The sequence below is a fragment of the Blennius ocellaris genome (genome assembly GCF_963422515.1).
Source record: "Blennius ocellaris genome assembly, chromosome: 7".
Lineage (NCBI taxonomy): Eukaryota > Metazoa > Chordata > Actinopteri > Blenniiformes > Blenniidae > Blennius > Blennius ocellaris.
In genome coordinates this window covers 17231164-17292099 of record NC_137656.1, presented here as the reverse complement: position 1 = coordinate 17292099, position 60936 = coordinate 17231164, and the positions used below count along the sequence as shown (strand labels likewise).

Sequence of the window (60936 nt, the reverse complement as noted above, 5' to 3'; positions counted from 1 at the left end):
CTCATATATTCTACTATACGTGTGCACATAAACACACAAGCAACACAACATTGTGTACACTTGGGGACGAAACTGCCAGTACTGCCCGTCCACACTGCTGATGAATACACCGGCACTTTGACTGTATATAATTTGGAGGACAGGTCACTCCTCTTTTATTCAGCCTTGGCATCTACTGCAAAGTTATTCTCAACGACAAACCTGACCACAGGACACGTTCATTCACTTGTATCTTTTCCACTTCAGCAGATCTCTTCCCTCCAGCATGAGCTGGTCTTCAGGGACAAGAAATGAGTCATCCTGACAATATTTGCTGCTCAGACACAGATGAAATTCAGAAAGCAAAAACTGATGCAGCTGCTGTTTGCATGTGAGATCACTGGGCCAATTAAGCATCTGCTTCAATACCTCGATGTGCAATGTCACCAGCGGCCACTAGATGCTGGTTCCAAGAAGTGTCTCTGACACACACATCCACCTCTTTCTATGAATATTAAGTCTCTCATGAGTATACTGGTGTGGTCATTTTGGAAAAAAGTACCAGCTTTATAATGAGTCCAATACTTTTTGAAGTTTTTACTTTCAGTACAGTGATTTTTCTCCAAACGTCAAGTTTGTTTTTACTCATTTAACTAAAGTCATTGAAATTACACTCAAATCAGGCTACCATGCATTACTTTAAGGATAATCTGGATACTTGCAAAGCCCAGTACAAGCAGAATAACTTGTGTGGCTCTATCAAGTTACTATGGGTATCATCAATTTACTTGTTTTCAAGATTTGAAATGCACATTTTGCTCTCCTCATTTAAAAACTCTGGATTGAAATGGAAAAGATGTGCTTAATAAGAAATAATGAATCAAATGAACATTAGTGTGCATGAAAATATGCTTGCTTTGTTTATATTTTGTAAGTGGGCAGCCTTTTTTAATGTACTGTTTGTTGTTCAGGCTTGACACATTATTTAATAATAGTGCATTATTTAACAATGTAATACATGTTTCCCTTCATCATTTAATAATAATGTATTTTGCAATAAAATTCTTAAATACATTTTGTAATAAACTTTGTTGCATTTTGTAATATGTGTTATATATTGCAAAAGTATATTTGTTGCTCTGTTGTTTTTGATGTGTGGTTTGTCATTTTTCCCATTGTGTATAGTAAAGTTGTCTGTGTGTATTTGCTATGAGACCTTGCTATGTATTTCCCATCGTTTCTAACTTGTCCATGTTAAAGACACTATCAGGACATTAGATTACGACTAATGCAATGCAAAACGCAGACAGTGGGAGGGCGCGTTATTACTGCTCATGTTTCACTGAACAGGAAAATGATGATTTGGAGATCACTGCACTGAACGGTTCATTTGGTCATACATTTAAAAACACAATAACCATGGAATAACCCTATCGTTTCCATATTCATCACTTTACATATCCCACTACACTCTCAGCAGCACTTGAAATCAGCACCCTGGATAGCACAGTTGCTCCCAATTCCCAGCTACTGTACAACAACATGAACATAATCCAGCCTTAAACAAATATTTTTCTAATATCTGTAATTTTCCCTCTTGTTCTTGCTATCAGGGATGATGCCTCCTCCTCAGTTGCGCAACTAAATCTGCATTCTAATCAAATCTAAACAAGATACAATTATGTTAAATGAAGCTATGATTCATGCAGCTGGATCTTACCTGAGACATTCTGAATCTGTATGTCGGTAGTCACTTGGATGACCTGCTCCTCAGTTACCACTGGAGCTGGGGAGGCGATTTTGCTGGACACGGTTGAAGATTCTTTTGAACTTGCGAAGAACTCAGTGCCAATCTCTGAAACTGTGTCCTCCTCAGTCAGACTGTCACCACTGTGCTCTGGCACCGGAGTGGCAGACTCATCAAAAACCTTCACGGTTGTTGGCAAAGTGATGTCCTCAGCTGAGGTTTCAGTATCAATCAGGACAGCAGCTGCTGATGGAGCTGCAGGTGCATCTGGAGTTTGAGCATCTGGTGATGTGGTTTGTGTTCCAGTGGTGGGAGTCTCTGGTGGTCCTGTGGTGTTTACCACTTCATCACTACCAAGCCCAGTAACTGTGGTTGTGGGAACTTCTGTTTCTCGGGCACCAACAGATCTGGTGCTGTCTGGTGGGCTGGGAGAGGACTCCTGCTGGGGGGGTTTAGTAGGAGGCAGAGCCTCCACAGCAAAATCAGTCTCAAGCTCATCAATGTTGGAATAATAGTCTGGGAATGATGTGGTTGAATCAAGGTCAACAGATGAGTTTGATGGTATTGATTCTGAGGAGCCAAACAATTCGTCACCGGTCACGTCTGTTGATTCCGTCGGCGAGTCGGTGAGATCTGAGGTCACCTCTGTGACGAAGCCCATCTCCAGAATAGTTTCCTCCGTCTTCCCCTCTGCAAACATTGATTCAGTGTGGAGTGAATCATCTGGTATACGGACATCAGGCTGGATTGTGCTGACCTCAATCACCGAGTGATCGTCTGGCTCCTCGGCAGACACCGTGGCATCAGTGCTCTCAGTTATGATTTGCAGCTCAGGGATTATGTCGCCACGTGGTGGGGAAATGTTCCCGATGGTTATATTATGGTTGAAAAAGTCATCAATATCAAACTCTGGCGCAGATGTAACATCTTCAGTATCCTCAGGCTCCTCTTTAATTGTGGGTGCCACTGTTGTGAACAAACCTTCATCATGGTCTGCTGGAGTGGGACGAGGTGGAGCCATACTGGTAGAGAACATAGACGAAGAGTCTGAATCCCCCTCCGCCTCTGAGATGGTGTCAGAAGATGTGGATGCCAGCAATGGGATGGAGGGGGTGGAACTGATGGGAGCGGTGGTGAAGAAATCGACCAAGGACACGTCCACTATTGAAGTCTGGTTGATCATAGTTTTCCTTCCTAAATTATAAACACACATTATTCTGAATTAGTAAATGTATATTTTCATTCATGAAAAATTTTGAAGTAACTTTAATAGTTTCATTACAATCAAAATGTTTGCATGTTGTTTTTCATGCTGTTACTACATTTTAAATCAGGTTGGCTTTTAATTAGATCACGAAACAAACTTCATTACTGATCCAAGGACTCAGTGTTATACCCTTTACTAATGTTGTGAAGGGTGAAAAGAAAAGCAGTGATCCAAGAAGCAAAGAGTTGGGAAAATGAATTATACTTGTTTCTGATATATAAAAACTGAACAAATGTATGTTATGTACCTTGCAGATATGTGCAATTGAAATTTGCAATCTAGTCCCAGTGACTCTGGTTTAAAGTCTCAATCTCCACAGCTGCAATCACAGCACGACACTGACCATCGAAATACCTTGAGTTAGAGCTTTCCTTGAATATGTCACTGTGTAGGGACTGTTTTAAATGAGCCAAAACATTCAATATCATAACAAAGAAGCAGTTTTTAAAAAATGTGATCTTTTTTTTTTTTTTATATGAAATAACTAGAATTATTTCAGGCACTCAGGCCAAAGCTGGACTCTTAGATTAATCATCCTTCTCCAGTATTGGATGTGTTGCAGGAAGAGTAAGGTCAGAGAAAAATGAGGTAATCTTAAAAGTGCTTTATATTCTGTGAAAAAGAGCACTTTGACTGTTCCTGTAAACACTCCCTGATCTGCCTAAAAGGGTTCCTTTGACTGGAACAGAAGAATTAAACAGTGTATATACTTGGAGGAAGTCAGTGTTGTGGCTTTGTTAGACTTGCACTAAGTTTTTTTTTGTATCTTTTATTGAAACCAACAGATGGTTTTGTGTGTTTTCCTGCAATTTGTTTTGCCATTGAGTGGCATTGATTGGCCTCCAATTTGATCCTTCGTCTTGCCATGAAGGGAATCAAATGCTCACCCAAATACCTTTCCACTATAAATAAATCAGGTTATATTAATGAGAAAGTCCTTTTAAGTGCAGCCTCCTCATCCCGCTATCCTCCTGTGCTCTCTCATTTACGCATACCCATAAAAAGCAGCATAACAACCTTAGAAAGCTTTCCTAGGTGGCCCAGGCAGCGTGTGTAAAGGCAGCTGTTGACCACTGGTCTTCATGAAACTATCTCTGATGTAAGGTGTGAGGCAGTTTTTTCCCCTCGCAGGCAAAACAGGACCTGAACTCAGAGGGAGTATATTATCTCACTCATGCATTTGAGCTGTTACTGTTCCTGAAGGCTTTGCTTTCTTCAGGCCAATCAAATGCCAATTGTCCCCTTTCTCCACCTGCCGACACCTCCCCTCTTCACACCATTCTGAACCATCTAAGTGACGTTGGTTTATGTATGAATTATTTTGTAAGATACTATTCAGACAGGAAATCAGGAAGTGATGGAGAAAGTGCCTTTAAACAAGGGTACTTGAAAAGCACTTACGCTGGGGTGTAAATACAACAAGCCTGGAAGGGCTGACATGAAGCACACGGAGCGGGAGGTGAGGCTGGCCTGTTTGCGTGCCCTCTGAACTCCATAGGGACTTATCACCATAAGAGTTTGCATGGCCCAGGGCGGTAAATGGCCAGGCAACGGACGGCTTATCTATCCAACCTCTCATTTGTAAAGATGGAAAGGTCAGGTCAGAGGTCACCGGGGATGACTGAATTTAGAAGTCCCGCAAAGGCTATGTCCATTATCCAAATGTCTGCTCTGATAAGTACAAGTGAGAATGACGGAGGGCAAACTGACAGCGGAAATGAGAGGTGAAAGGTGGAAAGGGAGTGAGATAGTGAGACTAAAAAGGCTGACAGGTGTGGTATTAGTCACTTTTGCTGCTTTTCTAAATGGCAAACCATCATCTCTCATTTGGCGTAGCCCTGGGGATACTGATTAGCAAGAGACTGCCACACTTTGAGGGATTAGTCTAATTCTACAAACATGTAGTGAACCGTGAAACGTCACTATCTCTAGATAATCATGCCTATACTACTTTACTTTTCTCTCACGGTCATTAATCCCTGTAATGTGAAACAACAGGCTTGAATAAAGGTATTTAAGCATCCCTTTGCTCGGAACAAATGACAAATGCATAAAAAAACAGTAAAACAGTTAACGATTTCTTACATCGGCATCACTTTCGTTGACCACATTACTAAATAGGCTATACGCCATTATTATTATTATTATTATTATTATTATTAGGAGCAGCAGAAGTATTGTTATTATTAAGATCTATAGGCACACTGCATAAATTAAAGTATTTAAATGATTAGATAGTCAAGTACCTAAACATGAAAATCTGAGGTTGTCTGAGGTTAAGGCCGAAGGAGTCTTGATTACCCACAGATGGAAGTAATAATGTTAAAAAAAACACACAAAAAAACAAGCACACTGGCAGCTCTCGAACTCTTGAGCAAACGAATGGTCATTAAGTCTCAATTACTAAAAACGGGTCCATCCACAAAGTAAACACAAGATACTACCATAATTTTACCCTCCTGTTTGCTAATTCTGCTGCTTGAGAAATGTGAGGGAAGCAAAAAGTGTGAGACAGCAAGGTCAGCTGGACGCTGCAGTTTGGCACCAAATTATAAAATGATAATTCTGTGTTCCTTTGGTTGTTGTCACTAAAACTATGCAATTACAATGTATGACACACTGCAACAGAAACTGAAGTGAAAAACCCTGAAAGAATCTCTAGGAAATGGCAGAATGCTTGAAATGAGGGAACGTACAGTGGTGTAAGAAAGCAGAAAATCAAAGGGTGGAGAAGCAGAAGCAAATAAATGTAGGCGATGAGATCATCGCTCCTTACAGTCAGGCCTGGTTTTGTCAGGGAATAGCCTGTCTCTTCAATCACTGTCTTTTCTAGAGCAGATTATAATATTTGCATCATATAACCCCCCAAAAAATGTCATTTCCATTTTGTTTCCATGACATACTGTAAATACACAACAAAACCTTGAGAGTGGATGTTCACCTCTGAAACAGTAAGATCCAAGCTTCTTAGTTGATTCTGGGAAGCCAGTCTGGTTTCTGTAGCGATACATGGTTCTGACACCGAGCAGGCCGCCCCCGCACTGAATTCTGGGTACTGCAACAGGATGTCGCACGCTGCCATCAGAGAGCCAGCCGTAGTCACATCTGTCTAGTCCCTGTCGCCAGGCGGCGTGGAGCTGGCCGGGGCTCGCCAGAACAGCGCTCCTCTTTTCACACTCTTCACGGGCTTCTTCAAAGGTCATCTTGTGGATAACAGGAGCAAAGAAGACCTCACCTGAATGAAAGAGGGAGATGCGAGGTCAAAGCAGGCAGTGGTGACAACACCAGCATATGCACTATGGTTTTCTTCATTCATCAGATGAATTACAAATCCACCTTTGATTTGTAATCATTTAACCTAAAAAAAAAAATAGAACTGAATCACATTTGTCCCATTTTGACCTTTCAAAATCACACTTAAAGGCCAACAAAAGTCACAGCGGTTCAGGGCAGAGACCCAAAATGTCACCCACCAATCATATTTGGGACAGTAGTTCATTCATAGCGTTGGTGTGAGGTGGGATAACAATGTAGACAATGGGCCGACCCTGTCAATGAATAAATCTGCTCTTCAGAACACTAAATTCATGAGAGAGAACCAGATCACAAAGAGGGGTCTCATAAGTGTTGATGCATGAACAATATAAATATGACTGACAGACGAGTTTTGGGTGTAACAATTCAAACATGCCATTTTTGGCTCATTGTGTTGATTCTCAATGACATTGAAACAAGAAGAAACTTTAAATCCAGGAATGTCTTCCAGAAAATGTCTCATCCAACACATATCCCTGGTTCACATGTATTGAGAATAAATGATTACAGCAAAATATTGTTTCAAGCTGCATTCTCCAATTATCACTTATGCAATTTCCATTTAATTACCAAGGACATCAAATCGCATTCTATGATAAGAAGATACATACAGCACATACAGCCTTTGACAAAAGCATCAATAAAGTATTGTTTTTGGTACTTTAACATTTATGGCATTGTCAAAACATTTGCTCATGACTGTTTATACACAGTTATACTGGTCTGGTTAATACTATTCTCAAATTTTCCCATAACAGTAACAATACAAATGTCACAATATTGACAGATGCTTCAAATAATCGGACAGACTTGCTAAATAGGGTGAGATTCATCAGAAGCAAACAGATCTGCATCATAGTACGATCAGAGGGAGTACAGATGGGTGTCTGGGAGTTAGATGTCACAAAGCTATGGTTTCTAAGTAGAGTTCATTCCAGCAGCAGCAGGTTGAATGAACAGTCAAACCGGCTGTGAAGTGAAGACGTCAGTGCCAAAAGTCTTTTTGAACACCCATTATCACATTTTTGTTAGTCACGTTTAAAAAAAAAAACACCACAGCAGAAAAACACATTCAAATTGTGACATCAGAGTTAAATTAGAAAAAGATTCTCTGCAATTCGTATTTAATTTTTACAACATTTGCAATTGTTTGGCGCTACTAAAAGGTCAGAGACTGTCACCAATGAAACATTCAAATAAAACAATTAAGTGGGGTTTTTTTTCCACAGTGGTTTCTAAGAGCTGTAAAAGTAATTTGCTTTGAAGGTTTTTCAAATTCAAGCCTCAGCTGCATTGTCTGTCAGTTAGTGCAAATGAGGTTTTATTGCTTACCGTCAAGTTTATCTACGTAGCAGTATACGTCGTATGTCTCTGTGGGTTTTCTGGATCCATATGATCTGACGCCAGATTTCAACTTGAGGTTGCCGTAGCAGCCTGCTCTCGGTTTGGTGATTGGGTATCTAACCATATTGAAGAGCAAACAAAGGGAGGATAAGTTGCACAGGTCACATCATTTGTAGAGTACAGTTCTATGTAATTTTGTAGGATGCGGTGAAATGCAGCTAACCTCACTGTCTGGTCGGCAATCCAACCAGCGTCACACTGATCGAAGCCGTCCTCATGGGCCGCTTTGAGTTGCTCCGAGGTTGCAATGCTCGCATCAATATTTTTGCATGCTTGTACAGCCTTCTGGTAGTCCAAAGTGTACCTGCTGGTGCTTGCTCGGTAGTGAAAAACAACACCTGGTCATAAATAGTGGGAAAAGAGAGTAAAAATAGGGAAGAAAAAAGACCTTTTAACACACCGAACTGTTATACAAAAGGTTTAAGATAGTAATCTGGTGTTTATTTGAATAATCCTAGAGCTGTGAATCACAGAGAAGACTAAGTGAAATAATTGGGTCTCTCAATGTACAAGTAGAGAACTTTGCAATAAGCTGAGAGTATGACAGTGAAATACTCGAGAGTAGATATCAGCAAGGCCTTGAAATCTCCATATTTTGTGGACAGTAAACAGACGTTAGAGATATGAGTGATCGCTGTAATTACATTGTGGTGCACAAGAAATGAGGTTGTGCAGATTGTAAACCAGCAAAAACCAAAACTGTCTCAGTTTTCCCCACACCCAGAATTTCTCCATGAAATATACTGTGTCTTTCAGAATACTCCACCAAAGACAGCATATTGAATGTGATGACTTGTAAAGCTATTTATCCTGCCACTTTCACCAGCCTCATTAGGAAAGTGTTTTTTGTTTTTCATAAAATGTATACTCATAATGCCACTCAGTCGGTATTATACCATATGTGTTCCACCAAAGGAAAAATCCTTACCAACAAGGTGGCTTCCAGGATGAGAGAGGTATGAGTGGTGTGCCAATCATACTTGCTTTAATGCTACCATGCTTCAGTGGTTGAGTGGGTGACATGGATGAACACTGAATCACTGCAGTCGTTGGTATAAACAAAAGACCCAAAGTCTCACATGACTGTCTGCACGAGTGCATCACCTTTAAAATAACAAAAGCTCAAACTGCGGTTAGTCTGTAACTACTGGGTAGCTGCCGCTATCAAAGTAAGCAGAGGGGCGCCCATCGTTCTCTCATGAGATTTATCTTTCTATCAACACTTTCATTCCATTTCACTATTATTTAAACCGAGCAGGATTCTTCCCCTGCAATTTGCTTGTTTTGTTGGTTTTTTTCGTTCGTTTGTTTGTTTTCTCATTCCAACATGACGTGGGAAAGCTACTGTGAAATGTCTTACCGCTGACATCAAGGTTGACCGTGTCCTGTGTGTCTTCAATGCCGTACAAGACCTCACAGCGGTAAATACCAGCATCGCTGGCACGGAGCTTTACCATCGTCAGTGAGGCGTCGCCAATGTCCTCAGGGTGACTGGGTACTGAAACACGGTTCCTGTAGGTTGATCCTATCTTGATGACCCCATTCTGTGCCACCAGCACCGTGGATTTCACGTCTCCATTTATTTTGGTCCATTTTATTCGCAGGTAATTCCTGTTATATAACGCCATTCCATGGGGACTGATGACTGGCGCTGATGTTGGGACTCTGGAGAAGAAGCAGGGAAGATTCACCTTCCCTGACAGCGACCCGGTGACGGGTCTGATAATTGATAATGCATTGGAGGCTGAAAAACAAAGGAAAAAGACCACAAAAAAAAAAAGTTAAATGCAAATTAAGTTTATAATGACTGAATTTGAATGAACTCCCTCTGTGTAGAGTTAACCGAGAACCAATAACCTCCATGTCTTTCACACGGGCAGGGAGTGACAACTGCACCTCATAAAAAGCATACATCATGGCTTGCTGTTGGAAAATCAACCTCATCCTTACAGTGTTGAGTGTATGAGCACATTTAACACCAAGTGCACTGTGTGTGTGCACCATGTTTCCATGAGGGTAAAGATAATCTGCTAACCAGGGGCGGAGGATTAACTGTTCATGACTGAAACAGTTTGGTTCTCACCTCTCACACCTTCTTCCTAAAGTTTCACCTGAAAACTGCATTCACACATCAAACACGTTGGTGAAATAATATTGCGCGAAGCAGTTTCCAAATCAGTCTACTGCTACAACTATGATGCTTCATGGTGATTTGAATTCTGTGTGAAGCACAGGTTACCAGACAGGAAACGAGTCGCATGGGAATGACCATTGCTTGACTCACACTCTGCCCAGTCGAGAGGAAGATGTTTTTAGGGGGAGGGGGTTGGGGGAGGCTTTCTCAGATAACAATGTGGAGAATTCTCTGGAAACAGTGGTGGGACAGCCCCACAGGCATGTGTGCTTTTGCAGAAGGTCTTATTAAGATGAGGGATAAAACCAGCTGTTCGACTTCCAGACTGGGAGCAGAGTCTAATTGAAAGGTGTTCATCCAGAGACAGAGCCAGCGACAAGGGGCCATCACAGCCATGAGGGCCAGGGGGCCCAAGATAGAAAAACCTCAAACCCTGTGTGCATTAACCTCCGAGTCTTCTCTCAGTGTTCACAGTGCAGAGAGTGTAAATGGAGCATATTCAAGTCTACTAATCTTAGACAAGACCATATATGTGGACCAGATATATCAGTCAGCACTGCAGATAACAGGGAATCAGCGCCAGGTGAAAGTGACTGTGTCAGAAACACATGGAGGTGGAAGAGGAGAGGAAACTGGTCAGAGGAGGGACGGGGGAAGTTACAGTTAAAACGACAGAGGGGGTGGGAGTTGGACGGAGGAATGAAGGGGTAATGAAGAAAAAAGCACAGAGAACCCATTCGGAACTTACCTGTTGCGGTTGCAGCTTCACAAATACAATATAAAAACAGGATATGCTTTATATTTAGAGTCATCTGTCAGGGAAAAAGAGAAAATGGATTAGAACAGTTGATAAACTGATTTGTTTACACGTCATGATGCTTCTGATAGAAGTGTATCTCCTTTTTTTTCTCCACTTTTGGGGTTATAATGAATGAGTTTGACCAGCTTTTCCTTTATTAGGTATTAGTGACAGAGGGAGAACATCCAATTTACTCACAAACATAAAGCATTAAAACAATTTGTAGAACATTTTCAAGAGATTTAAACATAATCACTTTACCCTAGAATCACCAGTCTAAAAATAAAAAAAAACTTTAATGTCTTCTTAATAAAACCCATCTGGTGCAAATAAAGGTTACCTGATAAGGGCCAGTATGTATTGATTTGTTTTGATAACAAATTGGAATTTAAGACACAAACAGATGTTTATTTTTTTTTCTCTAATGATTTTGTGGGTGGCAGGGTTGAGAACCAAACCTCCTGTGGGGTCAGGGTCCAGAGGTTTAGGAAACAGGGGGACCACAGCGGTGAGCCCCCTCGGCCTCATTTGCACCCTGCTGTGCAAACACAAGCAACGGGTCACAGCGGGACCTGCAAACTGTTTTTCTTTATTTACAAACATGTAATTCTATATGCAGAGGCAGTCGGAAGTTAAATAAAACCTTTTGGGGTTACTCTGATAAATACAAATAAAAAAATACTTTAGATGAGGATTCAAAACTGCAAAGTGCATTGACCGCATATGTAAAAAGAATTTCTCTAGAATTGCATTGTTAAGGAGAAAATGAATGCGCATGAAGTGAATGCAGTTGCGAGAGGATTTCGAGGAACATCTCTCACACACGTCATAAAAACCTTCAGATTTCTGGAGCCAATAAATCTTATGAAGCAGAGTTGCACCTTCAATGAGACAGCTGGCTGCAGGAACACTTCATTAAATAAATCATTAATTAATGAGTTGATTTGGGACTGTATAGCGCTGTTTTAAGGCTTTATTTATTTCTTTTCTTTTTCTTTTTTTTTTCTTTTCAGAAACACCTGTCGCGTCTCGATGCCTCACCGGAATATTGGCAAGGCAGGCATCTCAATGTATAAAGTTGAACATCACAAAGTATGGAACATCCTCAAGAATTGAAGTCTCAGTATTTCCCTTCCTTCACTCAGCAGTGGGAAACAGCGATAAAGGTTATGTGAGGACAGCTACATCACTGAGTGCGTTTGTGTTCATTCATTTAAACATGAGAAGTTCGTTTTAAATGATTTTTTTTTGTTTTGTTTCTTTGTTTGTTTTAATTGACAAACATCTGTGTCATGGTATACCAAAAAGGATACATAATTAAATGTGAAGCGATAAATTGAAAATGCACGCATTTAAAACGCTTGTTTCAACCTGCGCGGCATCTTAAAGACAAATAAAAGACAAGTACTTACGTTTATTTGTGTTTTATTCCATAAAATGTGAAGACATCGATGCGGCTCCTTATATCGAGTTAGTTCCAGTGCTCAACATGCGCGCGTAAAAAGTGCCAAAATAGGTCCACTCCAAATTGGCGCAACAGTACTTGTGTTCCCCGCGCGCCCCTTTATTCTCCTCCTTGATGTCCCACAGCTGCAGAGGATTCAAGACGATCCCGGGTCCGACCAGAGAGTCAGAAGCCGTGAAGTGCTGGCAAGCAACAAGTTCAATTTTGCTTAACTTACACTGTTATTTCGTCGGTGTTGGGAGAGGAGGGGCCCCATCCAAAAAGTGACTGAGACACCTTTTTTGGAGGAGGGGAGAATCAAGATAATTTGACCATGTGCCAAAGAGGTGTATCCTTAGCCAATCACGTGACACACTCATCGCGCGTGTCTTTTTTTTAAAGGTTCTTTTTAGGGTTCGGGTCCGTGCTTTACCAGCGAGATTCCACCTTTACTTCAGATCACAAAAGAGCATAAATGTGATAAAATATGAGACCACACAATGTCAAATGTTAGTCTTATTCAAGGGTGAGGTTTGATTTCATGGCTCACTCTCAAAGATCCCCTCATATCCAATGACTCCTGATAAAGGTTTCACTTTGATGCCATCTGGACAGTGCGCCAGACACATCCAGGGGTGCGCAATGGAAACAGGGTGGTGCAGCCTTGTCTCTGGTTGACTTTGAGTCACAACACTCTGTTTGTTCCAACAACACATTTATGTCAATATTGTGAGGGAGTGTCCCTCATCCCACTGAACTGCTTCAGACGCTTCAAACAGTCTCATATGTGCGCACAAAAAAAAAATAAAAAAATAAAAAAAGGGAAGTTGTCTTGATAACGTTTATTATTTTAGACACAGTATTACCAAAAAGTGATTTGTGTGTTTACGTGCCTGTGTTTACATGAGATTGTGAAGCACACACTCAATCTTGAGAAAAACTGAAAATGGCTGGGGTTGCCTGTCTGACCAGCATGGATGACTGAAGTGGGAAAGAGTCAGCAGAAAGTGGTTAACTGAACCCTTTTTTTCCACATGGGGGAGAGGCTACATCCAGTTTATCACCTCTTTCCCAATAATCACAATGATTTCCCACTGCTGGACAGGTGGGAGGGCCTCGCTGAGTGAAGACTGGGTGTTTGTTTATGTGCATGTGTGTGCCTGTTGCTGAGGATCTGTTCCTACCTGATGTGCATAAAGTCTGTGCAAATCACAGTGCAAAATCTGAGAGGTAAGAATATAAAACACATACTGATTCAATTTGTTTGGGTCCAGTCATGCAGGCAAAATTCCCAAACTGTTTGGATTAAACATGTCCATTGTTTGGGTATCCTTATTTTGTTTTATATTAGAACAATGTGCATTTAGTGGAGTCATAAAGTATTTCATTTTAGCATCTCAGGATAAAAGCTTGAACAGGGACAAACGGCAATATGATATATTTGGAAATTACATTCTTCGTTTTGCATTTCACAGTTATGCATGCATTTCTAGAAGGTGTGATAAATAATATTTATTCTATGTTGTTTTAATATAACATCAACTAGGCAAAATAAGATGAAAAAAGTCTGTCAGTTCTTTTTTTTTTTTTTTTTTTTATAAAAAAAAAGACATTTTTAAATACATTACAGTCATTCCAATGTGCTTTTATAGAGAACATAGAAAAGCCCAACATATCCATGGATATGTTGGGCTTTTCTATTTTCTCTGTAAAAGTCTGTCAGTTCTGATGTTATTTCAGTCCAATTAGTGTTGCAATGCAACGCTGCAACACAAGGTGGTGTATTGAGTCACACACATAAGAAGCAGCGTCAACAACCATCTTAATGCAACAATGGCTGAAGGTCTTGTCTGCTGCAGAGTAATTCAGTACACATAATAAACCAGGTATAAAACAGCAACCCACTGGCCATAATCTAAACTGCTGCAACTAGAAACTCTAATTACAATGGAAAGGTCAAAGATCCAAAGATGAAAAAATGACGGACCAGTGATGAAGTGACTCACCACTGTCATCCAATGTACAACAGAGGCATGGTTTCAATTTAACTCGCGGCCTCTTTCAAAAAATATTCCTGCGATGTGTTATTTTGCTATTAATGTATAGCTAATGACACCACTGACATTGGAAAGTGTGGGATAATGAATCAAACTGAGTGGACTGTCTGATGGAAGACTTCAATTGGGAAAAAAATGTGTTGAAGTTCATGGAATTGCTGCAAGAAGCCTGCAGAAAGTCAAAGAGGTGAAACACCAGGGAAAGAAGAGGCTGCCACTTGGCCCCAGGGCCTTGTAAAGGCTCATAGGTGTCCTTTCCTGTGTGCATTGTAATCATCTCAGGACAGAGCAACACTTACCCACAATACATTTCTCTCAAGCAAGGCTGGACTGGTCTGGACAACCAGACTCTGAAAAAGAGAGATTGTAAGCGAAGTGAAGGGAGCAACACAATGGAAGGTCTGCTCATATTCAATGTCGCCCTATTTCTGACATTTCATATAAATTAATATCGTCAATGTTGAAAAAATCACATTCATGAGAATGCAAAAAAAAACAAAAAACTAACGAATGTGCATGTATCACAGTTAATCAATATCAGACTCACAGACTGGTTGCATTGAGGACACAGCTTCAAGAAGAGCAATTCATCTCTTTTAAACAACTTCACACAGCGTTCACGTCGACCTGATTTTAGGTGGAATTTACCACCTGACCCTGGCATAATTTACAGGAATCATTTAATGATTTTACTGCTTTACATTCTAAACTGAGTCATCGTTAAGTTTAAAGTTGCCAGTCACTTAAAGCCATGTAAAAATGTTTCTACTGTATGAGTAACCACAGAAGTCCTGTTGCCTTTCAGAACCTATAAATGTATGAGTAAAAAAGCCCGTCAAAAAGTGTTTGATCCTGGTGATCCGCTGTGCGGGCCCCAAGATGACCCACATATCACATGACCAATAAAGGTGGACTACCTCCGGCCCCATGCCACCACAGACAACATAAAACCGGCATTAAACATCTTCGACCTAGAGATCTTGCCTTCAGCGACACAGAAAAGTCATTTTTTGTTTCTTTTATTGATTTCCCTACAGTCCGAACAGGTCGCATTAAAAGAACAAATAATATGAAAATGTGTTTAAAAATATGTATGTCCTATATATATACAGTATATACATTAAATAGAGGCTCTGGCACATATTTTTTAGTATAAAATCCCTCTTCTGCTGATTGATGGAAAAAAAAAACAAGTGTAGTTCAATTAACAGCCAAACCGAGTACACAGAAATAGAAAGAAACAACTATCAGTGATTTCCCAGTGAAGGAAAATAAGCCTGTGGTCCGAGTGTGTGTGTGTGTGTGTGTGTGTGTGTGTGTGTGTGTGTGTGTGTGTGGTGTGTGTGAGAGAGAGAGAGAGAGAGAGAGAGAGAGAGAGAGAGAGAGAGAGAGAGAGAGAGAGAGAGAGAGAGAGAGAGAGAGAGAGAGAGAGAGAGAGAGAGAGAGAGAGAGAGAGAGAGAGAGAGAGAGAGAGAGAGGGAGAGGATAAAACGTGAGAAAATGAAGTTGCCTCTGGACAAAGGTGAACCTTGATCCTTTGGAGTCAAGAGTGGAGGCCCAGACCACCGAGCCTGATCCTTTCAGGTTTTGTAAGTGGCAATAAGAAGTAAACTAAATTATTCTTATGAAGTTTCTTTTGACCAAAATCAGATTCCTCAGATTTCTGTACTTCCCGGGTAGTTCTCCCCACTCACCTGAGTTCAAGTTGTGAAACGCAGATTAGCTGATGACATTACATCTCATCTGAAACTCCTGGTGAGTAAACTGAAAGCTGGATACCTGTGATGTGCAGAAACAAAATAAAATACTGTAGCATTAGACGAGCCTACATTTTATATGAAGCGTCTCACTGATACTTGATGTTTTAGCAAGAAGTTCATTTAAAAAGTGCATTTTCACAACTTCAGTTGTCCAAAAGTGCTTTGAACTGCAGGGTTCAGTGTCTTGCTCAAAGAGACTTTGGCGTTTGGTTGAGATCGACAGATTGAAACCACAACCTTGCAATGGGGATATTACCCTCTCTGGTGACTGAGCTTCAGCTGGTCACAAGTCATAGACAAGAAATGGAAAACTCAAAGATAACTTAATAACAATAATTTAAAAAAAAGATTCAAAATAAAAGATGTATGTCTTTACACACTCAATATTAATACATATTTACATATACTTCTGTATTCTCACATCAGTGAGATGGCAGTACTGTTAGTTCAAAACACAAACTGATCAAAGTTTACATGCCAGTATAAATGCATTAAAAAAAATATACTACTAGACTTTCTATTTACCCTTCAGTTGATATTGATGCGTCGGTGTTTTGACTTATTTTTGTGTAAAAGTGACGACTCTTGAATGCATCAACGTTATTCTGTAGATAGCAGCAGTCACCATCCACAGATTATTACACAGAAATGTACAGATGTGATGTAATGTGGGGATTCAGAAAAGCATAAACACAGATTGATCCTTCACTGTTGGGTGAAGTAGTGAAATTTAATAATTGATCACAGTTACTAGTAACCTGTTTAAATGCTTGTGAACTCATTTTCTGTGTTAAGTTACTGTGAATAGAAAAGTAACTCCGAGGTATCTCCTGGGTTAAAGTTAATTGTCTCCGTCAGTTGGCCCTCTTATCACTGTTCATATTGCTGTTTTATCTTAGTGTTGCTATTTCCTAGTGAAGCTGTCTATGTTGTGTGTGTTACTCAAATGTCAGGTTCACTCATTAAGCCCAGGTTTCTAAAGTGAGGAAGAATGAGCGTCCGCACAAGACTTAAGTCTTTCCTTCCAACCAACACCCCTGTAATATTTTCCCTCAGGATAAATGGTATTTTATATTTGATTGCTGGATTTCATAATAATTTCCATATGATAAAATGTAATGGCTAATAGCTATTGAGAGCTGTGGAGTTTTTGTTAATTCTAATTGGCAATAAATCCAGCAATACATCTGTGTTTTAATGAACTAATTCATTATTAATTTTATTCAATATTTCTTTTAATCTCACAGGAAGGCGTGCCTCACATCTTGAGAACCATATAGCATCAAGCTTCGATTAAGTCAAATTTATTAGTAACTGAGTAAATGAATAATGAATATTCAATTACTTGAATGGGGGGAAATAGTTTCAGCCAGTGACAAACAAGTAACACGTAAAAGTTTAGTTTTTTTAGCAATAAAGCTATTGAGACAACAAGTAATCAGCTTCTCATGTATTTGTTGTGTGGTTTCATTTGAAACATCTCTGTCTTTTAAGATTCACATAATTTAATGTATTGTTGAAAAGCTCCAGCGCTGTGAATCCAGGGCTGTATCGAAGGTCTGTCTTTTTCCCACTCCGCCTTTACTAAATACAGAGCAGTGCGTCCAAGTCGGGATCTGCTTGCATATTAGAAATCCAAGTTTGCCACTCCTTCGAGGTTGTGGATGAAACATGTAGATCTTTTAAAATGATGCAAATCAAAAGTGACGGCCAAAATCGGGATGAATCACTCAGTAAACACACTCAGGTCTGTTTGTTATCCAAACAGAATACACACGAGAAAACTCTCCATGAAAAACAATCTCTCTCAATATTTTGACTGACGAAGTCTCAACAGATGGTGTTTCAGTTATACTGTCAGAGTGAGAGGCATGAAGGGATGAAGTTCGATAAAGCTCTCTGCATCTGCCACGGTCTAGCAAACCACTTTATTTTGAAAGGATGACAAAGGAACAAAGCCAGAGGAAGTGAGGGGGGGGGGGGGGGGGGGGGGGGTTGTGTAGGTTGATAAGCAAATACAGGACATTACCACATCAAAGAGTTTTGTAGTTCATGTAGTGCATAGCTGCGGAAACCACTTAATGATTCCTCATTGCTCCTGCTGTAAGCTGGCCATGCATGATGACCTCAGGAGCCTCAGAATATTCATATATCAATTGAAGTTTGGGTGTTACACTTGACAGCAGAGCAGAGACGTATTTAAAAGTCTGTGATCTGGTGAAATCCTCAGGAGTGTCCTATCCTCACTGTACTCCAGAAGAAATGAGTGTGTGAGACAGTTAGCTATTAAGCCAGGCAGGAATTAGGCCCACACGAGAGAAGGCAATGTAGACGGTCCAGCCATCCTTTGGTCTATTACCAAGTAAGTCATTTTTGGTTTCTTTGGTTTCGATTACCAATTTGAAGGATGTTTTGGGAGAACTGCAATTAAAAAAAAAAAAGAAAGAAAAAAATACTTTATTTGGGCATCCATTAAAGTGCTTGGGTGGTATATGCGTCATTCAGAATAGCTCAGTAGTTACTGTACATCGCTCACAGCGAGTTGATGACACAAGACATTCGAAAACATTTTGGCTCACTTTAACGGGTACAAGTGGGACTAATTATTGTATTCTCAAGCTATAAAGAGTTGTGACATAAACAGCCTTTTTATAGCTAGTTTGGTGAAGGGACAAGCGTGTAAAACCCAAAACCATAATTAATTCATCCATTTGTTGTGAAAATGTATAAAACTGCTTCACAGAGAAACAAAGGTGGTACTGGATCATTGCAGAGAAGGCAACTCTGTGAAACACAAAGTTAAAACTGAACAAAGGCCAGTCAACTAGACAGACTGACAGTCCATGGGCTAGAAACACTAACATCATCTCCCTGTTGACTGACTGGCTGATTCGAAGGCCAGTAGTGTCATTGGGGTTGATATAGACTAGATACTGGCAGTCTTAGGAACGAGGTCCAAACTGATGCTTCCTGTCTTATAATAATGTTGTGGTCAAAAGTAGATGTACCTTCAGCAACACACTCATTTCCTCAAAATGTCCCATGGACTACCACAGTAGAGCCTTCCTGTGGCCACGGAACTCCACGACTCTGCCTCGTGACCATTCTATTGTCAAGCCTGTGTAATTTTATATACTGTAATGATTTCTTCTTCACTTTGGGGTAATAAAGTCCTTCAATTCTAATTTAGAGACACCATCTCTTCTAATACCAACGTATTTGGACTGGGAGGAAAATGACACACCCAGGTGATAAACTCATGCATGCTCAGGAAGAACATGCAAACTTGGCAGACAAGGCCCCAAACTCAGAATTGATCTATTTCTGATCTATATATGAACACCACAGGAAAAACCTAACCTTCATCACAAGTCCACATCAAACATCCCCATGCACAAGGAAAAACATGCAAACTTAACAAAGAAAGGCTCAGACCAGACTAAACCAAGGTTGTTTGCCTTTAAATGTATCTCCTGAATCCACTCTGCATCCGCTCTGCATCCCTCCCTCAGTTCAAACATCACTGCAGCATGAGCAATCGGTCATCAAAGCTATTTCATAGAATCAAGAAATATATTCATTCTGATGAGAAAGGTACTGAAAGTGCAATAATCCAAGGGGTTAAGCTTGCTCAGGAGGAACCAGTATGTTTTCAGTGTGAATAAACCATCAGCATTACTCACTGCACGGTATTTTACGGGACCATTTAGCAACCAAGATGTCATCTTCAGCTTTCAAACGTTGTTTGTGCACAGTCAACTTGTTGCAGACATTACAGTGTAAGGTGGCGAGCAGTGAGAGCATGGCACCGCCGGTCAACAAAGACCACTCTGTCTCACTGCTGCTCTGCGGCGGGAAAGCAGGAAGACTCCTGTCATTTCCCTGGACGATGGGAATTTTACAGGTGCACTCAGTAAGTGAAGGACGATGATAAGCCAGTGAGTGAACGTTTTATTTTATTTTATTTTTTCCCAGTGTTAGCCCTTTCAGCTGCACAAGGACGTGTGCAGCCTTTTTGAGCTCAATCGTGTTGCAGCTTTATTGCAATGAGATCATTATAGAAACCTCCAAATAATGAACTTTTTAATGATAATAATGCATTGGTTTTATACAGCGCTTTTCTTAACACTCAAAGACACTGTACATTTCATTATTTATTCACTCCATACTCGATGGTGGTAAACTACACGTGCAGCCACAGGGCAGACTGACGGAAGCGAAGCTGTCAAACTGCGCCATCGGCCCGTTCGACCACCACCAACCACTCACTCTCATGCCCAAGGACTTGCCTAAAGACACTTCAGCATGTAGGCAGACAGAGATGAGAATCCAACCTTCCGATTGGGAGACGGCCGCTTGGTTGAAGTGTCATTGAAGGTGTGTGAAAATGCAGCTCAGATGAAGGTCATTGTCAGAAATCAATTTGCACCTTGAATAATTACGAATTAAAGCAGTTATTTATGGTTTGGCACAGCAAGAAGTTGTACTGCTATGCAGTCTGCTTTTTCTCATCAATATGTATATGAGGTGATTCATGAAGACTAATTAGACCATCTTCTTTAACACATACACTAATTTCACTGTGAATGACTTTAAATCCTCATTCTACTCTTCAGCTAGCAGATATTTGGCCTGTGACAAGGCTGTGGTTTGTCTACGTTACACCCGTTGAAAACGGTCATAAACTGGGTAAAGGTGTTTGCCCAATTCATAAAATGAGCAAACCACACAGCTGACTTCATGAAATGAGTAGTTTTACACCGTGGGTGTAACATATACACAACTATATTTAAATGTGAGGTCAATAGATTCCTTATTATGTAGAGTTAGTCTAAATTATACAACTCAAAATGAGAGTAAATGCATTTGTTTATGTCTAAGAAAAAGACGCTTGATTCAGAAATTTTCCAAAAGAGAGAGGAAAAAATGTTGCATGTTTATTCAAGTCAGACTGACATGTACATACGTTTCATCCTGAAACACTGAGCAACAACACAATTATTCATTGAACAGTTTTTGAAAACATAAAATAAAATGTATCAAATCATTTTGTTCATAAACTTGAAAAGCAAGCATTTTGTTTTGAAATTGACCTAAAAAATTAACAATACATTTAAAGAAACCCCTGAAATATTCCATAGCATTCATCCAAGCATCCAAGCAGTCATGTGTAAACCATCATTTGATTCTTGTCTTTACCTCAACAATACTTTATTGATAGTATGTACAGGGAGGAGAGAGTGTGACATTCTTGTGGGGATTACCAAACCAGCAAGAACGTGTTGTGGGATTATCATGGCGGCCACCCGTGGACTTCAGCAGACATAACGGTATCATCAAAACGATAAAAGATGGCGAGAGGGTCCAGAAGTCAAAATGGATGAATAAAGATGGTGAACAGGTTTCTATAGGTTCATTAGTGTCAGTGTGAAGACATACTGCGACGACCTCGTGACCTGTAGCTGGTAGCAGAGTTAAACGGAGATGTGAGGAAGTGAACACAACACAACCCTATTAACCTCGTGGAAAAACACCCCTCAGGTAGTTTTGGCCTCAGAACATCACACAACAAAAGAACAGATGAGAACAAGAACAAAAAAAAACAAAAAAAAAATGGGGGGGAGGAGGCTGAGTTATCTTTTGCAAAACGCTAGTTTAGGAGGAGGAAATGAAAGAGATGGCATAAAGTTTATTTTCATAATGAGAAGAGGGAGGAAAACATCAGTGAGAGATGATGAATAAGCAGCAACAAGTCAGCTTCGGCTCCTCGCTGGTGACACCCTGTTTTTCTGGGTGTAGCACGTTGTCCCTCGGCGGTCGTCCCTCTCTCTCCAGTCTCACACAGAGCTCACTCCGAGGGCTTGGCAGAGAAAATCAAACTCAGTATGAAGTCAAGCTCCTTAGAAATTGCTTCCATGCTTCTGGTGCAGCTCCTCGATCGGCAATGCCACCAGTTCCTCAGGAAGCGCTGGAGGGCGTCAAGTGCTTGTTATCGCATGACCACGAGCATCGAGGCAAAGTATTTACGGCGGCGCACAATGAAGCCACGCTGCCTGGAGAGTTTTGGAGAAGGCGACGTCACTAATTGCCTGTCTTTTGATTTATTGAAGACAAGAGGCGAACGGCAAGCCTCATGGCGGGTTGTGGCAGGTAATCGTCACAGCTTAAGGCAAACCAGATGGTAGTAACGTGCACCAGCTTCAATCGTGACGTTTACTTTCGTAATCCAGGACGCAATCTGGCATGAAGTCCGGGGCCACTGTTGCCTGGTTGTCAGTGTTTGGGTTGTGTGTGTGTCTGAAACTTCGTTCGATCGGGGATGAAGAAAAACTGTTTGGGGCTTTAATCACATTCTTGATTAAAATTGGATGTTGTCTTGTCCTTGACATGAAGGGTGGGGAAAGACAAGGGGTAACAAAACAGACGAGGAAAAATACAAAGAGAGAGAGAAAGAAACAAAGTTAGAGCTAAAATGTGACTTGGACTGATTAAACCAACATCCCATTTAATATTCTATTCCTTAATATGAAGCTGTACCCCAGGAAATACAACTCAATATATTCATATGAGGCAAGAGTGGATTACAATATTGTGTATTCTGAATGTGAAGTGCAGGTTATTTGTTTAGAGAGTGAGTGCCAGGGAGACAAAACAACTGATAAAGTATAAAAGCCAGAATGCAAATGAATAAGTTCATGCATAGAGTTATTTTCATTGCTTCGGGAGCAGCATACACTGCAGTAGTCTCCTGTGTTATTTATTCTCTAGGCCACACCTAGACGACAAACGTGTGGAAGGATATGATATCATCAACCAACCTTGAATGAACCACGAAAACCATCGATCTATATGATAGTGTCAATGCAATATCAATGCGCTAACACAACAAATAAAAAAAATAATAAATAAAAAACCTGACAATTGAAAAGCTACTGCAGAAGTTTATGTAGAGCTCAGCTATTTCATTGATATATAAAAAAAAAAACAACGTTTCGGCAACACCTCAGAAAACAGCAATGTCTTCCAACTTTTACAGTGCAGAATGAAAAAGATGAGGTAAGTCCCCTAAATAGAATCAAAAATCAATAAATGCATAAAAAAAAACAAAAACAAAAAAAAAACACACAAATATGCCTTTTTCATTTATTTACTCCACTGTAGCGAGTGGCAGTCATCAACTATTGTTTAGCAACCGTGGCCAAGTGCTAAAATCAGTAGTTTCCCGTGATTGACGGAATACGTCTCTAAAAAGTAACAATCAGTACTATAAAAAGAACAAAACAAAGAAGAGTTGGATTGTCATTCAATGGTTCAGGGCTCAGTAAACACAGCTGGATGCCAGTGAGTTTACATGGGGAGTTATTTTTTTTCTGTCAAATTGGTGACAATAAAATTATAAGTAAATCTTCCTAATGGGGAAAATGGATAGAGAGGGAGGTGAACCCCCCCCCCCCCCCCCCCATGTTTTACTGCAGTGATTTCTCACAACATCGTCATTGGGAATTAAAATGAGAAAAGTCGTGTATGACATTTAAAGAGAATAGAAAAACAAACGTCATTGGGGCCATAAAAGCCTAAGCTTGAATCGATTTCCACACAATATTGCTAAACTCACATGGAAAAGCTTAATCTTTTATTGAGAAAAACATCAGAAAAGTGTGTGTCATGTTGACACTTTCTTAATGCGAGTAACTCGACCCGCATTCTCGTTGTTTCTCACATTTTCCAATCTCGGCTCTCTGGACGAACCTGTCATATCACTGCTGTTCAAAAGACTCTGAGCTCGAGTATAGAAGAGGTCGGCGTTTCCTTCTTGGTTGTTCGACTTCATCATCAGAAAAGGTGCGGTCGATGGAGACGCCCTGACACACCAGACTACGGCCTGCACACGGGATAAAAGATGCATATAAACACACACACACACGCAGAGCTGTAAACCAAACCACCCAACACATTTAACATTTATTATTACTTTGCTGTGTCTGTATATTTCCTTTCAACTTTTTTTGTTTTTTTTTGTTTTTTTAAACATATAAAGCAATTCATCTGTAATTTCCCCTCATGAGTATACCTTGAAGTCTTCCCAGCTACAATACAGAATGGATGAAAATGTGTTTCATGTTTCAAATGGTAAATCAGTCTCAAGACTTTATATTTGGTAACTTCCACATTTCTTTCCAATTCTCCAAAACCAGTGACATCCATCTTAAAGATATGTCACTCATCACTGTATAACTCCATGTTTTGTTTTTTGGCAGAAAAGATATCTTCTACACTTGCCAACATCTTTAGACGATTCTTCGTCCATTATTTTAACCTATAAATCTGTTTCGTATTTATGTCTTTATGTATTGGGTCAAGTCCCGTGTCCTTCCCACTAAAGCTTCAGATGACCTCTTCTGATTGCAGGTCTCCACTATCAATCACATCTCATCTCAGCTGTAGTTTCTTTTTTTTTAATGTATTTCTTGCAATGACATGTTAGGCTGCCTGCATTTTCACTATTCCACAGTTGATTCAGTTGTCAAAAGGTTTTATCTCCCTCAGTGTCACCTTCAGGACGTCCACCAGATAACCTTCATTAGCCTTGGACGACACCAGTCTTGCGACTTTTTATCAGCAGCAGAGATCTGGCATTCCTCTCAAGCCCGGCTGAACTCGGAAACACAGACACGCCTGTGTGCCCTTTAACACTCAACGAGCAGATGGGAGAGATCAAAGAAATACATTGGATGCATTGATAAGGGAGATAAAAGTTATAAGATGAATGCTGCTGTGGCGTTATTCGCAGTAATTCACATCTATATAAATGAAGTGAGTGAGTGAATGAATGAAGTCTGTAATCAGAGGTTGTTCTCTGTCACTTCATATTACCATTCCCCACCTCAGCAATAGTCCCTTAAGTGGCACTGCTTTTCTTTTCACCCCGTTGTGCAGGATGCTTCTTATGTTGTCACAATCAGATGTCAAACCTGGATGAAGCAGGTCAAAGATGACCTCCAGCTCTGCTTTGCATGAAAACACAGCCTGGGGCACAAAGGTCAACAGAGGTCAGGTATGTCAAAGGGGGGACGGCACAGCCCTGCTCCTGAGCACAGCCCGGCTGGAGTGGGAAATAAAATGAAATAAAATAAGCTGTGATGCCGTTTGTTTGGCCTGAGTCAGGCTTTGCAACAGCCAAACGGGTGGGGATTAATCCTGAATGCAGCAATGTTAGGGTGGTGTTAAATGAGCTGCGTGTTTACTTTATCTGAAAACAGGCTGGTTGAATGCATTCTGTGACTTTCACGACCACATATCATTGTCGAAATGGCCTTAAATTAGCTGGTTGTTGGAATTATGAGACCAATGTTGCAAGATATAAACAAAAAGGCGCAACACTACATCAGACATCTATTAGGTTATTAGCGGTCACTGACATGAATATATTTTCAACACAGTGATTGAAGCCAAGTGAGAAACACCCTGATTTGTTGGATGGCTGACTTTGTGTAAATACTACAACGATTTGGAAAACACACCATCATGTAAGGTGGTGGGTGCATTCATCAAGACACAAGGACTCTGCCGGGAGGCTTCACTGACATGTTGAAAACACTGGGAACCATTGTAAAACTGCTTTGGGCTGCAAACAACCAAGTGTGAGTCAAGGGCCATTCAGGGTAATCTCAAACTTCAGTCCATGTTCACCGAAGCCAGAAAGTGAGTCTGTGTGTGTGCGTGTGCGTGTGCGTGTGCGTGTGCGTGTGCGTGTGTGTGTGTGTGTGTGTGCGTGTGCGTGTGCGTGTGCGTGTGTGCGTGTGTGCGTGCATGCGTGCGTGTGTGTGTGAGAGAAACTAAGAGCCAAACAACACAACCCGATGAAGTCACTTCGACGTCACTGCTTGATCCTCACCGTCTGTATTATTCTCACAGAGCTTGGCTCCGAGCACAAACTCGTCACTGAGAGATCGATCAGTAGGTGATCCCATTAGATTGCTGTAGTACAGGGGGTATGACTCAGCTGATGCGACATCATGCAGGCCCCGCTTGACGCAGGAAGGGAAAGACCACCTCACAGCCGGCCGTGTTGAAGCAATCATTGCAGACTCTTCGCTAGGCGGGTTTACTGGACTCACTGGCAAGTGTTTCCCAGAATCAAGCTACCCGAAGGCGTGTTCTCTGCATATGTGTACTTTCAAGTTTACGTTGGAGCCCCCCTGCTTACATGTTCAATTACATTCAACTGTCAAGTTTATTGCTCAGTAAAAATGGGTCAGAAGAAAAGTAAAACTCAAAGAGTTTCACTTGAAAAGCTGCATGATGAGTAAAATCAAATTGTGACCTATGACGTCACAAACGGCAACAGGAATGGGGGAAAATGTTGCCATGGTTAATAGCTGCCCGCCCTGCTCCGCTAGGATGTGATGCAATGTGTATGAAAGGGGTTATTCGAGCTCAATATGTTAACACTGTGTTGTTGTAACAGTAAAGATTCCCCATGAGAAAGTGAAAAATGATTTCAACCAAACAAAGAAGTCTGTGAGGATCCCAACACTGTTGAGAGTACCAACTGAAACCAGGCACACTATCAACTGTAGAGCATCGTGCTGATCAGTCCCTATTCTCCAGTTTGTGCCTTTTGTGTGCACGAAGAAATCAACTTTTTATATAGTTTCTAATAATCTGCAGCTGTATATCTGGTACTGATTCAGTTAAAGACCCCCATGGTCAGATTATGTACTTCTCCTAATCCTTTGATTATGTGGCTGCAGCATTTCATTTTGGTTATTATCGTCTGAATTCAGCTGCATCCTATTGTGACAAAGATTAATACTTAACATTATGTTTGTCTTGTTTTGTTTAATATCCTAAGTTTTCATTGTGCACTGATGGCAAAATGATTTGCACACACACAAACCAACCTGTGATGAGGACAGTTGGTTCCTGAGATGGATGGAAGCTCTGAACTGTCTCCTCTTCATTGTTGTCTTCATCCTGAGAGGCCTTAGTGCTGCTGCAAAAAACAGAAATATATAAAATATATTTAAAAAAAAATCTGCCAACAAACAGAAACACAAGCAAAAATACTCCAAAATACTGTATGTATCTAAGCATGTTTAGATTTTGGTAAGCAGAGGTGCGCATATTAATGAATAGGGATAAATTAAGAAGTAGAAAGAGAGCACAGGTGAATGTCAAAATAATTTGAAGTAAAAGCAAGACTAACTCCACTCCCCTGCCTCGTCGTTCCCGACTTCCACAATGCCATCTTTTATTAATTCACCATATTGACCACAAAGGAGAGTGTCAAATCCAGACATGAGCGTAGAATTTCTGAGCAAAATTTTCCATTCATAGAATCTTTTTCATTCAAAGAAAAAAAAGATATGAAACATGGTTCAAAAGAAACACTCTGAGTTTGCAAACGTCAGGCTGTGGTTAACACATACGCACATCCAAGAACACTACCTACTGAGAAGAAAAAAAAAAACATTTAGCTCAATCAAAAAAATGTGTAAGTTGATGTATTTTATGTTTGCCTAAAAAAAGCACATAATGAAGTGTGTCTTATTAAATGTTAATCCCTTAATTGCACCGATTGTTATGCTAATACAGTCAATCATCTTGTCAGCAGTGAATAGAACGTTGTATATTTCCAGTAGAGCACATTGCATGAACAACCCTTTCAGCTGAAGCAAGCTGAAGTATCTGGAAAAGTGCATGCATGCAAATCTAAACTATAAAGACCGTAGCTTAAACAGATTTTAATGTTCTATGACAGCAGTGCAAAACCACACCATCACACGAATCTACTAATCAATGATGAAAGGTAACAGATTACTTGTGATTTATGTCAATTGGGAATAAAGCAAAACAGAACATAGTGATTTTATGGCTCTGAAGAAGTCCCTGCATTGTTTTGCCTCACATTAAGAAAAAAAGGACATTGGTCAACCAAACCAAGAAAAGAATCACCATGGGTAGTTTTAATGAAAACTTTTTTACTGTATAAGCAATATACATTATCCAGACCAACTCAACAGTGTTGTATTGCAGTCATGACATTGTAAATGAAATTGGACAAGAAAATCTATGTTGGATGCTTGAATCTAAAATGTTCCTCTTTTGCTCATAACCCAAACTGCATGACCATCCATGAGGATGTGGATGTATAAAGACTTGGAAACCAACAATGTCTAGCAGCTTTCAGTGTCCAGTTCTGCGAAAAGGTTCTGCAGGAAACTCATTTAAGGCCTTCTAAAGTCTTTCAGTGACATTTATCTGAACACAGACATCACAATAATCCCAGTTCTGGCTTCAATTCATCTTAGTGCTGGATTTTACACATTGGGTGGGGAACTCTGGCACAACACTAGACTGGTTTAAATCCTATCGAAGGGACAGGACTTTCTATGTCTCAACCTGGCTCGAACCAGGGCCCACAACTGTTTAACATCGACATGCTTCCCCTGGCTCAGCTTTTAATTCGCAACAAAACGTGCTACCATCACCATGCAGATGACACACAGACGTATTAAGCAGGTCAACCTTTTGATGTGCTAAAATTTTCTCTTTAGCTTGTGGTTTTTGGAGCTAAAGAGAAGGAATTAATGGTTAGCGCTCAAAACGGTGACAGCCAGAAGTTTTTGTATGATCATGGACTCTCAACTGAGTCTGACCATTTTTATTAAAGCAATCACAAAGACAGCTTATTATCACGTTAGAAATATAGTGAGGGTTAAAGGACCGATGTCTCCGCAGGATTTAGAGAAGTTAACGTTGATGATTTTAGTTAACCTAACTACTGTTAAGTCAACTGAAGTCATCAATTTTGGGCTATATCACAATAAAAATAAAAATAAGTATATTTTTGGATTACATAATCAACATAAAACTACAATGGATAAACAACTGCTTCCTGTGTATACTCAGCAGCACTACAGTATGTTTAGTAACTATTTCACAAAGTGCACAGAAAGTAGTGTTTGTTAAAAATAATGTATATCTCTAGTGAAAGTCAATCTGGTCTATTATAACCAGGCGTAATAAGGAGGCTGACCTTTGCACATCTTCCTCATCACTTGTCTGGTCATCACTCTGGTGAAGTTGGCGAATGGTATCCTGCAAGCCTCTGATCTTGGCCTTCTTCTCATTCAGCACCATAACAAAACGCGAGTACAGTTCCTTCTCCGACGCCTCCTTTTCTTCAACCTGCTGCTGTAGTCTGAAGAGGAAAATGTATGTGTACATATGCATGAACAACCTGGTGATCCATGTTTCAAAAGTGGGACAATTCTTGTTTGGATTCTGAAAAGGGCAATGATGATGAAGACCTTGTGCAACTTCAGTCAATGCATCTATCAGGACGGGTTGACAAAGACAACAGCAAGAAGTAAAGCAAGCAGGCATTCATTAGCCAAAAAACATACATGGGAATCATTTGAAGATATTCCTGGAAATCATACACCCAGCTTGCAGAACTGGGTGGAACCCACAAAACTTTCAAATTGTGGAGCAGCAATGATGTCACAGTGGGCTGTTGTTGTGGAAAAGAAACAATGCAACTTTAACACCAAATGGATCTTGCATGCAAACAAGACAATAAACAAACAAATACCATTGCTGAACATCATAAGAAAATTATTGGGGTATTTTATTTTGTCTCATCCTTACTCTCTCAGGATTTGCTGGTGAGCCTGCTTGAGTTGACGGTTCTCTTCTGCCAGCTGCAAGTTCTCTGCCTCCAGATCCGTGCTGTGCTTCAAGGACTGGCCAATCATTTGCTGGGTCAGCTCCAGAGGGTCTGGAGATGGCTGGAGCACCACAGAGCCTAAATGCAACTGAGGTCAGGAAATGGGAGAAACACAAGTAAAACATAAACGGGTACAGAAAACTACTGTCATCAATACAAATACAGAGATCTTTGTAAATTTGGTTGGATTCCTTGTTTCGTGAACATGTGAGGAGTTTTCGACAAGCAGGGTCGTCCTTTGCTCACAGGGACAGCCTCAGAAAGTTTTCTTCGAGTGTGCTCCACTGACAGCAGGGCAGATTTAGGACTTCATCGTTGAGGCGACTGTTGGATTACTTGTGGATCATTTAGGCCAGAGGTCTGCAACCTTTACCACCTAAGGAGCCGTGCTCTTCTCCTCCCACCAAATAAATTTGTCTCCAGCCACAAAACACATCCGCCATGACAGCAAAGCTTCTGGAATTTTGCTTAATTTTGATACATAAGCCAAAATTATGTTCTATGTTGCATTATAGTAGGATGTGACACATATTTCAGGATGTTAGAATATTGTACATATTTTTTTGTGTTAAAATCGTCAACTCAAAATACAAGAAAAGAGTCTTTCTGAAGGACTGTTTTCCATGAAAAAAAAAGGTATAAAATTGATTTAAAAGAAACAGTGTGATATGAAATTAAATTACAGCAAAAAATGAGTGAGAATTCGCACCCTTCTGCCATCACAACAAGTTCAGCAGTGAAGAGGTGCAACAAACACGGTCAAACACTTTCATAGGTGGGGGATTATTTGTAGGACGGCAAGGCGTTTTCTTCAGTCTGGGAAGAAGACAGGATTAATTCATTGGGCAGCAGCAAACTATGCAGGTGGGGAAAAAAGTTCGGATCTTGTTGTTGGCTCTTTGAAATCACAAGGAGGCTTGAGAAGTAATGAAACATTCCTCACTTGGTTTGCATCTTGGCATCAAGACACAGAACTGGGCTGTTGCTTTGCAGCTGGCGACACAGAAATGCAATCATTTGTAACATACAGTTGATGAGCAATTTTCTTTCTGAAATCTGCTGTAGTCCTCTAATTTAAAAAAAAAATATATATATATATAAATTTGATTAAAAGCACACAATCTTTTATAAATGGAGCCATGACCAAAGATCGGTCGACCTGGCCTTATGTCGAATCTTTGCTTGTTGCCTTGGAGACTTCTCCCTTCTCAAATATACAGAGCTGGTGCTCATGATGCACTGAAAAACCAGAAGGTGATATGGTGCTAAATCTTCACTGGGCTGTGCTGAGGTCGCAGACCCACTGTAATAAAGCCGCCATCTTCAAAAGCACTCATAAAATACTTGTCATTTTTTGTCCTGAGCTGTTGCTGTCCTGGCAGGCCACACAGCTGTTTCCCCTCTGCTGGTGAACTTGAACGTGTTTCCCTGAATGGACACTGTCTTCATGTGGCTCCGACAGATTTATATTCCCAGTGTTTTTTGTTGTTTTTTTATTTCTTTAAATTACATTTTTTGCCATTAAGGCCCACTGTTTTACCCATCATATCTATCTATCTTTTCTTCTCACAAGATTCTAAATCAGTAATGTAAGTCATGTTTTACCTCTTAAATTGGCAAAAGCCCGACTTTAACAAGTCATTCGCGATAACATACAATGCAAATACAAAATACATTTTATTGCTGCGTTGCTCTTAAATTATAAGCAAGAGCATGTTCATAATCCCTATGTGAGCATTAAATGGACAGATTCACCCAAAATGAGATAGGGGGTTTAACTGTCAATCTCAGGCCTTTTAGAAATTGACACAGGTAACAAGTATTTATTTATAAATGCAGATATGTGTTGAATTTGCAGGTATTGTGTGGATTTATTTTTTATTATTACTGTATGACAAAAACTCTTAGATCTCAGAGCAGTGAGTGGCGATCAATGTTGCCTTTTGTTTATGCTAAGTTATTATTTTCATGAATTCAAATAGAAAGAAATCTGTGAGGAATAGACTTCACACATTGAACTAACATCCACCAATCAACAGGAGAAAAAGGATCAAGGGAGCGAAAGGACACGACTAAAGGAGAAGAGTCACCAAGGGTTTGAGCGGCTTCACAAGGGAATGCAATCGAGAATGCAGAAAACTTGGGCATAAGAAACCCAAGTGATGTAGGAGAACAGATCATCTCTCTTTGGTGGAATCCAGATGTTCTTATAAGTTGTTCCAGTAGAAGCATCAGAGACAGGTGAAGCTTCTTTGTGAGTGTCCACCGGACATGCAGCAAAAAATGGGAAGAGCGGGCACTGCACATACAAGCATTTGTTTTGGCTTTTTAAGCGAAGAACTTTGTCTTATTTTTACAATTTTCCAGCTGTAACCTTGCAGTAGCAGCAGCCAGAGTTTTCAATAGGAAAGACTGTGACATAATCAAACCTGGCCAATTGAGTACAAACAAATTAACGACTACTCACGTCAAATGTTGGAATTACTTGTGCCTGTACTTGACATGCAGGTAAAAAAAGTTGTGCTAAAACAAAAAAAGATACTCATGAGCCTGAACTGAACCGTTTAGTCTAAGTTGTCTTTTCAGTGTAGTTTAACTACCCCCCTTTACTACATTGTCAAAGCAGATGGACATCATCTTTCAGCAAGGTTCTGCAAGTTTCTTCCAGGAAAAAGGGAGTTTTTCCTCTTCACCTTCACTCATGCTCGCATATGTGGGACCTGTACTTAAGTCAGCTTTCTCAACGTAGCTTTTTCTACATTTAGTTTTACAACCTCAACCCTAATATGCTCGGTGCTTTAAACTGTGTTATAAGTGAAAAGTTATATCAACAAAATGAAGCTGTATTGAACTCTGCCAGTGTTCAGACTAATCACAATAAGGAAACCGCTTATTCAACAAAGGCCAACGTAATGGGATGAGGACAGAGGAGACCACCCGGGATCTGGGAAGAGTAAGGTTCCCAAGAACTCATAAAATTCAGAGAAACATCAGGTTGTCACACTGAACCAGTCCAGGCTCTTCTCACAAGGGGAAACTGTGTCATTCCAGAGTGAATCTGAAACAGTGAAATAAATGGAGGTAACAAGAGTGTGAGTCGCAGTTATGATTAAAAATCCACATTCAGTGTGCAAATACATTCTAACATACGTCCACCTTCAAGGTGTTCACACTGCAGTTGCAAACGAATGTGTGTACACACACAAAGTTGCGCAGTATGTGTGGAGTGATAGGTGTGTCACCTTTGATCTTTCCTCAAAACTCACATCCATCTTTTCTTCAAACCCCACCTTTACTCCTCACTATCTGAACCCAAATCTGTGCTCCAGAGGAAAGTCCTTTAGCAATAAATCAGCCCAATAAGAATGGGTAATGTGAAGGCTTTGAACTCTCTGACGTGCCGACTACACTAACATTTACACACTTAAAATAAGGTAATGTCCTTCGTTTACTGTACAAGTCTAAATTCATAATAATGAGTGGGAGTTTGTCAGTTTTTCATTAAGGTTTTTACTCACCAACACCATAAATCTTCATGACCAGCATCTCAACATGGCATTATCAGTCCGATACCAGATACTGACATCTAAACTGCAGAGAGCACAACCTTTATTTAGAGGATTAGCACTGGAAATGGAACTCAGCTGCTGCTTGTTTATTCTGCTGCCTCTTCCTTTAAAATGCCAGAGGTTCTGTTTCACTGTTTTTCACGTGCAGTTTCTGAGAATACCAATTGTGATAAACACACAAACTCCACATCACGAGAAGTTTACTTTTATTGCATTGAAAGAGGAAGGATTACACTAAACAAAGTATAAATCTTACAATGTAGGCAAGTGGCATGTTAATGTCTATATACGTATCAGTGGCTGAGGATAATGAAGAGTGTTTGATTTTTGCAAGACAGAAAAGGACCAAAAAGAGCTTTGGTGAATTTGCTGAGCTTCACCCTTTCCCCTGAGACACAGAGATAAAGTTAAAGGTCACTGCACAGTGTTGCCAACCTCTGCCAAGGTGTGGGAGGTCAGACTGTTTGTCTGTAATGCCCAACCCACATCCACATTTTTGTACTTTGTCACTCAACTACTGCAACTACAGAAGAATTCAATTATTCTTCTAACAGCATTTACTACATGACCCATACTCAAGAAGGGCTAATTTCCCACTATGTAAAATCTTCTGCCGCAAACTACAGTGTGGTCCTGTTTGTGTGGTCCAACTGTTTGTTTGTGTGTCCAGACAGCTCGCGAGACCAGAAGGTCAACTGTTGATGTAGGTGTGGAGGACAAAGCAGAAAGAACACAGTCCCAGTGAAAGTGATAGCATACAGCATCCTGTGGGCACAGGGACACAAAGCTTCCCTTATTGCACAACCAACACACAGCACAAGACCCTAAAATACCATTTAGTCCTGGTGAGAAATGGACAGGAAGCTGATTTCCTCAAGAGGCAGCAATAAATAAAGTGAAAGGGACATCATGCTAAGGCCTCCAAAATAAAACTGTTGCGTATCTACTGTGACAGTGATATGATCTGAGATAAATACAAGTAAGTATGATTTTAATGTGCTTGAGCCTTGAGATTTAATTTCAGTGTTACAGAAGCAAAGTGGTGTATTTGGCAATCCTTCCTTCATTTCTGTGCTTCTGTCTTGTTCCTCATGGTCACCAGGTGTGCATCAATTGATCATTTAGGATCACAATGTCAACTCAAAAGTCAACACAAGGGCAGGGATCTCCTGTCTTGACATGGGCAGCTGGCAGCCCACAAGCTAATTAAAACAAATATCAAACTTATTGTTTTAACAGGTACAGGGTAAAGGAAGATAATATTATGCTTATTTAAACCTTACAACAATTATTTTGGTATTACTTCACCGCTAAATGCATTTTAAATTAAAAACATCAGATACATTCATGCTGATGTAATAAAATGTATTTATAGATATATTAGCGACCTCTTTATTAAATCTGTGATATTATTTCTCATATTTTCTTGTGAAAACAGATCTTGGTCACCTTTTAGAAGTGATGGGGGAAAAAAAGAAATTACAGTTCTCATAATGATCCAAATAGCTGACCCTTGATATAAAGCATTGTGAAAATAGAGGCAAATTTTTCAGGAACAAAACTTTTTCCAATTTCCTACCTCAAAATAACCACTGTGCGTAGAGGAGCAGGGAAGTGAGTGGGTGAGCACTGTGAGTTTGATGACAAAGAGATATTGTTTAAGGGTGGGCATGGGCGCTCGGTGCCCACACTGAGTTCATCTTGTCCCATAAGTTTCCAAATCCTCTGTGCAGAGGCGTTAGGCCAGATAGCGTGCAGGAAGTGACGAGTGACAGCAAACCGCCCAAGCCTGATTACACAAACTTTCACAAAAACAGCCGCCGCATTGAAGTTCCTCCAAACAGCGAAAAAATATATTTGTAGCGTCGAAGGAACACATTACTAAATCGTAATCATACATCCAATAAACAATTGGTAGAGCGCATTGCCTTCCAATTATAAATTCAGCGGTTTTAATCTCCAATCTCACAATGCCCATGTGTGTGTTTTACTAAGGCTTCACCGTTGAGTGCATGAATTGATGACTGTGATTAACAGTATAAAGATGAAGTGATTTGAAGCCCTGTTTAAACAGCATTTCAAGTTTCCACAAGACAAAAGTTTCATGTTTACACAGCAGCACTGTGAAAACCATGTCAATTTAGACAGAAACAGTAGAAATGCTGATAATAATGTAGCTTTACATATAAGGCCACTAGTGGGTGCTGTCATTTGGTTATAAAATCACACATGTGCAGAGACCAATATGTTCTAAACACTAACAATGATGAGTGCACGGACAGATGATGAAGTTGGATTATTATTACAGTAACTCTAAACTATAAAACTACCAAGTCCCAGGAGAATATGGACTGGCAGCCATATTGTTGGTATTGTCTATCTACCCATGCATGTTCAGAAGAAGTATTTTCTATGGCTGTGGTGTGCATTAGCAGTAACAGCGTTTCAGTTAATTTTTCCTTCGTCTCCATGGAAACAGAGTTGGAGCGTTACCAAAAAGTTACACCCTAAGAGCCGTTTTCAAAATGTTGCATTGTCAGTGTCTCCAAACACCGTTGTGTAAATGGACCCCAAAATGATTTGAAAGTTTTTTTGTTTTCACTGAAACGGACGAAGCTGTAAAGTAAAGTAAATTTCCTCGCCTGTCAAACTCATGTAAGTTACTTATTGTAGGACAACAGCTTCATTAGTGAATCAAACTCCTCAGAGAAAATAGCTTATGAACCTGGCTTCTAATTGTGATCCCAATCCAACAAAAGCTAAATACGATGCAACTGGAAAAATGTAACATGCAGCCAAGTTGCCCTTCATTTTACTATTGTGATCAGATAACTGAAAACTTTTTTTTTTGTCATAACCCGCACCAGCGATTGATTTAAACATACCGTATTTTCTTTACTTTCATCCAAACATGATTACTGTTAACATAATACATCTATGCTTCTTGTGATTCCTGTCATTTTCAAAGTCTTTCTGCTTTTGAGGCAGATTTGACGTCATGGTATTATCAGACTGTAATTGCTTACAGTTGGTGGTGACTGAAGCCAGAGGATTTTACACGAGTCAAAGTGGATGAATGTGGTGCTGATTGTTCTACCTTAAGGCTCCCACAAAGAGTGCGCTTTTCGGCCATCTGAGAGGAAAGATTGGCTCAAATCGGTGGGGCTTTGTACACGGTTGTTAGACGGCCTAAGAACCGGTCGGAAGCCCGCTACCACTATCGGATGGTGTCTGATATTTGGGGAGTGATGGCAGCAGCTGCTGTTGAGAGCCTGCAGCTGCACGATGCAGCTCACAGCAGCAGCCTTCACTAAACTGTTTCCTTTACGTTTGAGTGTGTATTATTGGAAAATGAAAGACCACAACGGTGGATGCTAAAGTAAAATGCTAGTTGATGCCAACAAGGCTCACTTCAACTGATCATTGTTACTGAACCGAAATGATAAATATGAAAGAAAACTGCAACGAAGAACAATTGTGAGATTCACTATTATGGTTGAAAAAAAAATGTTTGAACCAACCAACAGAAATGGCACTGTTATTTTGAAAAACACATCTCGAAGCACAAAGACATCACTGTTTGTATTTTACGCAAATCATATTATCGCTATATCGAAAACATTACTGTGCACATGTGTTCGCCTAATGTCATGCAGGCCGAGCAACGACCACCATGCAACGTTCTCACACACCATTGAGGAGCAACTTTCTTGTCTTACCCAAAGAAAGTCAGGATTAAAAGACAAAGCCACCAATTGAGCCGCCCATGCATATAAAGAAAACAGCGTACGAGTTCAATCACCCTTAAATGATTCAAGGGTCCATATTAAGTGATTTAAGTTGAGTCTGATAGTATGGACAGCTTTTCTGCCATGCTTATATATTTTTTCACCCCTTTCATTATCTGCCTGTATCATCTTTCATTGCACTGAACTGCATTGAGTGCTAAATAGATGAAGAACATGAAGAAAATCAAAATGGCTCGATTAGACTGATAGAAAAATTTTAAACATTATTTGTCACAATATTTTTACTCACTGCCGAATCCCTTTTTTCTGTTTAAATGTTTCAGTTCTAGAAAGTGACTCAATGAAGTCTCGTTGAGTTTTGCGTCAAAGAAAATGCTCTTGAAAAAACCTACTGAACACACACATAAAACCTTCTAAAGTAAAACTTGTGGCTAAGTTTTGAACGCAGCAACGTTTTTTATTTGCAATGAAATAAAAGGGTCTCCTCTGGCAACTGCTTTTTCCCCCCCCCTACCAATGACAGATTGCTACTTAAATACACATTAAGGCGGCGATAATGTCCGACTTACTCATGTAAAACACCTGTTTAGTAGTAGTTTAGCCAAAAAACACTCAATTACTTTCATCATTACAGCTTTTGGGGTCATATTCATAAAATATTAATGTCAGGTTAAGTACACCACCTGTTTTGTCTCTTTACGTCGCTTCTTTTTTTTCTATTCCCAAAGGAAACTCGCCTAATCTTTGGCCACTTCGGCACCCTCAAATTATCTGTCTAGGAAAATATGCTCCACTTTTTAACCTCTGACATGCTCAAAAAAAGCAAAGAAGAGGCAGAAGAAAGAAAACAAGAGGAGAAGCAGGTGTGAGTTGTTTGCAGCATAGATACGGAGACATTTGTCTGCCACACACATCATGCACACAGTGAAGGTTACTGCCTAAAACAATGGAGGACAATTTTACAGCTAAGTTATGAACCTGCAAAGAAACAATAAACTGAAATACATCGGCCTCCTGTCCTCCTTTCAGCAACATTCTAGTGTTAAACAACAAAGAAAAACATGAACCCCTATGAATAAGAGAGTTGATTTGAAATGAAAGTAAGAAAGTTAAATAAAAAAAGTCAAAGTGGGATTCATGGCACGTATTTAGAATATATTTTATGAATCTGCAGTAAACTACTGTCTGTTCTACAGAAGTCACCTTCTGACACAGCAGTAGCATTGTGGCATTAAGTGGTGGTAACATCCATCAGTCATTCATCTTTACGCAGGTTATGGTTGTGGGGAGCAGGAGGATGCAAACTGGACAGGTCACCAGTCCATCACAAGGCAAACAAGCACGGGGACAGAAACAGTCCATGACAGGCATGTTAGCATCAAAAACAGCCAAATCAAAGTGCATGTCTTTGATTTTAAGGAAGACTTGGAAACACTTCTTACTTACAAAGAAAAAACAGAAAGTCTCCTCTCCAGCCATGTCACGTCATATGCTTCCAGCTCATCTTGGCATTTCAACCATCTCCACATTCCAGACATCTTCTCTGAGGTCTTCCTCATCTCTTCCTGCCTACTCCAGCAACATGACTAAACTATCTCAATCTACACTTTGTCACTGTATCCATAAGCTGCTCAACCTTAGCTTTCCCCTCAGTATACTCACACGAACCACAGTATCAATAAAATCTGTTATAAGTTTATAATAAGCTTTTGTTGCAACGTTAGTGGCAACATGCTGATGTTATCCAGATTTAAAAGCAATCCTCATTTCAGTAAAGGATCTAAAACACTGTACATCCTCAACACAAAATAATTATGTTAAAATATAAATGCTTCCAATTGATCCCAATATTGTATTGTGTCAAAATACCTAAACACCTTTTTTTTGCTTCTTCTATTTAAACATTGAGTGCATCTGTACATTCAGACACAAGCCGGGCCACACTTCCACACACAGGGACACACTCTTAAGAGACATAGAAAGCAAAGGGGGAGTCAGAAAAAGAAAACTGGCCTAATCAACTGTTGTTTGACATCGTTAGATGGGGATTACCCTTTCCATAAATCAGGATTTAACGGTCTCTGGTCTCCTGGCCTTCTTCCTTTGGCCTCCCGTACTAATGCAATGTTCCTAGTCCGACTGTGACCTGGAGGCAACGAGACCCTTTCAGTGCAACATCAAAAGCCCCTGAAAACATTGTGACCTGCAGCTTCATCAAATGTGTCAATCACTGCAAGCCATCTCTGCGGAGCCAGAAAGCCCATCTCTGAACGTTGTCCACATTTGTCACAGAACAATTAAACAATAGGGTTAGGTCAAAAAAGCGCTTTTTTCTTGTTTACGAGCTGTGGCAATAAGACCTCCATTATAGTGGATGGCTGGTAACAGACTGAGTGATTCCTATCTGTGGCTTTTTCCCCCCCCGACCTAAAGGCAGCCAAGCCTTTCTAATTCAGCTCTAATTTGGGGACATTGTAAAGTTTATTTTTCAAACAGCCCCCTATAAAGAAAAAGACTTCCTTTGTGTTTAGTTGGATGTCGTTAGATGCATTTCTCCTCAGGGAACAACGGCAGAGGGAAGTACATGGATGTGTACCAGTAGTGAACCACCTAAAGATTTACATTGATGATAATGTCTGCGGCAAATGCTGCAATTGTTGTTCAGTTTGCCATTTTACTGTTGTACTTCAAATCTGCAGACAGATTTCGCACTACCAGAAAGTAAAAGATCTGTGTGCAGTTTCTGTCACCATGCTGTCACAAATAATATAATGTGCAATAGGATATCAAATGGTGTCACAAAGGCTTTTAAGCGCTGACAGATTAACCAGAAAGCATTGGCTTGAGTAACAACAATAGCAACAACTTTCTATCTGACAAAATAATCAATTCAAAATATGAATTTGGTTTAATTTTTGCTGATGCAGCCTTCGGTGCCAACATAAATGTAAGAAAAGAGTAAGGTTTTTGTGATACCATTTGATTTCCTGTTTGAACACCAACGGCCAGCTGCTGTTTGATTTTTTTTCTTTTCTTCCTGTGACACTATAAAAAAAAGAATTATAGGTTTGGCGAGATGATCACTCAGTGTTTTTTGTTTTGGAAGGCAAAAAAGAATGTTAATGACTTTTGAGGATAGAAGGAAAAAAATCTGTCAAAAGTGTTTCCTCACCGAAATGCCATCACAGATCTTCTGATAAGAGAGAAGACGGTGATCTGGACTGAGGTGGAAAGAACAGACCTCCTTACGACCTCCCCCGCTTCTTGTCAGTGCTTGAAGGAGATCCTCAACATATCTCTCTCTTGTGACTCCAATGTCATCAGCTTCCCTTGTCACCTCGTCTTCTGAAACTGACAAAACAAAGAACTGATCAAACAACAAATTTTCTCTGAAAGGCATTTTTCTCATGTTTGCCTGATTTCAAAGCTGTACAGTACACAGCGAACCGGACAGGGAGCAAAGAGATGACGGCACAACATGACCATAAACATTAATTATGCAGTACCACATGAACGCATGTGAAAGCGGATTTGGAAAAAGCATGTGGAGAAACCAAGGGGAATGTCCTCAGCTGTTGCACAGCTGCTCATGGGGCCTTCAAGGTCTCAATTAACACATCAAACACAGAAGCACTGACGACCCAGAAGCCCGCACATAGCTGTCACAACCCCAGCTCTACCTGTCAACTCTGCAGATGGACAGCAATAGAAAACTAGGCAGCAGTTATGTTCCAGGTGTCCTTCCAGTTATACAAAGCCATGTACATATGTAACCACAGACACACACGTACACACTCATGCAAATAGGCACCGGCTTGCACATACAAAGACAAGCCTTGTAGAATTTAATCTATTTTATACACCTGTAGGCTGCAGCTGATGAACGAAGGGGGACGGTGGAACAAGGTCATTGCTGTCCTTGCGGTAAAAGGACCAACAGTTGCAACATAATAAGCAGGGGGTCGGCCAGGTGGCTGCACAGTTCGGACAGCCTAATTATTGGCAGACCTGGTGACAACCCGGCCTATTCAATGGTCAAAAGAGTTAGATCTCTTCAGTGCACGTCAGCCTGAAATTGTGGATCAGTTAATGTGAGCTGAGACTGTGTCGGTTGTGAATAATTCGAGAACGATTCTTTACCTTCTCCGATCCACGCTGAGCAGCCATCAGTGAGAGCGACCGTGAAGCCAGCGCCCAGGTCTACCACCCAGTCCACCCGCAGGAAATAAGGGCTTTCTGGGTCGGTAGTGAGAGTGATTTCTTGAACTGTACCACTCATGCTTCCTTTATAGCCTTTAAACCTGCAGGAAATTAAAGAAACTCTTTACAAGGTCGCCATTACAAAACTAACAATCTTTTTTCCAGTAACAGGCCTCCTGCAATGTGTCAGGCCTCCTTCAAAGAAGCTCCTTCCAATCCAGCCCATTTTGATCTTATTAAGATAATGTGAATCTTCCAATTGCATGAATGTGTTTCATTGTTTGGCTGCTTGGATTTGGTAATAAAACCTTGTGTGTGTGGCTTCAGCGGGGGTCTCTCTGAGTCAGTGGGACCACACGGAGATTAGCAAGTTTTGGCAGGTTCTTGTGTGGGAGTGTGGGGTTTTGCTACCACCAGCATAGTAATTACACGCTGTTAAACTTAAATGGGGCAAAATTAGGGAAAAAGACAGATTTTCTTGAATATTCTAAATGCAGTGTGTACATTTATCCCAAAAAAATATGCATATATTTCCTTAAAATAGTATCTTTCATGGACTAATTTCAACAGATAAAATCAATCTCTTGAGTTTTCTACATAGGACTTAAACTGGAAGAACACTTAGAAAGTTACGTACTGATCATTACATGTAGACTGTAGAAAAAAACTGCAAAGAAATATAACATTGTTGCAGTCTAGATGGCTTTCACACCCACAATTATCCACATATTATTATCAGGTGAAAGATAAAACCAAAACCAAAAAAATCCTGATCTACTTTATGTTGTGGGAGTTGATCTTTATAAGCCAATATGACATTATCTTACGAGGACTCTGGGCAAAATATTTGCTTCGATCTTCTCAATTAAATTGATTTGTTAAAGAAAAAAGAAAAAAAGAAGATGAATGAATTAAATGCTATCAGAGTGATTGTTCCTGAAAAGCCCAACAGTTTATCAGCTGTGTGTCATTCTTTCTGTCACACTGCTTGAGAAACTTTTACTTGATTACGGACGTCCAGGGCTGAATACATGATTACGGCTTCCACGTGAAGAGAGAGGGGAGCTGGACAGCTTCCCTACTTAAATACAGGGCAAACCGAGTGGAGATGGGGAGAAAAGGACAGCTAAATTGGCAGTTAGCCAAGCTGGACATGTCTGAAAAAATGAAAATGAACACCTTCAGACCCTGCGCTGTAAGTTATCAGCTGACAGGACCCTTTATTTCTCGGTACTCTTTCTATGCATCCCCTGCCACATATCAGCTAACAGAGCAGGGGGTCAAGGTTATTTAAAATGAGGCATGCAGCGAAGATGTCACACAATGCCTTCCCACACACACACACACACACACACACACACACACACACACACACACACACACACACACACACACACACACACACACACACACGGAAAGCGTACAACAAATTAAAGTTGACCCTTTTGTGCTTCAAGAAGGGGTGTGGCTGGATGAAGGGGGCTGAGCAAGATGAGGGAGCTGAAGGCATCAACTTTAACCTCATAAAGTGCGCCCAGCTACTCATTAGCTACTGTAACATCTGTTGTGCAGGGACGGTGACCCTGTGGTAATGACAGAAGGACACTTCAATTAAATAAACAGCACTGTCTGTCAGGAATGGAGAGCTGTGCTCAACCATCAAAGCCCGTCCTGGAAGTCTTACTGTCAGCATCTGTTCAGGTACATGACCAGAATCACTGGAACAACTAAATCAAAATCTCCTCCACAGTTTTGACACATGGCGGTTATCCTCTTGTCTTATTCCTTCCTTCTTTATTTTTGCTCAACCGTTCCATTGTCATTTCTCCCACGCTGCCCTCAAATGCAAGCTGCGAGACATAATTCTGTGTAGAGGAAGTACCCGGCAAATGAGTCACAATGTGAGCCTCTAATTAGGTATCTTGTGTCCAAAAATGAGGAGTTCACAGAGTATAAAAAGACGGGAAAGTTAACTGTCTCCTGGAAAGCCCGTGAACAATTAGACCGGTCCTTTCTCTGTCCTGTCACTGGACTTTTCCTTGGTGCTTTCTACTTTACAGCTTTGAGCTGAAAAGGAAAACTCTTGAGGACGTCCATTGTTGTTGTAATCAGTTGGCATTTGGAGAGTTCGATGCCTTAACTAGCAGCAGACTGAGCCAAAATGTTTTAATTAGTTTTTCGTTTGAGGAACTTGCCATCCAAAGCCATTAGGTGAAGAACAAACCAGGGTTTAAAATTTTTCTTTCCTACAGAATCATATAAAAGCACTGGCCACTTTAAATCTTTAAATCTTGCTTTTCACCAACCACATAACTGCCTCAAATATACAGTTTGTATCCTCAGTAACAAGACGAGTTCAACAGGATTTTATGATGGCCTCAACCATATCGAATGATCTCAACATCTGAGCTATTATGAAAAATAAACTGAAGTGTATTCTTTGCGATGCTTCTATGCAACTACCTCAAAAAGATGCATGGTCAGAAAAACCCTATTGATAGGTAATTTGTGGTTTTCGGCACTCTGCATTTCATCTTACATTTATTGCATTACTGGCAATGTGTGATTATGTGCACAGATTATGTATTCAGAGTAGCGTCATAAATGTTCCTCATTTAAATACTTAAATGAAAATAAGTAGATTATGTGGTCATTGAAACACAACTACTATAATGGATTTGTCCATCTCCAGCAGGAACCAGGTATTTTTGCATTTGAATTGATTTCTGTAATTCTACTGCTTGTCCAGTGGACACTGGAAGACGACAAGCCAAAAGACAAACACACAACTGCTTGAAGCAGAATTCTGTGAAATTAATTATAATATCCAGCCTGCAAACCCAAGTCCATGTTAAAAAAAAAAACTACCAATGTCATAATGTGCCAAACATATTCAAGATTTTAAAACAATTGGACTCACACACAAATACATGTTTAGCATTACTCTGCATAAATCACACACTGATTGTTTTAAGAAAAGATTAGAGCAGTGTAACAACACTGAAATCCTGAAGAAAAAAAAATCCCCAGAGGAACACTGGTAACAAACCTGTGGTGAAAGTAGAATTTTTTTCTGTTTAACAAACAAAGCCGCATAGGAAAATTGTATTGTTTCTTTCAGAACTGGTATAGAGTTTGATAGAATGCCTTAAAGAGTTTCCCCTGATGTTATCTCTTATTGGAACACACACAGGGGCTGAGGCTACATTAACCCTTGATTCAAGTACAGTCATGAGATGTTCCTTGACTGTAACACAGCCAACATTGGTCAGTGTGCTGTGAACCAAAAAAACATGATTCACATTATAAGGAATGTGAACCTCATTAAAGTCTTGATTTGTCTGTCGCTACATTGAACAAAAGACCTTTTTTTTTTTTTTGCCATTTTATAATTATATTTCATCTATACTCATACTAACAAATATGCAAAATACTATTTACGTGTGACTTGGAATATTGCAGATTTCATCTGAAAGGCTTAGTACGTTTCAAATTAGGTCGAGGAGATTTATGAATCATTATTTTAATGCAATCAAGATGCTGCTGCAGCTGGTTGCAGGGAAGGGACGTTCACTGAGAGAAATGCCAGCCACAAATATTTCAGCTGTAGGTCACAGCAGGATCAATCAAGTTATGACTCTTTTTTTTTCTCAAGAAATAAATCTGAGAAGTAGTTTAATAACTGAAATAAAAGTTGCTTTGTTGGTATTGGGTAGATTTATATTGCAGTTATAGAGCAGACAACAGGCAGACACAAAGCCATGAAGATACCCATACTAACATCAGAAAAATTAAATAAAATGTAATAAAATATATAATAACTAACATTAGAAAAGAAAAATATAAGACAGTGACAGTACAAATATGACCCAAACATGAAGAAGACCACAATAATGAGAATGATGATAGACTTGCTTAATGAACACAATTGCAAGGTTCAGCCTAAATCAACTTTCTTGACCAATCTATCACAATCTATGTCATATTCCTGTCTTTCACTGATACAAAGAACACAAGTGACAGAATTAAATAAAGAGAAAAATATGTGATGAGAGCATTGCCAATGTTACAAAAACATAACGTTCTCAAAAAAAGTGAACGCAGGTGTCGCTTTTTAAAATTTTTAAAAATGCATTATAATCCAAAGGGACTGGAACTTAGGAACTTTTAGGTCCGCAAAACGTTAAAAACAAGGACTGGTGAGATAAATCTTATTTAGACATGTACTAAATGGCTTGAGGCTGATGCCCTCATTTTTTTTTTTTTTTTGGAGGGGGGCGGTTTGCACGTCAACATAAACTAATATTAGTTCATTAATTTGATGCTTTCCATTTATTTGATAGCAGTCTTCATGTACATACTTCAACACTTCAGTTTTGTTGCATTAATAATAATGTCTTGCACGATAAATGAGACATGATGTTGTGATTAGTAGATATATTTGATCGGTTTACCCTGTATAACTGTCCAAATAAACTGGCAAAAACAAATTACGATATCAAGGTTTCGGGGTGTTCTAAATATATTATATATCAAAAATCAGCATTGTACTGTGCATCTCAGATCAGTGTATAGCATTGATGTACTATTCGTGCAGATAACGCTGCAGGAAGGCGCGGTGTCTTAAAACCAAACCAGCAGCAGACCCGTGCTTCTTTGTTGATTTTCTTACAGCCAGACTCGACTGAATGCAGATCTGAGATCGACAAAGAGCTTGACTTACAAATCTTTCTCAAAAACACTTACTGATGTGTCTGTGATCATTACTGCGAGGTCCAAACGAAGCATTTGTTTTGGCATTGAAGCTCTCCACTCTGACAGCTTCCACTCAATGTTCAACTTTCACCTTCTGTGTCTTCAACCAATCAGCAAACGGCGTGCGTAGTGACGTCACGCACGACGTTCCAGGATACCTTACGTAAGTTCCGTAAAGCAGGAAGTGTGATGTGGCTTTGAATCTCAGCAAAATGGTAAGTTTGATGTAATAAAACAAAAGTTTCTGCTCTTTTACATCCACCCTGGAGCTCGGTCGTTTATTTGTACACTTTCGTTGAGATCTATGTTTTCAGTTTACGGTTGCAGCGTATGTTTGATGCTAAACGAGCAAGCTGCTATTGGTTAGCTAAGTTAGGCTAAAAAGTTTAGCACATCTCGGCATCATTCTTTGTTTTAATCATTTTGATTCATCCCACGAGATGTCCTTATATAAATTGGCATTATGCATATGCGCAGACTATTTGAGGACAAATTAACCGTATAGCGATGAATGATTCGGAAGCGTGAGAAGATCGTAATGTTTTGAGGCGAGTGCCACGTCGCTGCAGCAGCAGTGTGTCTGCTGAGGAGGAATTTTAATATTACATCGGGGTTCATCATATTTGTTCTGAAATAATATTTATAATGAGGACTTCAGAGAGGCTTCTTTCCGTCTCCAATCTCGAATAACAGTAAACAGTGGAAATGGATGATTTTATATGTCAGTAACTGTACATCTGTTGGCACATGACTTAAAAACGTATTTTTCTGGCTTCCAACTCAGGCTACTGCAATTGGCCATTGTGCTGTTCATTCTATGAAAATGGCCTATTAATGTAAATATTTCAAGCAAGACAGTTTATTTATGCTCAAGGTCTGTCTCTTAGTTTTGTTTACAAGATCCTCAGAGTCAAAATAAGTTTAATTTCCACAGTGTATTTATTTTAACAGCATTGACTTCATTCATTTCAGTTAACAAATGTCTGTCATTAAGTGACTCCGCTGTAGAATTCAAAGGCATCTTTATAACTAGTTATCTCTATCAGTTTGATATGTGAATCAAAAACAAATGTCAACAAAAGGCATTGCGTAAACATTTTGGTAGATTTAGACTCTCACACAAGTGACATAGTTAACTATATAATCACAAAAAAATGAATTGAATTTGCTGGTGGAACAGCATTCCTCACTACAGACATCCGTGTTACAGAAAACCAATAACTAAGGATAAGAAATACTTATGACGTGTTGGTGACGAACTGAAGTGATCCTCCTCCTCCTAAACATTTTTGATCTTTTGTTTTACAGTCAGCCATCTTTAACTTCCAGTCCCTCCTGACAGTGATCCTCCTCCTGATCTGCACATGTGCCTACATCAGAGCGATGGCGCCCAGCCTGCTGGACAAGAACAAGACCGGGTATGAGCCACCATTTCTGATGAAAAGCAAAAAATTAGCTGCAACTAAATTATACTTGCAGATAATTCTTCTTCCAAAATATGTTATTGAATGAAACACAAAAGCATCTCAAACTAAAGAGTTAACATTCAGATTCCTTGTAAATCCGAGTCAAAATCTGTCCTGTCCCAACTTTTATTTTTTTATCAGATTTACTGAAATCCTCTGGCATGCTAATGCAAAAATAGATTGCATGAATGCAATCCATTAATTAATTGGGTCCATCTACTAGAAACTGCTTTGTTTGTGTTTGCGGTTCCTTGTATTCACCATGAACTGATTGGATGGAGATCTGAGCCCACACAAGATGAGATGGGATTGCCTGGAGTTTAGTAGTAGCGCAAACATAGTGAATCGCTGACAGCAAATAAATCAGAATTTGTCAAAAGAGAAAAGAAAGAAAAAAACATGCAGATGATCAGTGTCACAATTGTTCGGAAATACCTCTTACCACAATAAAAGCAGCACCTCTGATAAAGTCTGACCCAGTTTGAATTTCATTTAAAAACACGGTGAAAACAATCACATTCATAAACAACACAAAAGAAGTATTAAATTTCATTGTGTGATTTACAATCATCTGTTATCATTGTCACCTCTGTGTTTTGAAATCTGCACCCACCTATATTCTCACAAACCTTTAGTAGATCAGGTCACCAAGTTGCCTTACAACCAAATACAGTCGGTGACAAATGTCCCTCTGCTTAATCATTTGCTGGAGGTGGAAATATAAAACTAATGGGTTTAATATAAATCGTCACTCTAGCATTTTATTAGCTTTCTGAAGTTCCTTCTTAAGTAACAGAAGGCCAAATTCTCATAATTACAGGGCTTGTTATATTGTGGGATCTATAAAATCTGTGATTCATTTCATATAAATGTAGCACATCCCAGAAACAGACGAACACACACACACACACACACTATTAAATCAGGGAGGGGTGTCCTCCTCTCTTCAGACAAGCACATGAGACCGAGAGCGGCAGATGGAGATGATTTAATAGTTTTCCCTCTTGACTTAGTTTGACGAAGGCATGAGCCATTATTTGTGTTGATTTAGTGCCACACATTATGCAAATAATTCTGCGGTAAATGACAACTCAATGGCAAATAACATGTACATAAAAAGGACCTATTTTAGAAAATGTAACTTTTACACAGCTGCTCCGAGAGGCCTGTTAAAGAAAAACAAATATATGCTGAAAGCTTCCGGTTCCACGGAATATTTTGGGGGGGAAAGAAATTGGCATCACCACGAGTGAATACACTCGCAGACTCACACACTCGTCAGAAAAGTGAAGGCCTGGTATGCCACATTTGCCTCAGCTGTCACTAGAGATAATAAGACTGCTGTCCCTCGCTCCTTCACTGTGCAGTCCTTACATGGAAGTGGGCATGTGATGGTTGCCTGGGCCTGACGGGGAGGGGGGGTCCTCCTCCTCCTCGTCCCCCTCCTCCTCCTCCTCGCAGTTTTCCTGTGACGCTGTGCTCGCAGTCAAGAGTAACAAATTAGAACCAGTTATTCCCCCCCCCCCCCCCGGTAAATTGTTTCTTTTAATGTATTAAATGATTGATTATACAAAAATAAATCTGCTTGTAACTTTAATTTCATTTTCTTTTTAGGATTCTAGGAATCTTCTGGAAGTGTGCCAGGATAGGTAAGTCTACCGTAGATCACGTGTATTTTTAATTTATAGTCTATATTTTATTGCAGGTGTTTACATGGTGTAAACCTGCCGCCAAACATTTAGTGCTACAACATCTCAACTCAACTTAATTTCTGTACTGCCTTAAAAACAAACATGGCTGAAACAAAGTACTATAAATCCACATTAAAAACACCGTGAAGCTAAATTGGAGAAAGTTTCAAATTGTCAAGATGACTTCCGAAAATCCATCCAGAACCGACTGTGTTGAAGTTTTGGTGACGTGTATGAGGTGGCGAGTCTTTTTCATGGAAAAGAAAGATTGTCGTCAATTAATTTGAATACACTATTTGGTCCATTTGGCAAATTTTGAGCCATTTCGTCAAAATGTATTGAAATGAATAAATTAATTGCATCACCTATTTTTAATGTCTCTGTGAAAGTGTCAAAACTCATTTTAGTTCAGCGGCCACATACACCCTCATGTGATCTCTGGTTAAAATAAAACGTTTAAAACAAACTCGTAACGACAGCTTTAAATGTTTTCCTTCATTGTCGTGTGAAGGAGTAGGGATGCGTTCCGTAAAGGAGCAAATTTTTTGCCTCGGTGTTTCTCTTGAGACTAATGTTGCTTAAAACGTGTTGCTTCTCAGGCTTACAACCTTCTCCAGGCTTTATTGTACGTTTTCCTTTCAATATATTCAAATTAAGGTTAGGCCGTGGCGTCTTATTGTCATTGCAGTATTGCTCAAATGTACGTTTTTCCTTTTTCTCCAGGTGAGCGGAAGAGTCCCTGGGTGGCTTGCTGCTGTGTCGTCATGGCGTTCAGTATACTCTTCCTTCAGTAGCAGTTAAAAAAAACAAAGAAGAAGACCACAAGTGGAAACCATGGACAAAATGAACAGGCAACGAGGCATGGACAGTACGATCCTATAAGCACAATGGGACCTCCCCTGGGCCGTCACGCTGATAATGTAGAAACGGAGAGCTGTCATCACGCGCCGCAGAGCCTCGGGGAGACAAAATGTGTGTGGGTGGAGGGGTGAGCTGATAGCCCCGAAGTGTGTGTGAGTCCCTGCACAGGCTCCCAGGCCCGTGTTTGTGTTTGCGAATGTGTCATGTGCGTGTCGGGGTCGGTGCTTTTCTCTTATCTACTATTTTGTGGGATCAAAATGATACGACGGATTGTCAAAGCATTTCAACCTGCGCCCCCAAGCTCCCTTTTTTATTGTTTATGAGTTTGTCACAATTGCATCAACCTAATTGAAGTTATACACGACAAGGATCAAATGTTCAAAATCGTAGAGGGATTTCCATGAAATACGTTTTCAACCTGTTTTGTTGTATCTGAAAATGGTGATCGTGTTCTGCAGCAAACAAAATGGTATTGTAGCTCGTCGGGTGTCCAGTTGTCTTACATGTTTGTTTTGAAGAGCTACCAATGTTTTTTGAAGTCACTCAGTTTGCCGCTATTTATTAAAAAAAAAGGACATTTTGAACATTTTTCAGCTTGGTTTTTGTATCTCAATCCAACCTCAAATAGGAAATGTTCTTTCATACCTGCTGACTTAATGCAGTTTAAAAGTGTCAGGAGTTGTTTTTTTAACTGCAAAGTACGTAGAAATTAAAAGGATCTACGTGCAAAATTGCAGCGGATGCCCATTTGGCAAGTGCTGGGTAGTTTTCAGGTTTAAAGTGTCCCTGAAATAATTCTATTAAAATACACCAGTATTTAGCATTATTTTCCCCCTTTCGAATGATATATGACACACCAATGACAATCACACCACTATCTTGCTCTTGAGCGCCGAACGTCTAAATATGCCTTTAAATCTCCCGCCCTGTGAATCTGACCTAGTTTTCCCAACTTGCCGTAGTTTTGCGCTGTGACGTATGAGGGGTTATTTACTTCCGCCCACAACAGCTGATCGTAGCGTCTTGTTTACATGTGCTCTGCATTATCGCGTTATTTAGCAGTTTTTTAGAGCCATGCCTAAGCGTTGTGTTGCGGCTGGGTGTTCCCAAATGCCCAGTCCGTCTGTAAGTGTCCATAAATTCCCAAAAGATCAAACTTTGAGGAGATTATGGACAAAACAAGTGCAGCGCACTCGCTCCAACTGGACACCAACAGAGGCCTCCTATCTCTGCAGTCAACATTTCACGGATGACTGTTACGAAACAGCACCCGCAATCCGAGAGTCACTTGGTTTTGCTGTGAAGAGGAAACGTATCCTGAAACCTGGTTCTGTCCCCACCATTTTTAAACGGCTTTTTAACGGATTTTTAAACCCAACCTTCAGTAAGTCTTTTTAAAACCTGCTAAAACTTAAGACAAATAGACCAATAAACTTTGCAAAACACCCACTCTGACACAGGGGTAAATACCCGGTCACACACAATATGTGCACACGGGTAAATACCCGGTCACGCACAATATGTGCACACGGGTAAATACCCGGTCACGCACAATATGTGCACACGGGTAAATACCCGGTCACGCACAATATGTGCACACGGGTAAATACCCGGTCACGCACAATATGTACTCACGGCTCAAACATGTATGGTTGAACGCCTTGATTTTCTTCTAATTCTTCCTCCGATGATTCCTCTCCTTCATCTTCGTCCAAAACCAACGATACGTCACTTAAATCTTCGCTAACATCGCTCCTAGGTGCTTCTGTATCGCCAAACCCCTCCATTCTTCAATCAGCTGATGTTGTTTTGGCTGGGACATATAACCCCTCGTACGTCATATCCGGTCTAGCTCAGGCGGCTCACATTTATGGCCCGCAAATATACCGTCGTCTGCTGCATCATGTAAAGTCAATTAAAAGGGTCGGAATTCGGACTTTTATCTGGGAATGTTATATACCTTTCGAAAGCATATTTATTCTTCTTTCTAAAGATGAAATATGATAAACATTTCAGGGACACTTTAAGTGCTGCCCTCAGAGATGGTCTTGGAGCGGGACGGGCGGTGAAGAGTTTGTGATAACCTCCTTTGTAACCTTGCACTCGGCACTCATCGTCGCCAGGTTCCCAGCTACAGGCTGCCACTGAGTCGCATGCAATCCGGCAGGAGGACTCTATTCAATACAGATGAGGCGACACACACCCACCAACCCCAGCTGAACTTTGCTTTTACTATGTTGGACATATTTTGCTTTTCCAGCCACCTTCATTATCCATCTTTAGTCCACATGGGGGCCCTGCAGCCGTATGGTGTTGGTCCATTCCATTTGATTCTTTGTGGAATACATTCTTGAAATATTGATTTTTAGGCTCGTCCAGAAGAGTCTCATCCACTCACACTATTCTCTGAAAAGTGGTGGGTGGAGAATAATTTCTGAAAAATCATGATAATGAAATCTTTTAATACTGTTTTATCCTGTTCAGGTAGCTGGGTCCTGGAGCCAATCCCATTCATCTGCACATCACAAGCTAACAATATATTTTATTGTTAAAGTCTGTTTTAAATCCACCATTCAACCAAAGATTTAACACAAATGTACATAATATCAAGTTATCTCGAGTATAAACTTTCATGCAGCCACAATGATGCTTGATTTGAACTCAAGTAGGTTTTCTTTGTCTCCATACCTGAATGCTGTCTTAATGTTGGTTAAATGACTTATTACAAGATGGCTTCCAAGGAAAAGCTGTGAAATGGTAAATAAAACCAAAGGAAAGAAGCTTACTTCCTCAAAATGTACAAATTATTTTATTTGAGATGAATATGAGCATTAAAAGCAGAGTGACATACTGCGAATGTGTTCTCATACAGTTTTGGGAATTCAGTGAATGTGTAAGTCTTGTACACTGTCAAATCCTTCCCAGCCTCAGAATGGAACCAGTTCATCATATTGAAACACGCCCCGTCTAATAACTTTGAGACACTTGTATCTTGAGTTTGTCGTGGAATGAAAATCAAAGGGAGAATTAAGTTTCAAACACAGGGCGTGAATGCGGACAGCAATAATCCCACGCATGTTGTTCCTCCTTGTGTGGCACAGAGACGGAGATTAAACAAGTATACTTGTTGACACGCTCACCTTTGATACTCTGGTCACTGGTGAGTGTCCAGATCCCAACACCCCCACACACAGACTGTCACAGAGAGCACATCCCAATAATGGTGTGCATCCGCTTTGGTGCTGCCTGGTTCCGATAAAGCATCAAGCGCAGTCTGCCGGTAAACTTGTGATTAGCAGGCAGTGACACAGATACAAGAGAGACAGGAGCAGGAAGCTCTCAGCATCTGCGTCTATCTTAGGGAGTAGAGATACTGCCGGGTCGGAGGGACGGACTGAGTCAGTGTCCGAGATGATAAGAGAAAATGTTATGCATAAATTGGTTCATGTACCAGTTTTAGATTTGTTGGCCTATTGAAGGTAATTTAGGACCAGTAGTCAAAAATAGCATCAATGACTGTCTGGCAGGAATTAAATGACTGTATTTCCATCTTATGGACTGCTTTATCTCGTCAATTCATTCATGCATTCATTCATTTATTCATTATTGCAGAGCTGATCTCAGGTGACTATGAGTGAAAGCAACCTGAACACACCACAGGACAAACACCGAGGCAGTCACACCCTCACATTCACTCTACTAAATGTGTGGGTTGTATTTTTTGGTTGTTTTTTTTAACTCTGGGAGAAAATTTAAGTATCCAAAGAAAATCCATACATGCACAGGAAACATCCAACAGGTGATAATCTAACTGTGAGAAGATGGTGCGAACCGCTACACCGCTGCAGCTCTGTAAGCAACTACAGAAATCAGAATCTTTTACATTTACAGGTTTGATTTGACTTATCTGTATATAAGGATATTTTTTTTCCTCCAAAGTAGAAACATGATGATTCAAGTAAATTATTAAAACTGTATCACTATGATTTTATTCATAATAACTCACAGATAAAGAATTTATGAGCTGTCCATAATTAACCACAACGTTCCTGTAGAAGAATATTCAAAGTATACTACTCTAATTTCCTTGTCTCACTCCTTCTTTGAACATATCAGTGAGTTCCTTGTGGTCGTTCTGACTTCAAAGGCAATCAGGCTGTTAAAGTCTCCAGCATCTCCTGTTGTGCGAACCGGGGGAGTCCAAACAGACCCTGACCCTTAAAGCATTTCCAGTAGAGCCTGTTTGAATCACTTCACTAACTCTGCCGTTGAAGGGAATTAAAGATGAATGGAGGGAAAGAAAAGTGCAAAGGGGATGCCTGAAGAGTGAGAACGTGAGCGGAGTAATGACAAGGAGACAGAGGAGGGAAGAATACATGAGCCCAGCAGATCTGAGCTTATTACACTATCGGCGCATGTGAGCAACCAAACCCCCAAATGACCCCATACTGTCTTCCCCCTTTATTATTTCATTCATGGTTTAAAAGCATGGAGCCTCTGTTTTCCGACTGCTTTTTAAGAGGGCAAACTTTTCTTGTATGAGCATTTGGTTTCAGATCTGATATGCTAAATTAAAAAAAAAAAAAAAAAAAAAAAACTGACATCAAATCCAAACTATAAAGCCTTTGTTCTGTCCTCACTTCCTCATTAGAAACATGCAAACTAAATTTTTTTTGCCATTTTGGGAACAAATGATTAAAGGGGGAAGGGGGAGGGGGGTGCCAGCTGAAAGAGCTAATATCTTTAATGTAGGGCAAGTGCGGGTCAGTGGCTGGTCCGGTGACAGTGTGTGGGAATCGGTGCCATAACAGACAGGATATGGCCTAAGCAGGTATGGACCTGGTGTATTTTTTTTTTTAATGTTGGAACATATTCAGATGTAGGCCTTCTAGGTCACCCTAACTCATTCCACATGTAATCTTTTACCAGAAGTTTTATGGTAACAAGAGAATTTTTTAAAACTTACTCCTGTCAGCTCCCTGTGGCCACAGTAACTGGGGCACTGCAGGCCTCCTTTGAAGGTGGCATTCACTGTTTCTTCTGAGTACATCTCAGTCCAGCTCATTACCCTGAGGCAGGAGGAGTTTCTGAGAAAGTAAAGAAGCTGAGAAAGTAAAGAAGCTCCACAAAGCTCTGGGTGCTTCCTGTTGCTCCATCATATCTCATTGGATGCCATTTTAGACTCAAAATCACAAAGGAATGTATCAATATTCTTTAAGGAGACACTGTTTGGCAGCTGTGGTAGGCAGTTGCAGAGTGAGAATATAACGCCGCCACTGGAGGATAGATGCTTTTAGTGTACGTGTTGATGTTTTCAAGAGTCTATCTCCTTTCAGGGAGGATGAAGTCTTTTAAAATAAGACTGACCCTGTCTGTGCCGGGGGATTGTAGAGTGTTTATGATGTGCTCTGCCAACCTCACCACCCTCTGTATGTCATTCCAGTTACCTCTTTAGTTGCTTAAATAGCAACTAATTTGGGTTATTATGAGTTTCCAGAAAACGTGGTTGCTTGACACCCAAGATATTTCTGTCCAAACAGAGCTAAGCTGCGAAATCTTGGAAAAACAAATTACCCTACCACATCTTGAGGTTTGTTGTGGATACACATGGAGAGTATGAACATTATGTGTTGTCAAATTATGAGCTACATAGTCTCAAACTGTTAGTAAATTCTCTGTAAAGACTTTATTTTTTTTACATGCTCCAGTTAAAAAAGACTGTAGATAATAGGTGAACGCTCATCAAGGGTCTACTGGTGTCTGAGATGTGTTTGTACAACAGTCTTAACATGTCTAAATTATTCCTGTTCTTGTAGATTCTGGGCTCAAGAGCTTTGTGGAGTTTGAATGTTCTCATGGTTCATGTGCACACTTTTTCCAGTGCGTGCATGAGGTTATATCCTGCCTTTCACTACTCGGTTCCAACCTGGTGATTTGGTTGTGAATTAGATAACATACAAGTAAATATATACAGACACAAAACAGACGAGCAAGATATAATGCCAATACATGCAAGTTTTACATGAAAACATAAATGTTGCTTCCATTATAAAGTGTATTTTACTTGTGGGGTTAAATTCTACTGTCATTTACAGGAAGGGTTTCCTTCTTGGCAGCTGTGGTGGTCACATAAGCACACACACACACACACACACACACACACACACACACACACACACACACACACACACACACACACACACACACACACACACACACACACACACACACACACACACACACACAAACACACACTGGACTCCAACTGAATGTATTTAAACTGTAATCTTTTGCCCAGCAATCCTTGGCCACACCCACATGGACGGTCATACAAATCCAGAGCAGTGTGATCAGTCAGGTGGGTCGGGTTAGTTTCCTCTGAGATTGGAAAAGAAAAGACTCAGTCAGAATATATGAGTCAAGCGTTTGGTGGACCAAACACCGAAGGGCTCATAAATGCTACATTGTTCTGCCAGCTTTCTCTCTCATTTCATAGAGAATGTCTTATTTTTGTGTCATTTTGATTCCATTTTGTCAGTCGTCTTGCTGGAGTCTTTCTAAAAAAGTCTTGAATCCATTCTGTACATGTTATAATATATTTATATACTTAAAGGCGTGTTAACAGCCTCAGGAAGAATATTTTAATTTGCAACATGTTTACAGTATGAGGCTAGTTGGCATTATACCTAATAAATTTTGATGTAGCTCCTCAATGATAACTGAATGGATTCAGTCACATATATGGATGTACAGTGCAGCGAGGAAGGATCAATTAGGTTTATCCTTATTCCACAACAAGCTTCTTTGTAAACATCTATCATTCATCATGGCTCTCCCACATGGCCATAACTCACTTTTCTGGTCCATAAGCACCCAACAGGATAATTTACCTCTATATTCTACTGGTGTGACTTCACACGTTTCATCTATTTAATTGGTTTTCTTATAAACATAACATACAGTAATATTTTTGGGTGAAACACTATTGTGGGAGTAATGCGTGGTGTGGACCACCAGGCGCACCCTGGCACCGTCACACTTATGACAGCAGAGCTACTCACACTGCTTTGGTGGATCACATCTGGCCAAACGACACTCGCCAACTGGCTTGAAATCATTCATTTGAGAAGTGCGTCGCATGCCCATCTCAGACTCACACTCGTGGGTGTAACCTCATACTGAAAAATAACGACGACAATAATATCCAGCTGTATCAGAGAGATCGCATCCAATGCAGCCTGCAGGGATTCAAAACATGAGCATGTCTTTAAAGAAGATGAGGACTAACAGAGAAGATGTGTTTTTAATTAGCAAACAAGTGCACCGTTTGTTTTATGCATTGGCCTGCCACATTTTGGCACACTAGTTACAATTACAGTAGGTTGACTTTGGCGTAACAATGGAAGCAGTGGTGATCCAACCAAACACGGATGCTCGCTGGAGCTACAAGCATCATTTTGGCACTCAGATGGCCACATGATTTGGTGTTGTGCAATGAAAATAACACGTTTTGCTGTTGAGAAACAACAGTCCTGCTGTGTGGAGGTCCTGCTCTTTCTCTTGAGGAACGAGGAAAGCAGACTTTAGGCATTCCCATTTCTTTTCCATGAGATGATATACAATCATATATCTGCATATTTTTTATTAACCAGCGTGGGGCAACTTGGTGAAAACACATCACTTTAATTCCATGATCCACCTAGTTGAAATGACCTTTGTCTACTTCCCGCTCATTTTAAAATCAAGAGCAAAGACAAGGAAGCTGAATCCATCTTTCTCGCACCTCACTTGTCCAAATTTAGCAGAATTTCACCTGGACACTTCGTGGCAGGCCTGTCTTCATATTCATTCAAAAATAAGCTGAAAATATTGGAGCTTTTTGAATGCTTAACTTGTACTGTACCAATTACTACATCGGCATCTCAAGACATTTAAATAGCAAATGTAGGAAAATATAACCACGCCACATGAGCAGGCAACAGTGGGAAGATAAAACTATCCAAGAGAACCAGAGTCAGAGATTGTGGCCATCTGCTTTGACCAGTTGAAGTTAGGAATTGTAATGCGAGAACTAACTTATTTTATTTCAAACATATAAAAACAAAAATAACAAATACAATGAAAATGGAAATGGAAACTTGTTCATAAAGGAGTAGAAAGAAGCATAAGTTTATTAAATCCAATGCCCTCTCCAGTCACTCTGTTTAGATCAACCAATCACATACTCATAAACTTTGATAAGCCCAAATAACCACAAAACCAAACAAAAAAAAGCAACAAGCAAGTATATAAATGGGTAAATAAAGAGAGTGCAAAAAAAATAATCCAAAAACCCAGCTCGTGTATATTCTACCTTTTCTCTTCCCTGAGTACTACAGTCAAAAAAACAAAACAAACACTGGCTGACTGGACCAGAAGGTGTGCATCAGAGGCTTTTTGCTTGACAGCCAGGAACCTGCGCGATGACACAGATAGAGACGAGAGAGAAAAGAGAGTGCACAGACTGAAAGTTTGCACGACTCTGTAAAGTCTTTTAACACAAACAAAATGGCTTGGCTCATTGTGATAACTTAATTAAAATATCCAACAGCAAAAACTTAGATATCAAAGTCTTGACAATTAAAATTCTTCTTCAGGGCGAATATGTATATATAAAAAAAAAAAATTCTTTTAAGGGTGGACAGTGTTTTGAATCCATTTTCAACAGCATACAAAAAGTATTTAAGGGTGTGGTGAGCCAGGGCTAACAAAAGAGCAATTATTAGGAATGTTTTGGGGATAGAAACCTCGATGTGGAGATGGTATTAACTTTCAAAAAGTCAGGGGGAAAGACAAAAGGAGATGAATCAGCTGTGGAGCTTGGATGGGAGGCGTTCCCTCACCAACTGAGACCATTAATATCTGTATCTGTCATCCACTGAAGATATTTGGGAAAAGCAGGCTCACAAGAGTACAATTCCTCGGTCCATCATACCAACAGACGATGTAGAGAGAAAAAGAACAATAAATAAAACCTTACAGTTCATTGATGGACATGGTCACCCCGTGTACTTACTGCGAAGTTGACAGTACAAACTACTGCATCACCATCATTATTCTTAACAGGAAAATCAAACACCTCCAGATCTATTCCTGTCAAAATAGGATCTGCACATGTCAATGGAATAACAGAATATGACACTTAATAAACTTTAGAGCAAGCCTGGAAAATTGCTGACAGCATATTGATATTAGTATTAGAAGCGGTGTAATAATGAATGTTTCTTATTCCTAATGAGGACAGAAGAACACTGTATGTTTAAGAAGACTCTCACTCTACACAATCCGAATGCTTTATTCATCTATTAAAAAGAGTATTACTCTCACTCCATATCTGTTTTACGTCCGTGTACACAAACATGTATAGGAGGAAATAAATTGCATTACTTAAATTTTAAAATTAGGGTTGTTTTTTCCCCCCACATCATACAAGAATGATCATTAAAAAAAAATTGCTTGTTTTTAATTGTTTAATCGTCTTAAACAGTATTTCTCTAGCGCACCTCACTCGCCGAACATGCTCATCAAATCAGTCCCATCACAGATGACCTTTAGTGCAGCTCTGAACACTGAATAAACGCGAATGAAAAGGAAATGGATCGATTACACAGAGCTTGGAGATGAAGGGATTTACAATCACAAATATTGAATCTTGTATTCACTTTCATCTTTAGAGGTTGTGAAATTCTCATGACACTCGTGATTCTGGTTACATGTTTCTCTGGAAACTGAATCACGTTCAAGGAAACGTGTTGACATCCTTTCTCCGGGGAGTGACACTTTAGATCTAAATATGATTGGTCTAATCAGGTAGGATAACTAAAATCAGGGTTTCTCATGCAACCGAGATATCGGCAGGAAAACAAAAAAAAAGAAAAGCAAGCACAGTCATCAACAATTAGAAAACAATAAGACTCCATACAGCTTCACTATCACAGTTGTAGATTCAAAGTTTAAGGCTGGATATCTGGGTGACACATTTAGGTTTTGTGAATTATTGTCATTATCATGTAGAAAACCATTTTCTCAAGGTGACCAATGAGCCCGCAGGAGAATAAAACTGGTGGAAAATCTAATGCTGTGACTCAGAGTAAAACATGATGAGAAAAATGATTCACAGAAACTGCCAAGAAAATAAATTATGGTTGAATGTGGAATTATGTTTGTCTGCTGATGACATGTTCTGATAAGCAGGTGTTTATTTATTTTTTCTGTGCATATTGTATTTAAAAGCGATAATGGAGACTAAAATTATCCTAAGATTCAAGCTGTCATTAACATCATGTACAGGTCTCAAGATATTCTGGGAAATTTGGCGTTATATTACTCTGAGAATCCAGATAAGACATGACAGACTTGATTGTGTTTTGCTCATTGTAGTTCAGGAGCCACATCCAGCCAAATTTTATTTTAAGCGTTGTGATGCTGTAAGAGGATGACGTAACCATTAAAATAACACTTCTTATCATTGTTTCAGTGCATTGAGACATGAAAAAGTGTACACTTACTACTGGTCCCTGTTTTGAGTCCTTGTGAAGGGGAGTATGTTGAAGGACATCAGGTTTTCCCCCCCCAAACTGTTTGAATATTAATTTGTTTTTATTCATGTTTAAGTTTAAATGATGAGCCTTCTCCTACTCCTCATTTTTATTATTATTATTATTGTAAATATTTTAGTGTTTGTAACTAGTATGTGATCTAATGACAAAAAAGGAGAATCAGCACCAAACAAGAAGCCATGGGGGTTTTTAAGATTCACAGTGTGTTGTCAAATGAGGGTCATTTTGTTTGTCTATGAAGTAAGCAGCTCATATGAGCGACTTTCATGAAGCTAAAATAGAAAATAGAAAAAAAATGTTTTTACCCAGATAAGAAAAGTTTTCACATGTGGGAACTGAGCGTGCTACAAAGGCTCCTCTGTCCCCTCAGACATGACTCAGGCTGGGAGAGGGAGAGGATGTCTCG

General features: G+C 40.0%; 2 protein-coding genes across 3 annotated transcripts; one reads left to right on the top strand and one right to left on the bottom strand.

The window, feature by feature from the left end:
• Window positions 1-20821: 20821 nt before the first annotated feature.
• On the bottom strand, window positions 20822-45976 carry xrcc4 (X-ray repair complementing defective repair in Chinese hamster cells 4). 2 transcript variants are annotated; one of them, XM_080499633.1, is made up of 8 exons: window positions 45906-45976; window positions 41100-41260; window positions 40132-40310; window positions 29563-29729; window positions 28949-29113; window positions 26811-26902; window positions 23656-23788; window positions 20822-22287 (listed from the first exon to the last, which is right to left on the bottom strand). In XM_080499633.1, the coding sequence occupies exons 2-7, from the start codon at window positions 41236-41238 to the stop codon at window positions 23664-23666; spliced, it is 867 nt and encodes a 288-aa protein (XP_080355759.1). In that variant the 5' UTR covers window positions 41239-41260; window positions 45906-45976; the 3' UTR covers window positions 20822-22287; window positions 23656-23663. The 2 variants fall into 2 exon arrangements, with proteins under 2 accessions (XP_080355759.1, XP_080355760.1); XM_080499634.1 differs by having other exon boundaries at window positions 40132-40304.
• Window positions 45977-46081: 105 nt separating this feature from the next.
• tmem167a (transmembrane protein 167A) lies at window positions 46082-50509 on the top strand. The gene is made up of 4 exons (XM_080499555.1): window positions 46082-46129; window positions 47223-47332; window positions 48995-49029; window positions 49795-50509. Exons 1-4 carry the CDS (start codon window positions 46127-46129, stop codon window positions 49863-49865), a joined length of 219 nt encoding a protein of 72 aa, XP_080355681.1. The 5' UTR covers window positions 46082-46126; the 3' UTR covers window positions 49866-50509.
• The last annotated feature ends 10427 nt before the right edge of the window (window positions 50510-60936 follow it).

What these genes read in the sequence shown, in the direction of transcription:
- xrcc4 (XM_080499633.1), bottom strand. Translation starts at nt 41,238, where the DNA reads ATGAGTGGTACAGTTCAAGAAATCACTCTCACTACCGACCCAGAAAGC. An exon ending in CACCAGCAAATCCTGAGAGA is followed by an intron (nt 29,114 to 29,562) that starts GTAAGGATGAGA and finishes TTTCCTCTTCAG; the next exon opens with ACTACAGCAGCAGGTTGAAG. An exon ending in GATGAGGAAGATGTGCAAAG is followed by an intron (nt 26,903 to 28,948) that starts GTCAGCCTCCTT and finishes TGTTTTTTGCAG; the next exon opens with CAGCACTAAGGCCTCTCAGG.
- tmem167a (XM_080499555.1), top strand. An exon ending in CTGGACAAGAACAAGACCGG is followed by an intron (nt 47,333 to 48,994) that starts GTATGAGCCACC and finishes TTTTCTTTTTAG; the next exon opens with GATTCTAGGAATCTTCTGGA. An exon ending in CTGGAAGTGTGCCAGGATAG is followed by an intron (nt 49,030 to 49,794) that starts GTAAGTCTACCG and finishes CTTTTTCTCCAG; the next exon opens with GTGAGCGGAAGAGTCCCTGG.